Source organism: Pinus tabuliformis, chromosome Q, assembly GCF_031772625.1.
Source record: "Pinus tabuliformis cultivar Carrire ecotype Pingquan chromosome Q, CPIR1, whole genome shotgun sequence".
In the NCBI taxonomy this organism is placed as follows: Eukaryota; Viridiplantae; Streptophyta; class Pinopsida; order Pinales; family Pinaceae; genus Pinus; species Pinus tabuliformis.
Window position 1 is genome coordinate 1,007,165,100 of NC_142296.1, and position 72,089 is coordinate 1,007,237,188.

Below are 72,089 nucleotides of genomic sequence, written 5' to 3' on the forward strand. Positions count from 1 at the left end.
CATGAGGTAAAACACCTTTTTGTAAATAAACCCACTTTTTCCAAGTACACGGAGGCAGATGAAATATACAAGAAGATGGTAAATATCCAATTACCAGATGCAGACACCTGGGAGAAATTGAATGACTTATTGTAAAAATACACAGTCAAAATGTAAAAATGTACAGTAAGGGTGAAAACAACACAGTAAAAAGATAATGATAGATCAGCAAGGTAAAAGAGTATGAGTTGAAAGGTCAGAGTGAAAAGAGGAGCCATGAAGAAAAACAGCAAGGCAGAGAATAAAAGAAAAATATCAGAGCATAAAGACAACACAACCTAATAAAAAGGGACATCATACAACAGTTGAACCTCTGTCTCTATCTTCTTGCATGAAAATATTTCTTTCTCCTAGATTAATTACCAAGACAGTTTGGGATATTTTGTAAATTAGAGTTGTATAAATACTTCATAAAGCGAAGTATTGGGTGTGGATTGCTATACATTTGTAGATTTGCATTGATCATAAACCTAAGGGTTATTGTACCAATTTTTTCAAGCCAGTAGACTGGACTGAGTAATAAAGAGATTGCATTACAAGATTCATGTGTTGAGCTATTACAGTGAAGTATTTTCTTTGTCAAATTTGTTATTTTCTTATGTATCTCACAAACTTAAATGTTATATAAAGTTGAATGAATTAACTGGAAATTTATCTCAGAATTTGTTTAAGTACACTCTGTTTTGAATAGTTGATCATTTCTATGTTTTCTTCGGATATCGAGATCCGAGAATCCTTAATTTCTCTCCCATCTTGGTTGAACTCTTTCACTTTCTTCATAACTTGTCCTAAGGAACCCTTAATTTCTCCTTGGATCCGATTGAAAACCACTTCACCATCCAGTCCTGAGATCTAAAGTAACTCAGCTATCTTGCTCTATAGACACTATTTTTAGAACATGATCCAATCCTATTTTCTTGACATTTGATCCCACAGCCCAATGGTAAAAGACATCCCTCTATCCATCTAAGTAAGTTATCTCACCACCAAATCCAAATCAAAACCCAAGTACAATCATAACTACCCTAAAATCAATTAACTAAACAAAGTTAAATCATAAAGAGAGAGACCTCTTTGAGCATTACGAAGGTCAGATCCTAATATCCAAAGTTGGTTTGTGGTGATCTCTATCATTTATTTCTCTAACAACTCTAAAGAAATTTTGGAGTGATAACAGTGGGTACGATGCTACATGGGGGGTTTGTGCAGAGTCAAGTTAGCATGTGGATGAGAAAGGGAAAAAAATATGAACCTACTCGGAACGATGGTCGTTTAAATGTTCACAATGCAGTTCTTTTGACTATGTGGCAAGAAAATGTTGACTGTCAACCAATTGTTTCTCGACATGTTGTGTTGAAATATATTGTGAAGTATTCTTCAGAGGAAGAAAAAAAGATATGGAATTTATCATGATATGTTGACAAGAGTTGCTTCTAGCAGTGCATGTGATGCTCCTGTGTTGTCTGCATATAGAAGGTTCCTTGCTGAAACACTTGTTGAGCATAACATTGCAGCACAGGAAAGTTGCCATATGTTGTTAAAGTTTCCTCTTGTCATTTATAGTCGTAAATTATTTCCTTTAAACTTTGGGAAATTTTGTTACCAATGGCTTATAGTACATTCTAATGACATTTCCTGTGGGAACAATTTTGTCAAGATATATCAAATGAGGCCCCATTTTTTGGGCCATTTGTGCTTGATTGAAACGCAAAGGTCATGGAGTTTTGGTGATAGGTATAGACATGAGCAATGGAAAGCATGAGAAGTCCATATTTTTTCGTGTCTGGCCACATTTTTATGTTGTTCCTAATGAAGAGTCTGAAGAGTTTGAAACAATTTGTTGGACGAAGTTGTTGTTGTACAAGCCATTTCACGACATTTCTTTCGATATTAGGCTCACAAGAGAAACATTTATTGATAACTAGAGGAATTTATGATATAATGTGTGGCATGGTGATCAAACTGCTTTGAAAAATGAAAATAATGAAGAAGATGGTGAGCTCATTGTACATGAGGAAAATGTTTATTGGGATTCGGAAGAGTGACATCTTTTTCTCAAATAGTTCCCCCTAACAATGTGGAGATTTCAGATCTTCAGAACCTTCATAGAAGGGACTTGGATATTCACCATAATTGGCTAGAAATAATGTTGTGAGATGAAATTAATGAACAAGCAATAAGTTGTATACAAGGTACAAAGTCTTTCAGTGTTCTTAGTATGAATTCAGTTGGGGAGACAATTTTCTTGCCTTCATCTTTATTGAAGAAATAATGTGTTTCTTTTGAAATTGCTTTTCACCACTATGTTAATGCTCGAGATGATGATCATCTGCGAATGATTATTCAAGGAACTATTGGAACGGGAAAATCTTCTCTTATTCACTATATTTGTCATGCTCTTTCAGCTTCAACAATGGGTGAAAAAGTCCTAATTCTTGCTTGCTCAAACTGCTACAGTTGCTTTTAACATACACGGAAAAATAATACACTCTTCTTTGAAAATACTTATTAAATATATGAAACCACTAAATGTTCAAGATCTAAAAAATTTCCGGGAAGAAATAAGGCATGCTCATTATATTTTAATTGATGAAATGATCTTTGTTGGGCCAAGGTTGTTTATGAAAATAGATTCACATTTATGAGAAGCCTTTCCGGAAAAGAAAGATTCTCCTTTTGGCAGCATGTCCATGATTCTTGTGGGTGATATTGGCTAGCTTCCTCTAGTTAAGGATAAACCCTTGTATGCAGGAAGAATAATCAGGAAATTGTTTTGGAAAAGTTTCCACATTGTTGTCACTTGGATAAAATTTCTAGAAAGGAGGGAGATGATCCTAGGCAGGCTTATTTTGGCAATCTTTTAACGAATATAAGAAATGCGGAGCCTTATTTGAAAGATTAGGATATTCTTATGATGTGTGGGGGTAGTTTCTTGGACCATCAGGAAATTCTTTTATTTCATTCTTCAATTCACTTGTTTTCAAAGAATGATCTTGTTAATTTGAAAAATCGTAAAATGCTCAAATCATTGAATTTCCGAGTTGTAAGATGTGTTGCAAAATGTAGTAGGAGATCTGAGATTGTTGATGGTGATGGTGATGTATTGAACCGTGAGGTCTTGTTGCATCATATTGAGTATGTGATTCTTACGTTCAATTTGTGGGTGGAAGTTAGGTTGGTCAATCGCGCTCTTAGGTATATCAAATATATATTTTATTCACCTAGTACACAACTGCCTCAACTTCCACAGTTTGCTACAATTATTTTTGAGGAGTACATTGATGTTCCATTCAATGAGGATTATCCAAATGTTGTGCCCATAGCACCTACTCTTAGAGGGAACCTTAGAAATGTGCCTTTAAAAATTGCATGGGGCTTCACTATACACAAGTCACAAGGGATGACTTTGGAACAATCCACTGTAGATATTGGAGATAGAGAGAGGTAGGGTTTGAGATTTAGAGTTATATCAAGAGTGAGATCCATTGATGGTTTGTGGATTTCACCACCTTTTCCTTATCAGCGTTATGTAAAAATGCAAAACAATGCTTATGCTACACTAAGGAGAAAAGAGGAGCGATTGAAGTCGATATCATTTTGAGGTTTTTATTCACAACTGAGTTCACTAATTTGGTAGAGTAGTTGGCAATGATATTGATGATTTATATTTTTTCCTGCCATGAAGTTATTTGTTTTGGGTTTTTTTGTTAAAGTTCCCATATTGAATGCTTGGAAATAATCAGATGCGTAGATGGTTTGACATCGTCTTGTTTTTATTAAAGAAGTCATGTTTCCCTACAATTTTGTTTTGTTTTTTATTTTTATTTTTGTCCATGATAAATTTGGTCAATTATGGTCAACCATGTTTATGGATTCAATCATGGTCGAACATGGTCCAACATCACATTGTGACATATTTTGTCTCAATATGACAATTAACGATGGTCAACCATGGTGAAAATTCGCATTGCGAGAAATATTTTCTTGATTTGAAAATCAACCATGTTGAAGCATGCTCAACCATATAATCCCTTGGGTTTAATACTATAATATTTGTTTATTTCAAACCTCATCAATAATATTATAGCCTGTGTGAACTCCGCATGGACAAAGCAACAATGATGGTAGGGTCAGACGTTATGGTTTTGGTTCTCGTTTACGAAGCAGAAGGCATAGCCATAGCATGTACGCTTGCCTCACGCAGGTAGATCGAGTTATGTATTTGTATTCTAGTGTCTGATGGGCGTCAGAAGAGGGATGAGTATTGGGTGAGAGATGGTGGGATCTGGACGTTACGTTGAAGCTGAGCAATGGACGAGAAACTTCAGTAGTGTAGGATCCAATAAGACTACTATCAATAGACACGGGTGTTTGTATCCATTAATGTTTGACAGACGAGTTTGAGGTTAGACAAATGGTTCGTTACAACAACAATATGGATCTCTTACCTCGTGTGATGGCTGATCTCAGAGATATGACGTGACTTCTATAGATCGATATCATGGGGATCACATACAAGGACTATGTCTTGTAGATCTATTTTTGGAACAACGATTCTCAAGTGATTTTTGGTTAGAGTTCTCAACCTGATTTTGGAATGGATATCACACTTTTTATACATAGAGAGGGACATGAGTCAGCTTGTTGAAACTCCAATAATTGCAAATATGCCTTATATACACCCATATATGACAAAAAATTTTGAATAATAATCTTAAAGTAGATATGGAAGAAGAGGCCTCCTTTCAGTTTTTTGCAAAGATTCCAGATGGAATAACTCTTCTTATTGGGGTTCTAAAGGATTTCTCGGTATTGGATCTAAAATCAGAGATCTATAAAAGAATAGATATCCTGTTGGAGATGCAAAGTCTGATTTGTGCAGGCAGATCTCTTCAAAATGAAATGTTGCTTCCATGAAAAGGTGTAGATCAAAATTCCTTAATCTTTGTCAATATGAGGTTGAGGGGGCAACTTCTTGGATCTAGTTCCAAAGGATTAAAGCTGAATAAGGGACTAGTAAATGAGGGTACGTCATTCAAAGACATCCTCCAAGGGAAATATGTTGTATCAACCAAAACATATCATCCTCTCAAAATCCCTAGCCCTATATTGTCGAGTGGTTGAATCAAGTCCCATATTTGGATGTATATATCTCATAAACAAATTATCTACGTAAAACATTTGAATCCCAGACATTCATATGAAAATTCAGTAGTTTCTGACCAAAAATAATGAATCTATTCTAGTGGATTGTCATAACTTGGACAATTAATTGTGAGATTCACCTATGTTCTAGGGGTTTCTTCATAGTAAAGTTTGAATTAATGGTAGAAGTGTCCTCAGACACACAATTTTATTAATTAGAAAATAAATTACATAATAAATTTGCAAGAGTTTACACACACAAACAAACTCTCTTGAAATCAGGAGAATGAGCTACATATAAGCTTAATTTCCTAACCTATTCTAGTTATGGACTACTTATTAAATTAACAAATGTCCATTTACAATAAATGCAATTCTAACCAATCTACTAACTCTACTCCTAAATTGGAGCCTAATATATGACATTATTCTAGAAACATATCTTTTACAACAATATTCTATTTCTAAGTGTCTCCAATATTTAATTAAATATTCTAAATAAATAAATATTTTATTTTAACTTTGTGAACTATGAATTTTGTATTTTGGATCATCTAGCATTCCCCCGTGTGATCCAAAGATACATTACAATAGATACCAAGTTCATCTCTGAACTTAGTAAATTTTATCCTGTCAAGTGGTTTTTTGAAAATATCGGAGACCTGATCTTCTGAAGGACAATAAACTGGCTTGATGACATCTTTGGAAATGAGCGATCTAATGTGATGATACATGGTGTCCACATGTTTTGTTTTGGAATGAAAAACTGGATTCTTGGCAAGCTTTATGGCTGACTGGCTGTCAATGAATAATGATGTAGCTTCTACTTGAGGAATGCCTAAATCCTGTAAAACTTTGCGCAACCAAACAAGTTCACATGGTGCTTCCCATGTTGATATGTATTCTGCTTCGGTAGAAGAAGTGGCCATTGTGGCTTGTTTCTTGCAACTCCAAGATACTGCAGCTAACCCCATGTTCATTAAATAACCAAAGGTTGATGCTCAATCATCAATACTACCAGCAAAGTTGGCATTTGAAAATCTGTGAAGTACAAAGTTTTTAGTCTTTTTGTAAAGATGACCAAAATCTTTTGTTCCTTGGATATATCATAGAACCCTTTTGGCTGCATTCCAATGGTTGTCTTGTGGTTCCTGCATAAAGCGTGAAAGAATACTAACTACATAAGAAAGATTTGGTCGAGTCATTGTCAGATAAATCAGGCTGCCAATCAACTGTCTATAAGTAGTGTTGTCCACCTTCCCCCCCTTCAAATTTTGAAAGTTTCAAGTTTTGTGTCATGGGGGTAAGAACGGGCTTGCAATCCTGCATTCCAAATCATTGAAGAACTTCTGCTGCATACTTCAACTCCAAGATAGTAGTGAAGTAGTCCCATATCTGTCATCTTAAATCCTGTATGTAACTCCTTTTTCACCTGTAAAATATGATCATAATTGTTTCTAGTAATGATCAAATCACCGACATACATAACAAGGATCACCAGATGTTCACCCTATTGACATATGTAGAAAGTATCATCAGATTCACTTCGGTGAAATCCATATTTCCGAAGGTATTCATCCATTTTGTCATACCAAGCTCGTGGAGCTTGTTTTAACCCATATAAAGCCTTAATCAGTTTACAAACTTTATGATCTTGTCCTTCAATTTCAAAACTTGGTGGTTGTGTCATATATACATCTTCCTATAAATCTCCATTGAGGAAAGCACTCTTTACATCCATCTGATGAATGTTCCATCCTTTTTGTGCTGCTAATGCGAGTGTTAAGCGGATGGTGTTCCATTTTGCTGTAGGAGAAAAAGTCTCCTCATAATAAATGCCTTCCTGTCGTGCAAAACCTTTAGACACAAGTCTAGATTTGTACTTTTCAACTTCTCCATTTTGGTTGTACTTATTTATGTAAACCCATTTTCATCCGATGGGTTTAACATTTTGAGGACAATCAACAAGTTTCCAATTGTTGTTATCTTGAACTGCCTTATATTCTTCAATCATAGCTTATTTCCATTATTTATATTTTACTGCCTCTTTGTACATGGAGGGTTCAGTAAAATCATTCGTGATTAAGGAAATTTCCTTCATTCCTAGTGGACCCCCTTATTCCTGTTTTATTTTTCTCATCGGGCCTTACATCTTTCAAAATTTGAACAACCCATTTTGGCCATTGATGTTCACTTGTTTGAGATTCTAAAAAGTCACCATCATTATAAATAGGATTAATGTAAGCAAAGGTACATTGATCAACTACAGATTCTGGGGGTGTAGAATCATTGTCAGAAGAACTACTACTACTAGGAGATTCTGATGAACTTCCAGAAGACTCAAATTGTGTTAGTGAAGTAGATGGACTGGATGAATCATCTTCATAGGAAGGAAAATCAAGTTCATACCAATTTTGTGAATTGGTTTACTTGGAATGTTTCATTTTCTTTTATCTCCTTTTGTTTCCAATTTTTTAAGAAGATGTTCTATTTCTTCAGCACTCTTACTCTCAGTTTCATCAAAAATTACATCTCTGCTGACAATAAATTTCCCATTTGACATAAGCATGTACCCTTTCTTCTCATTTGAGTATCCAATCATTATGCATTTCAAACTTCGTGAGTCAAGCGTACTTCATTTTTCTTTTGGAACTAAGGCATAACACACGAAACCAAAAACTCTAAGGTGTTTAACTTTAGGTGTGAAACCAAACCATGCTTCATAACGTGTGATGCCATCCAAAGAAGCAGTGGGAGACCTGTTCCTTAAATAAACAACTGTATGGGTTTCTTCTGCACAATAAATAGGACTTAACTTTTTAAAAGTTAACATAGATCTTGCCATTCCTAACAAAGTGTGATTCATTCTTTCTACTACTCCATTTTTCTATGGAGTATAGACATTTGTAAGATGTTGTTTGATCCCATTGTCTCTGCAATAACTTTGAAATACATTTGAAGTGAATTTTCCTCCATTGTCAGTTCTAAGAGTGCTAATATTTTCCTTGACTTCATTTTCAACAAGTTGAAGAAAATTTTTAAACTTTTCAAATGCCTCTGACTTATGCTTCAAGAAGTAAACCCATGTCATTCTGTTGAAATCATCAATAAAGAGTAAGAAATATTTGCAACCTCCTAGAGAAGCTTGCAAGGGTCCACAAATGTCACTGTGTACTAATTGCAAACGTCTGTTTTCTCGCCAGGAGCTTGTTGAGAAAGGTTCTCGACTTTGTTTTCCATAAATTCTAGCTTCACATCTTGCATTTTCTTTCTTGAAGGTAGGAAGTCCCTTAACCATTCCTTTTTTTTGTTGTTGAGAGAGACTGTCAAAGTTTAGATGTACATATCTCACATGCCATAATCTGATAGGTGAAATGTTTGTGCTTGCTGCTCCTACAAAGTTAGAATTCCTTGGAATAACTGTTCCTTTCATCCTTAATAGTTTTCCATCTTCGTATCCTGTCATCACTGTTTTCATGTTCTGTTTGATTGAATTAATTTTTACAAGGCCATCCTCCAAAACCACCTATGTCCAGCTTGTCAGATTGAGACTAAAGACAACAAATTCTTTCTAAAGGTGGGTACATACCATACATTTGAAATAAATCTTTCTCCAATGTCAGGAAGATAAACTTTAACGACACCTTTTCCATAAGGAGTATGTTTTGCATTATCAGCAAGAAATATTGAACTAAGGTGGCATGGTTGGAAGTTCCAAAAGAAGTCTTGTAGAAATGCCATGTGTTGAGTTGCTCTTGTATCTAAAATCCATGCATCTTCATATCACTTTGAAAAAAGGTGGAAACTAATGTTGCTAATTCTAATCTTTGACTTGATGTGAAGACATATTTCGAACCATCATTATCTTTATCAGTGGAAAATTGACCTATGTTTTGATGGAACTTTAGAATTTTATCAATGGAAGTTCTACAATCTTCTACAAAATGGCCCACTTTGTTACATCTTCTGCAGACAATTTGGTTCAAGTCTCTGCCTCTTCCTTGATACTGTCCTCTGCCTCTGCTTTAACCTCTGCTTTGAGTTTTCCCTCTTCCTTGATTGTTTCCTCTGCCTTGAAAGTTGCCTCTGTTTTGAAAGTTTCCTCTATTTTGGCTTCTTCCACGACCTTGTCCACTATGTGTTGTTGGATGTTGATTGAAATGTCCTCTTCCTCTAGAATTGTGAGTTGATGGTTTACTTGTGCTAGACTCTGTGAAGAAGACATCTTCCACTGGTTTCTTCTTCCCAAAATTTTTGTCGTGTTGAGCTAACATTTCACTTAGCTCATCAAACTTTAATTTATCTAACTTTCTGGTCACTTGTAGAGTTTCCAAAAAATGCGTGTAAGAAGAGGGCAATCCAACAATTAGAATTGTGGTTATGAAACTATCATCTACTAGTGGAAATCGACATTTACTATTTCTTGCTTAATATTTTTAAGCCTCGAGATATACTCAAGGACATCTCCTCCTTCAATTAGTTTTTGTTGAAGCAACTTAAGTTGTAGATCATCCTTTTTTGATTCAGGTTGTGTATCAAATAGATCTTTGAAAGTACACAAAGCAGACCATGCATCTGAGGCATTTTCAATATGAATATACATCTCATCATTAACTGAAGACTTTATAAGAGCTAGTGCCTTGATATTTTTAACTTCCCATTTTTCAAGTGGAGCTACATCTGTGGGTTTATTATGCTCAATGTCTCCATCACATATGTCTTGCCACAATTCATTATATATTAGGGTGCTTTCAATGAGACATTTCCATGTTTTGTATGATTTTACCCCTTCAAGCTTATCAGAATCACAGAACAGATTAATTAACTTCGACATTGTAGTTTTTAAGCTTTGTACCAAAAAGAATCAAGCACAAGAAAAATATGAGCAACACGTCACACGAAACACACCACGTAAAAACGATCTATCAGGGCTTGGCCTTGACCCTCGTATAGTCGTTGGAGGAGAAAATTGACTGAGCTTTGCACTTGGCTCTAGTCAATTTCTCTTAAAAATTTTACAATGAAATCTTTCAAAATTTGACTGATTTACAATCCTTGCAATGTTTTATGCAAAATGTACTCTAACCCCCCCTCAAAGTAAAAAAATTACTTTGAGTTACAATGTCACACTTATCTCTCCAAATAAAAAATTACAAATAAAATCTCCTTATTACTCCAAAAATTTACTGGCCCAAACATTTACAAATAACCCCTACACCTTATTACTCCAAAAAAAATATAATTTAGTAGTACATCTTATTACTCCACAAATTTACAAACAATAAATTCCCAAAATACAAAAACTCAAATATCTCCAAAATAAACTATTCCTTATCTCTCCAATAAAAAATTACAAAATTAAAAAAATATACCTTATCTCTCCAGCAAAGGCTTCTTCACTTCTTAGATTCAACTTTAAACTTCCAAAAAAAAACACTTTAAGAAGCTGGAATTTTTTTTGTTTACTCCCTGTCCTCCACGCTGGCTACTAGCTGGCTAAAGCTGGCTTCTTGCTGGCTCATGCTAGCTGGCTTCTTGCTAGCTTACGCTGGCTTTGTTGGCTTCTTTTGTTGGGGTGTTTGATATTGCTCGGGATAAAAATGGAGTGCCAACAAATAGTACAAGTGCATCAAATGAGACTCTAGTAACCTCTGGTAGTGTCTTATTCAGATATTTTGGGGACAAATAGTCTGGGGCATCCGAAACAAGCACAACGGGGAATGACTGCGCTTTTTAAGGTAAAGGAAATTTGATGTCAATAACCCATACAATACCCTTTCGAATCAAATTCTTACAGGAATTGTTTAGTGTGGATGTTATACAAATGGCTTAATACCCCAAGCTTTAGTGTCATCTTCCTTTAACAGTTTGGAGGTTACAGAACATGTTTCAAGAACGACATGTAAGACTTTGCGCATGCTATCCCCATAAAATTCTTGCAGAAGTGGTAATGCCTTCCAGATTTCTAAACCACAAGAAAGTTGTTCCGGCCATTCACTTATAAGTCCCTTTTATCCCAAGTGAAAACCATGTCCATTGTGGAGTTTGATCATCTACTGCGATTCTCGGAAAAAGGAGGCGGCCAGCTTTACATTCCGCCAGGTAGATGGTTAACTGGAAGCTTTAATGTCACAAACCACTTCACTCTTCATCTCCATAAAGAGGCTGTCATTTTGGGTTCTCAGGATTTAGAAGATTGGCCATTGATTTTTCCCTTGCCTTCTTAAGGAAGAGGTCAGGCATGAAAATAAGTGGGCTAGATATGACCGTGGAGGATGTTCTTATCATGGCCAAACAACATGTTGAAGCGGAGAAATAACAGAAATTCAAGATACGGAGGAATTTTTTTTATAATAGTAAAAAATGATTTTCAGATTTAAAAATCTAAAATCAATAATAAAATTTATTTTCCTTTTAAACAAAAAACTAGACAATTTCCATACCAATCATTTGTTGATCAATTCAATGGAGTTTTCCAAGAATTTGTAAAGCTGGAATCTCATCTTCACATCAGCTGCATTACTAGAGCTATGATACCACAGTAATGGCAGAAGTGCCCTCAACACATAATTTTATTAATCAGAAAGAAATTACATAATAATTTTGCAAGAGTTTACACACACGCACCAACTCTCTTGTAATTAGGAGAATGAGCTACATATAAGCTTAATTTTTGAACCTATTCTAGTTATGGACTACTTATTAAATTAACAAGTGTCCATCTAAAATAAATGCAATTCTAACCAATCTACTAACTCTACTCCTAAATCGGAGCCTAAGTTATGACATTATTCTAGAAGTCATATCTTTTACAAAAAATATTCTATTTCTAAGTGTCTCCAATATTTAAATAAATATTCTATCCTAACTTTGTGAACTAAGAATTTTTTATTTTGGATCATCTAACACATCAGATACACGAGAGTATATATCACGAGAGGGCCCCTGGTTTTGGGGTAATGCGAGACATTTTTTCACCCCATGCTTCCCATATTTTGATGCCAATATAATGGCGGTATCAAGAATGTTAGTTTGGGTTAGGTTGCATATCCTATCACTTCATTTATGGCATCATAAAGTGCTATAAGGAATTGGGAATCTCATAGGGCGATACATAAAGACAGATACACAAAGAGTCGAAGAATGAATCTACACTTTTGCCATAATTTGTGTGCAGGTTGATCTTAGCAAAGGTTTGCCAGACCACATCCTCTTGACACAACAAGGAGTGTTGGTGTTGACACCTAATCATCAGGATTGGGTGAATAAGTGTAACTGATGTAAATAAATAATGGAAAATATGAAGAGTCACAGGGAGATGAAATGAACAGTCTCTCCCTCATGTATATAATAAAGACCAACCTGAATGAATACAATGAATTGATTTTGAGGAGTTACTACCTAGTTTAACATGGTATCAGAGCCAGCGCCATTTTTGGCTTCCCTCTTCTTTGTAACTCCCTATTTTGACACTGAAGCTTATGCAGACTGGCTAGCCTAGCAGCTTTGATGCTTCCACTGGCCTGAACGCATTATTCTCTATTATTCCCTGCTGTGCTGCTCCTGTCGTTGCTCCACCTGCTATTCACCATTATTCTCTACTACACTGCTCCTGTCGCTACTCCGTCAGATAACTTTGGTTTTTACACGAGGAGAATGGCACTAGCATTTTGATGGTACGTTCATGGGATGTGTCTTCAAGGAAAGGTCGTAACATAATATCATTTTATCGTTTTTTGGTACATTCATCGAAAAAAAGTTGCGTATCTCTATACCTCCTCGCTATTTTGTTGCCGGCCCGCATTACATGAGACATTGTCATACATCTTTATGGACCTTTCTCTACCTTTGTTGTTTGCATATTCCAATGTACTTCCTGGTTTTTTCGTGTCAACCCTCGACTAGCTTGTGAAAAAGCCAAGGTAGAGTTGTCCTTTTTTAAACTTTGGTGTTGTGTGGGAACACCATGAGAGTGCGTTGAACTGTGTGTTAATACCATGCTGCCTATTCTATCCATAGTGGTATCCATAGTGGATGATATGGATAGATGTGCATAGCAGAAATAGATTTGGAAAAACCCTAGAAAGACAGCGCAAAGGTTTTTTTGTGTGTTAGTTCTGCACTGGTGAGAGGCGGCGGCTGCCAAGATGGTACTGCATTGACCATAAAATAACCAGCAACCTAGATATCTTCCATGACGTAAGTCAGTGGTGTTGAAGTTGTGGTATGTACAACAAATTCTGCTTTCGACAAATGCCAATCTCATTCGTTTGAATAAGCTAGAAGTTGTTTTTATGGTGTGTTAAATCATTTTTTGATGCCTGCACATTAACCATTTTTTAAGACCGTGTATTATACAAGCCATGAAGTTGTGTTCCATTGAGTTCTTAAAGGGTGCATATATATAAACATTGAGTTTTTTAAAGATGACTTATGGTCATTATAAGTGGTGGCATATTTAAAGGCTCATAAGTGAATTTTTATAATATTAAATGTTTTATAAAAAAAAATTGCTGCATAACTGAGGATCTATGTTGAGGTGTGGCTATTGGAATGTGAGCCCAAGTCTGGTATTCTACCTCTGCTGGTGCGTATGACCTCTGGTTCGTATGCATTGAAGGGAGTAGCGTATGGTGCGATAAGCGAGGAAGTCAAGTCAGTGGTATATAATTGCCTCCTATGTACTTATTAGACTACTACTTTGAATCTGTACTGATTTTTTATTTGAGTTCTGCAACTCTAATTTTTGGTCGCATTACATTCTAAATGAACCAGGATATTGCGTATTTCCCTGGTGATGAAACTTCACATGGTGGATTTAAGACTACAGGTTTTAGTACACTACTGTTTTAATTATCCCTCATTATTTTTTCAAAGTTAAACAGAGTTTTCCACGAGAAGTACAATTTTTACAATATATTGCCAGAAGTATTTTTTTCTCTCAGCAAAATTATTTTTTCTATTAGCAGAAGTATTTCTTTTAGCAACAAAAGTTTTTTTTTCTCCACAAAAGCACATTTTTTGCCAGCAAAAGTATTTTTACAACACTCAGATTTTACAATGCATTCAATCATATCTTCTTCTGAAGAGGTTGTGTGCCTTGCTCATAAAGAAAAGAATCTTGCCCAAGATTCTTCCAGAGGAAGAGATGGTCGAAGAGGAAGATATTTTAGAGATAGGGGGGGCCGACACTCTCAAGGAGAAAAGGCAGATTTGCACTGCATACGCTGCAAAAAAAATGGATCACATGATGCCTCCACATGCAAGTTACCTTGGGGTAAAATTGAGCAGCAAAGAAACCAACCCAAAGGTAAAACTAATGATACATACCAAGGTAAAGCACCTGAATCCGCTCATTATGTTGTGGCATAATGTAATATCGAAGTAAATGATGATTTATTTGATGCTTCACTTGCTTCTTGGAAAAATGATTAGTTGCTTGATTCAAGAGAAACTTGCCACATGACTCACAGAAAAGATTTTTTTGAAGAATTTACTGACAATGTTGATGGAGCAGTATCCTTTGCAGACCAATCAAAAATCAAGCCATCAGGGCTTGGCACAATCAGGCTTAAATTGCCTGGTGTTCCAGACTTTCTTCTGCATCATGTTCTATATCTCCCATAGCTAAAGAGAAACTTGTTGTCCTTGGTCCACATCCGCCAGCAAGGTCACTCCATTCATATGTTTTATGGCAAGCTTGAGGTGAGAAAATCATCTAACCACTCACTTGTCATGAGGGGGATATAAGAAGAAAGGCTTCTCAAGCTGTAGGGTACCTATGCTCGTGCACAACATTTCTCATACAACTCTCATTATGAAGAAGGTACACTTCCATCAAGTTTATTATGGCATGCTAGATTTAGACATTTGAACTATGATAGCCTTCGCTTGTTGAAGAAAAATGGTGTTGCTGGTTTGCCTACAATTTCTAGGAAACTTAAGCAATGTGATGCTTGTATTTTAGGAAAGCATAGCAAACAATGTTTTCATGATTCACATTCAAGAGCACATAGAAAACTTGAACTCATTCATTCAGATTTATGTGGTCCAATGCCTGTTCCTTATGCAAATGGAAACAAATATATGATGACATTTATTGATGAATGTGTTGGGTTTATTTATTGAAAAACAAATCTGATGCTTTTCAAACATTCAGGAACTTTCATAAATGGATTGAAAATGATGCACAATCTCATATTGGGTCTATTCACACTGATAATGGAAAAGAATACACTTCAAATGAATTTGCAAACTATCTTTGCCAACATGGGATCAAACATCAAACAACTGTGCCTTATAATCCCCAACAGAACGGTGTAGCTGAAAGAATGAATAGGACAATCTTAAATATGGTGCGCTCCATGATGTTTTTAAAAAATGTAAACTTGATGTTTTGGGTTGATGAAATTCTATGTGTTGTATATATAAAGAATAGATGTCCATCTAATGCTATCAGAAACAAGACTCCCTATGAAATGTGGCATGGGCACGTTCCTTCAGTAAAAAATCTCAACGTCTTTGGTTCCACCTATTATGCCTTGATACCAAAGGTACATAGAAACAAACTTGGTGCAAGAAGTCGTAAGTGTATCTTCCTGGGGTATTCAAACACCTCAAAAGCATACCGTCTCTATGATGAAGTCAATAAAAAGTTTGTTATATCTAGAGATGTAATCTTTCTTGAATCATCCAAAACTAACAATGTTGTTGAGCAAAAACTTGATCGCTTAGATAGATTCGCAAATGAAAAATCATTTCAAGAATTTGATAATCAAATTCCACATCTTGAAGGGGCGATTCCTATACTAAATCAACTTATGGAATCTTCTTCTGAAGAATTCTCTCCCCCGCATGAAACTCCAACAACGGATGATACCTTCAGTGATGTGATTGATAGAATTGGGAGACTCAATCTTGATTCAGTCCCAACTCAATCAACGGAGTAGCCTGGACCATCTGAGAAAGGTCCCCGAAAGTGGCTAACAAATACACTTGAAAGTGTTCATCCTGTTGAGGTTGGAAAGACAGGAACTAGAAATTCAAACTGACAAGATGGAGGTGATGAAGATGACTCTGATTCCCCTGTTGACATGGATGTTTCTTATGATTGCGAATTGAATTTGTCTACAGATTTTGAACCAACTTCCTTCAAAGCAGCTACTTCTCATGATGAATGGAAAGAAGCAATGCAAAAGGAGTATGATTCCTTGATAAAGAATGACACTTGGAAGCTGGTTGATCGTCCATTAGGAACCAAACCAATTGGCTGCAAGTGGGTCTACAAGAACAAGTATAAAGCAGATGGCTCACTTGACAAGCACAAAGCCAGGCTTGTGGAAAAAGGTTTTGCATAGAATGAAGGGTCGATTATGAGGAGAATTTTTTCCCCACAACAAAATGGGCTACCATCCTGACACTCTTTGCCCTAGCAGCTCAGAACGGTTGGAAATTCCATCAAATGGATGTAAAAACTGCTTTCTTGAATGGAGATCTAAAAGAGAATGTTTTTATGTCCCATCCTGAAGGATTTTCTGTGAAAGGACATGAACATAAAGTATGTAAACTTGTGAAATCCTTGTGTACCTTAAACAAGCACCACGAGCCTAGTATGAAAAAATAACTTAGCATCTTCCGAAACTCAATTTCAAACATTATGTTCTTGATGATGCAACTTTATTTGTCAAGAAAGTTGGCAAAATAATTGTATATCTTGTGGTATATGTAGATGATATCTTGATGACAGGGAATAATGAAAGCTACATTGCATCTATAAATAAGGAATTGAGGAAAGGTTTTGAAATGATTGATTTGGGCTATGTTCATTACTATCTTGGTATTGAAGTAACTCAACATATGAACCCATATTCCTTTCTTAAAAGAAGTACATTGGAGATCTGTTGAATAGGTTTGACATGACAGAATGCAATCCTCTTACTACTCCAATGGAACAAAACTTAAAGCTCACATCCATTGAAGGAAAATAATTTGAGGATGCAACAAAGCATAGACAACTTGTAGGAAGTCTCAACTACCTAACTACTACCAGACCAGACATTTTGTTTGCTATTGGAATCCTCTCCAGGTTTATGCAAAAGCCTTGTGAGGGACATCGGTCTGCTGAAAAAAGAGTTCTAAGGTACTTGAAGGGAACTCAAGACTTTGGAATCAAGTATACACAAGTGGACGACTTTAGCTTGATTAGATACTCTGATTCAGACTTCGATGGAGACAAAGAAACTAGGGTATCTACTTCAGGTTATGCTATGAGTCTTGGATCAAGAGTTGTCTCCTGGAGATCACGCAAACAATTAGTTCCAGCAAATTCCACAATAGAAGCAGAATATGTGGCAGCAGCTGAGGCAACAAAAGAAATTGTGTGGCTCAGGAAAATTCTTGAAGATTTGCAGGTAAAACAAGTACAATCGACTCCACTCTTGATTGACAATACCTCGTCAATAAAGTAGGCCAAGAACCCAAAGTTCCATGATCGAACAAAGCACATCAATACTAAATATCATCTTATTCAACATCATGTTGAGGCCAAAACAATCCATCTCCGCCATTGTTCCACTAATGAGCAAATTTCAGACATCTTCACCAAAGCGCTTGGAAGAGAAAAGCTTGAACGATTCAGAACAATGCTTGGACTCACCAACATCCCTTCAGATTAAGGGGGGGAATGTTGACACCTAATCATCAGGATTGGGTGAATAAGTGTAACTGATGTAAATAAATAATGGAAAATATGAAGAGTCACCAGGAGATGAAATGAACAGTCTCTCCCTCATGTATATAATAAAGACCAACCTGAATGAATACAATGAATTGATTTTGAGGAGTTACTGCCTGGTCTGACAGTTGGACACAATTTTTATACTTTGAAAACATGACTTCTAGGTGTCTTATATGTCTACAAACAAGACATCTACAAAATACATGTTCTGTGGCGAAGGAAGAGCCAATAAGGCAAAGGAAACCAGGGAAGAAACCTAAGGGATGGAAATTTCCAAAACATTAGTCTAAAGATGAAGAGGATGAGGAGGAATTTGGCCCCCCTACCAACGATGTAAGCCAGAATCCACAAGAAAGTGGGGAAAATGGGGGAGAAAATCATGAAGCAGCAGGTACCCCTATTCCAACAATGCAACCAAAAAAGATCCCTTAAGAAAAAGATATGGGAGGATTCAAAAAACACCATGTTTCTGAAAGTTGATATTCCAATAAGGAATATACAAGGATATCTAAAGAGAACCAGATATCACTTTTAATGACCACTCCAAATCAAGGAGGGTGGTGGAAGGTAGAAACTAAGAAAGGGAGCAAAGGGTAAGAAAAATTATTTCCTTTTTGGAGTAGTTCTTTTATATGTATTGCCTTGTGAACACCAGTTTTAACTAGTTTGGATGAATGCTCAAGTGAACATCTACAACATGTAATTTTGTTTTCATTAATAAAATAATGATTTTTCTGGGGGGAATATTATAGCCTCTAAATATGAAACCTTATATGAAAATCAAATATGGTCAACCATAGTCCAAATTTGCATTGAGAAAAAGCTTTTGTGAATATGAAAATAAATCATTGACAACTCTAGTAAACCATGTTTCTTAAAATGTTTATAACATTTTTTTTATTAATGAGGCCTATAGATGATCATCAGAGAAAGAAAAACGTGGGCAACAGCCCAGCCCGAGCCTGTTCTAACCTTGCCGCCGCTGCCCCTGCAGATCCTTCTCTTGGTAGCCTCCTGCTGCTGAGGCCAACCAGACCATGCAGCCCTTTGAGGAGGGAGATCCTCACTCTTCCACGTAGACAGGGAATGAAGAAAATGCAGAATCCTTCACATCTTTGATTGCAGAGAATGAAGCTCCAAGGAACGGGCCATCAGTCAATAAATTTGTAAAGAAACTTGAAAGTATCCCAGAGATTTCCCTCCCTCTAACACTTCCAAGAAGAGCAGTCACCTCTCTAGAAGAACGCGGACTTGTTGGACAATTCACAGGGCTATGGCCTTCACCCAAATCAGTGCAAAAATGGGTGGAAAGAAACTGGAATGCAACCACATAGGGGAAGATAGCAATACGATTCTGTGGAAGGGGGTACTATACCTTTCTCTTTGAAACAAAGGAGGATAGAGATCTGATATTTAGAAATGGACCTTACTTCATGGACTCTAGAGGTTTATACCTGAATAGGTGGACGCCAGATTTTGATCCGGAGATGGATGTCCCAAACACAGTGCCTGTGTGGGTCAGGCTCCTGCATCTTCCTCTTCACTGCTGGGGAGACGAATCTGTAAAGGCTATAGGAAATGCAGTGGGCAAATATATTGACAGATGTGAGCCAAAAGACAACATGCACGTGTGCGCAAGAATATGTGTGGAAGTAGATATCGGAAAAGGCCTCCTAGAGGCAATAAAGATCAAAGTCGACCAGTGGACACACGTTCAACAATTGGAATACGAGAAAATACCATTTAAATGCAAGGTATGTCACGAGTATGGTCTTTTTTCAAATAGGTGTCTTAAAAAAAATAGAGCATGAAAATGTAGAAGAGCAAGAACCTACATGGGAACAAGTGAAAAGGAAAAAACCTACCAATAAGCAGAATGTGTCAAATATTCATCAATCCCAAGAAGCAAATGAAACAACCTCTCAGCCTCCAGTGAAGGTTACTCCTCTTGATCACACAACCCCGAATCCTTTTGAGCCATTAGAAGACTCCTTTGATCCACCCTCTCCCATATCCCCAACCTCAAACCCCATAGCTCTCAAATCCACCCCCAACCCAATATCCTCTCCCTCCTCCTCCCTCAGTGGACCACATTCTAATTAGAAATAAAGCCAAAGAAATCCCCCAAGCCTGGGATCAGCAAAAAAAAGTGGGAAGGAAATCCAATAAAGAAATCAGAGATGAGGCAACAACTAAATAAATGGCCCTAAGAACGCAACAACCAATGGATTCTTTCCTTGGGAAACAAACAAGAAGTCATGAAAAAACTCAGCAAAGAGGAAAGGGAGGATCACATGAACACAACAGTAAATAATGATAGTGGTGTCTTGGAATTTTCGCGGCCTTGGCACCTCCTTTAAAGTCAATGCAGCTAGAGACATTTTAGCCAAGGAACAACTAGATATATATATATGATCCAAGAGACCAAACTAAACAAGCAAGAAAATCAAAAAATTATTCAAAAACTAAAAAATTATGAAGAAGTAGCATTAGAAGCCACAAGAGCATGAGGAGGAATCAGCACCATTTGCGATAAAAGAAAATGGGAATTAATGACATACAAAATTAGTAGACACTGGATTCGAAAACAGTTGAGGAATCTCAATACAAAAGAATAGTATAGCATTATAAATCTGTACTCTCCAAATCACTATAGAGAGAAAGAACAATGTTGGAAATCAGTTAAAGAAGAAATAGCAAAGAGACAAAGTGGGCACTTAATCCTGGGAGGAGACTTAAATCAGATAAGGAACACAGAAGAAAAAATTGGCGGAACCTTCCACAATGATCCATCAAGAGAAGCTCTTGAAGGAATAATAGAAGAATACAAATTAATAGACATTTTGCCAAGCAACGGAAAATACACTTGGAACAACAAAAGAATTGGAAAAAACAACATAAAAGAAAGATTGGACTTCTTATTCATGAAAACATAGCAGTCGCTTACACTCTGGTGAAAAGTAAAATTGTTCACACCTCAGCTTCAGATCACAAGCCGGTGCTAACCTTGGGAAAGTTGGAAAATCAAGGACCCCTTCCCTTAAGATATAACCCAATTTGGAACAGCAAGGAAGATTTTGATAAACAAATAAAGGATAACAGAAGCCTAAACTCCATTAAATAAAGGATAGCTGGAAAAAAAGTGTCACAGGATCTCCCGAGTATGTTTGGGAAATAAAGCTAAATAACCTAAGGATGCACTTAAAAACTGGGCAAGAGAAAATGATCTCCGAGACAAAGCTAGGAAGATCAATTTGCAAAAAAAAATGGATAACCTTTGCAAGGAAAAAGAGAACAAGGAAGAAAGTAAGCAAGATCAAATACAAGAAAAGGAAATATATCTGGAAATGTATAAGCAAAATAGGCAACAAGAAGAGGAAAGCAGACTGAAATCAAGATGTCTCTGGCAGACTGAAATCAAGATGTCTCTGGCTAAAATCCAGAGACAAAAATACAGCCTTCTTTCATAATACTATGAAAATAAGGAGATCAAAAAAATCAGATAGAACAGATTCAAGTAAATGGTCATGAAATAAAAGGAGCTGAAGCAGTAAAAAATGCAGCCCATAATCACTTTAAAGAACTTATCTCAACAAGTGACGAGTAGGTAGCTAATGAAGAAATTCTGCAGCATATAAAAAAAATAAACGACTAGCAAAATAGGGAATTAGACAAAGAAATCATTGAGGAAGAAGTCAGAGGAGCTGTGTGGAATCTCCACCCTGATAAGGCACCGGGTCTAGATGGGTTTACAATTTCCTTTTACAGACAACATTGGGAAATTATCAAAACAGATCTAATGAGAATGCTCAAAAATGCTTTCCAAAAAAAAAAGATTGGAGGAAACACAAAATCCTCCTTCCTAGCCCTCATTCCTAAAGAACCCAGTGCTACAACTTTTAATAGATATAGTCCAATCTCCCTTTGCAAATCGTCTTATAAGATACTTACCAAAATTCTAGCAAACAAAATGAAAAAATTACTTCCGGAAATAATTTCAGAAAACCAAGGAGGATTTGTCCCCAAGAGGCAAATTACAGACAATGTGATAATTGTTCAGAAGGCTATCCATAGTAGTATCCAAAGAAAGGAGAGAGGAATGATTGTTAAGTTATATATGGCTAATGTTTTTGATATATGTTAACCATAACTTTCTTGCAATAGCTCTCAAAAGGTTTGCCTTTTCAACAAATATCATAGACATTATCCAGGCATGTATATCAAATCCTTGGATAACTCCATTAATCAAAGGTCGACCCGGTGAATTTTTCTAAAGCACATGAGGGTTGAGGCAAGGTTGTCCGCTTTCTCCATTCTTGTACATCATCATGGCTGAATTGCTGAGTGCTATGCTGGAAACTCAGAGAAACAGAAAAAAATAACAGGAATCCAAATATCTAGAGGAGTCAAAGACATAAACCATTCTCTCTTTGCAGATGATACCCTTCTCATAGGCAGGGCATCTTGTCTTATAGAAAAATGATTCAACAATGTTTTGGATGACTTTCTCCTAGCTTCAGGAGGAATTCTAAACAACTCTAAATGCAGAATATATTGCTGGAATACCACAACAAAAACAATGCAGTGTATCTCACAAATACTGGAAATTCCTTTACAAATAAATTGGAGCCACTTCACTTATCTTGGGCTGCCCTTAGCAAAGGAAGTGGTGAAATAAGAAGTCTGGAACAAGCAAGTGGAGAGAATGAAGGGAAAAATTTAGAACTGGGGAGTGATGTGGCTCAACCTGGCAGGAAGAGTGACACTGATTAAATCACTTCTCTCGGCCTTGCCTATATATCAGTATGCAATCATTATGGCTTCGGCAAGCGCCCACAAGCAAATGGAACTGATAATTAGAAGCTTTCTCTGGCAAGGAGGAAAGCAAGATAATAAAAAATTCAGCCTTGTTAAATGGGAGCAAGTTACTCTTCCCTATGAAAAAGGCAATTCGCCTGCCAAGACTAATGAACATTTCTCTAGGGACAAAAATTATTTGGAGAATGATAAATGGGAATGACCACTGGTGGGCAAAAGTTCTAACAATGAAATACTTAAATAGTCATAGAACAAAGCTTCTCACTAAAACTATTCCAAATAGGCCATGCACTCAAATCTAGAAATTGGTTAAAAGGATAATCCCTCTCATTAGAGATTAAATATCCAAAAATCCAGGGAATGGAAAAACAATTTCTATCTGGGAGGATAGAATAATGGGGAAAAACCCCTTAAATTAGCAACAAAATTTAAGAGGCCTTCAGAGATGGATGGAAGAGCACATTTTTAACACTCTTAATTCTATTTTGGATTGGAATCAAAATAACTGGGTAAGATGGAAAAATCTGGCTACACCACCAAGACTAAAAAGTAGGTGGGAAATTTTAAAATCCCATCTGGAAGGGGCTGCACCCATCAACTTAGAAGAGCAGGATGACTTTGTTTGGGACCCAAATGGAGGGGACTACACAGTGAAATCGGGGTACAACCTCCTCCAAAAACTCCACAATCAAAATGATTGGAGCCTTTGGAAGGCAACTTGGAATTCAGAGAGTCTGCCCAAAATTAAAGTCTTCATACGGACACTTCTCAAAGGTAAAATTCTTACCTCCAAAAAAAAAAAGGAATAAAAGGGCCCTCAAGATGTGTCATGTGTCAAAATGAGGAAGAACCAATCCAACACCTTTTCATTAACTGTAAGGTGGTAAGAGAGTGCTAGAAACAGGCAACAAGCCCTTTGGAAATAAACATAAATCCAACAACTCAGTTGACAACTCTTCACAAAAACTAGGATAAAAGATACCCATATACAAAGAAAAAAAAGGAAACAATAAATAGGACATGGAAATGTTTCCCTTCAATCCTGTGCTGGAAAATTTGGTTAGCCTGAAACAAATGCATTTTCAAAGACCAAAAGCCAAATCTAGGCAAGATCCTAGCAAAAACTTGGAGCCAAGTTGTAGAAATAATAAGTACAAATGGAATTTCAAAAATGGATCAGAATGACTTACAACAAGAAGAGAAAGACTGGTACAAGAAAGAAATGCTAGAAAAGAAAGCAAAACCAGTAGCTACAACAAAAAAAAGAAAGAATTACACACAAACAAGAACTGGAAATTAAGACTGGAGGATAAAGAATTGGCAGAATGGATAAAAGATTAGAAGAGACACATTCTCTTTTTTGATGGAGCTACAAAAAATAACCTAGGTAAAGCAGGGGCAGGAGGAGTAATACTATATCCAAATTGAAAAAAAATAATAACCTATGAATGGAGCCTTAGAGAAATGACAAATAATAGGGCTGAAGCATACAACCTTCTCCTAGGCACAAGGCTTCTAAACAACAATGCAATCAAGGACCCTATAATAATAGGGGACTCACCCATCATAATTGCATAATTGGATGCCCAAATGGACTTCAAAAGCATAGCCATCAACAAAATCTACCAAAGGATTAGAACAAGCTTTGAAAGCTTGGGAAATATAACCATAAAGCATGTCCTGAGAAACCAAAACAAGGACGTTGATAGCCATGCCAACAAAGCAATTGACAGACCAATTGGGGTTGTCAAAGAGAATAATGAAATTTATGAAGAAAGTATAACATGACCCCACACCCAGCACAAGGATCAAGAAAGAAGATTTAGATCTGAAGAATATCACAAGAAATTTTACAGGGGGAAAAAAGAAGAATCAAAACTTCAACTCAAGATGGAGATTGCATGAGGAAAACAGAGAATATAAGTCAGCAGAGGTTCTCAACGGTAATCAGCCTTGATTAGAGCACCCGATTCTCATAATCCCAAAAAGCTACACTAATTGATGAAACAAGAATCCAATTGCCCTCCTCTCCTGGGAACAATCGGCATTAGTCTTGTCAACCATGAACGCCTGGATCGCAACGGCAATGCAAGCAACAGTCAGGTCTCCAAGTTCACCTGTGCAAGCTCCCAGGTGATCCGAGACAGTAAGGAATTCAACAACTGCAAGTCTCTCCTCAACAGAGACCATTACATCAGGACCAGATACCACAAAACAACGAAGATTTGCCACAAAGATAGTCTGAGGAGACAGATGAATAACCCCCGCACAGGAACCATTGGATCCGGTGATCAACGGTTTAGGAATGACCTCAGAAGTATTGGGAGAGGAACTCGATGGAGGCAGATCAAGGGTCATCGGGCACTAAACTTGCGTGAGCATTATTCAAAGAGAAAAGGCAGGAACAAGTTGGAGTGGTATTTCGGGAGGTGTTTTAGCGATAAATGGTTTCGAGAGGGAACCCTCTGATTCCACTCATCGTCGGACACGTTGCATGCAAGTGGAGCGCGAACACCGCTTTATCGGGCGGGTATTCTCTGCGCATTTTTCCCACCCGAAATCCTTGCTCGCCGTTGGATCCTTTGCGCATGGATTGACAGTTATGGAAAGTTGTGTAGATTGAATGACTGTCGTTCGGTGGTGTCTGTCAAATCTGACGGAGGAAATCTACAGTGGAGCCTGTGCCTAATAAAGATAAGTTTTGATATTCACGCCAAAGTTGTGGAAAAGAAGAAATTGAGTCCCGCGTGTTTGTATTGTTGCCCGCCTTTTCCAATGATAAGAGCGGGGTTTTTGGTCAAGTCCACTTTTTCAAAGATTAAGTGTGGGTTCGGTCTCTCCGCGAGGCCTTAGGTGTTCAAGCCACAATTTGTATTTTTTGAAGCTTATAAGAAATAGGGTTGTTAAAGTAGATATCAGCGTTGCTCTCCTTGTTGCTCTCTACTTTGATCCAGCCCTCCTCTGATTGTACAAGGAACTAGTTTCCTTTCCCCCTTTTTGCAATATATAAAAAATAATCGATTGTGTTCAAAAAAAAAAATTATAACATTTATCTTAGTGTTTGTATACCTTGGGTTTATAGTATTTATCCATTGGGTTTAACACTATTCCCTTGGGTTTATAGTCCCTTGGGTTTATTATTTCTTTGTATTTATAATATTTATCGTAGGGTTTATATACCTTGGTTTTATAATATTAATTCCTTTCGTTAAATATTATTTTGTTGGGTTTAAAATAATAATATTAATTAATAAGTAATATTCATTGATAATAACAATAATTATTAGTTAGTAACCGAAGGGATTGGTATTATAAACCTAATGGGTTTATAATGAAATCCCAAGGGATTATACACCCAAGGTAATAATACTAACCAAATGGATAAGAAATGAAAGGGACTAATACTGTAAACCCCAGGGTTCATATTCTGTTTGGTTTATTTTATCAATCCGTTGGGTCTGTTAATGTAAGGGTACATATTTGCAGGGTATAATACTAAATCCCTCAAGATTATAAACCCAAGGGTATAACTTTAACCAAAGGGATTATAAACCCAAGGGTATAATTTTAATCGGAGGGATTATAAACCCAAGGAATGAATAGTAGAATCCAACCAATTATAAATGTTGGGAATGATAAACTCAAGGGATTAATACTAAAAACACAAGGGAATATAGAACGTAGGGATTTTAATATTAATCTGTTGGGTTTATTATCCGTTGGATTAATATTATTTCATTCAGTTTATAATCCCTTGGGGTTTCTTAATCCCTTGGAGTTTATAATATCAATTTATTGGGTTTATTAATCTAAGTGTTCATATTTGCAGGGTATAATATTGTTAAAATAGTTTAGTGTTTTTGCATCCCTTTGAGAAAAATATGAATAGCTCTATATATTTTTTCTCGTTTCTTGCAATTATTTATATGCATATAGATAATTTATTTTTTCTACTTTTTGATCATTTGAATAGATTTTTTGATTGGTGAAGTGAGTAAATTGAGCATTTGGAAGAAATTGCATGAGCCATTAATTTTTTGGTGGTGGTGGTGTTGTTTGATTGGTTAAATTTAACCTGATTCTTCTTTCTTCTCTCCTTTTTTGAATGTTATTATATTTATGTTCAATAATTTTTTTTGCTATAAAAGAAAATATAAAAACAAAATAACTCTAACTATGTATGTGTTTGTATATATTCATTTGTTTATTTATTTATGTACTAATTTTTATTGTATCCTTCTGTCATTCAAATGTAGATATGGATAGCATTGATGACATCTATTACATTAAAGTGATCAAATTTGTTGTTGCAACCACAAGTTTTGTTTCTTATATTCACAAAAGGCCTTATAAGAGACATGGATTCCATTCGTGTTTTATGGATGAGCATATTCGTGTGTTGGATGTAATGAAATCATATGTGGAAACCTTCTATCATTTGCACCAAAGAGAAGTTGAGAGGAAAATAAGAAGAGATTGGATGCAAATCGTGAAGTATCGTGAGCATTATCACGTTGATTTAAATTGGTGTTGCTTTTATCACCGGTCTCAATGTGTTTTGGAAGAGGCTCGCATTAAATAGTTGTGTTATGGTTGAGTATTTAAAGTTCATTTTTGTTGTACAATTTGTAGATGTTAAGAGACACAAAATAAATCTCTAAATAATATATGTCAATAAAATATTTCTTTTTTTGGTTTAAATGTCAGGAAATTCGATATCCTTGTCATTGTTGTTGTCATGTGTAAAATTGTTTGTCAAATTTCTTTTAATTTTAATTGTTTGATAGCGTTTAATATTCTTCCATTGTATTCAATATTTCTTTCCATGTGTTTGAGATACATTCGTGTTTGTTATTTATATTGTTTAATTCATTTCAGTTTATAATATGTGAGGTTTTTTTATATTTGTCCTTGGGTCTATATACATGGCTTTATAATATCTATCCCATGGGTTTAATATTTTTACCTTTTGTTTATAATTCATTGCCACTATTGTGGTAATTGCTTCACTTTATTTTCATTTCGGTTGACCAAAGTAATTGTTCATATTCATAGGTTCTACCGTAGTCAACATTGGTCAAACATGTTTATTTAAGGGTTTATAATATGTATCATGGGGTTTATACACCTTGCGTTTATAATATTTATCTGTTGGGTTTAGTATTATTCTCGAGTTTATAATCCCTTGGGTTTTTCGTATTCATCTCTTGGGTTTATTATTTCTTTGCGATTATAATATTTATCCGAGGGTTTATATACATTGGTTTTATAATATTAATTCCTTGGGTTAAATATTATTCCCTTGGGTTTAAAATACCTACAGGTTGTAGAATTAATCACTTGCGTTTAAATTAATAATATTTATTAATAATAGTAGTAATATATTTACTAGATATTTAGTAACCCAAGGATTGATATTGTAAACCCAAGGGGTTATTATTAACCCATTGGGTTTATATTTCCCTTCCAATTAGAATCCATTTGGTTTATAATTCCTTGGGTTTTTAGTATTAAAATCCTAAGGGATTATAAGCACAACATTTTCTATTGTGAGAAGGATTGTCTCTTTGTACAACCTGATATTCTCAACCATGGTTCAATGTCGAATAATGACATAGATTGTCTCAATAGAAAAATAAACCATGGTCAACCTTTTTCCCATGTTGCATTGTGACAAAGCTTGTCCCAAAGGTAGTCAACCATAGTTAGCCATAGTCCAACTTCGCATTGTAAAAAATCTTCTATGAATACTATAATCAATTGTGGTCAACTTTGGTCAAACATGTTTATTTAAGGGTTTACAATATTTATCTTGTGGTTTATAATCCCTTGGATTTTTGGTATTGATCCTTTGGGTTTATTATTTCTTTAGGTTTATAATAATTATCCAAGGGTTTATATACCTTGGTTTTGTAATTTTAATTCTTTGTGTTAAATATTATTCGCTTTGGTTTACAATATGTAGGGGTTGTAGAATTAATCATTTGGGTTTAAAATAATAATATTAATTATTAATAATAATAGTGATATCTTAACTACATATTTAGTAACCCAAGGGATTGATATTATAAACCAAGTTGGTTGTTATTAACCCCTTGGGTTTATATTTTCCTTTGGATTATAATCCCTTGGGTTTATAATTCCTTTGGTTTTTAGAATTAAAACCCTAAGGGATTATACCCAACATTTGTTATTGTGTGAAGGATTGTCTCTTTGTACAACGTCACATTCTCAACCATGGTCAACCATGGTTCAATGTCGTCGCATAATGACATAGATTGTCACAATAGCAAAATAAACCATGGTCAACCATTGTCCCATGTCTCATTATGAAAAAGCTTGTCCCAAAGGTAGTCAACCATAGTCCAACTTCGCATTGTAAAAAAGCTTGTCCAAATATGAAAATCACCTATGGTCAACTCTAGTCAAACATGTTTATTTACGGATTTATAATATTTATATTGGAGTTTATATACCTTGGGTTTATAATATTTGTCCCTTGGGTTTATTATTGTTGGCTTGGATTTATAATGCTATAAACCCGAGGGTTCTAAAACCCAAATGGTTACTAGATATTTACTAACCCTTTTGGTTTATATTTCACTTCGAATTATAATCCCTTAGCTTTATAATTCCTTGGGTTTTTAGTATTAAAACCGAAAGGAATTATAAATCCAAGGGAATAATATTAAACCTTACATAAAACCCCTATATGAACAACATTAATATTTTAAATATCGTTTTGGCAGTGCATTAATGTATGTTAATATATAATACTATACATCATTGTAGTTTAATTAATATATGTTTGTGTGCATAACAATATTCTATATGATTGGGATGGACGGCTCTGCAACTAGGGTTTCGGTAGTCGTCTGAAACAAAGCAGTCAGGCACGGCTCTGCAGCCTTCGAGGGTCTGACCTCCAGGGTCTGACAGTGAGCCACAGGCTTTTTAACGGTGCACATGGACCCCCCTCAGGGGAGGGTCTCAAAGCCCTCCCCTATGTCAAACTCAGCGCCGCCAGAGCACACGGGATCCTTAATCTTTGGATCGATCCAAGCAGATAAGAACATCGATGCGTCATCGCAGCAGAATAAATCCAAGGACTCAACCATTCAGTCCGACAAGAACGATGCAGTACCAGAGGGGAAAGATAAGCCAGAGGAACAGAACAAGGTCACTTCGAAAACCTGCAAGCCAATAGCAGCTGAAAGACCAAAGATAGAACTGCCAAGTCAGAAGATCAATGAGCGAATACAGTACATGACGGACCATGCACTCATAGGAAAATTTATAGGACTCTGGCCAACAGAAAAAGCCCTGTATGGTTGGATCGCGGCCAAGTGGAAACCCAAGGGCCACATCACTTTGCAGCTAGGACCGAAGGGGTTTTTCACTGTAATTTTCTTATGCTTAGAAGACAAGTACAGAGTCTTAGATCAGGGCCCATATTTCTTCAACTCAGCAGGATTGTATCTGAGAGAATGGGTAGCAAGATTCAACCCGGACAAGGAAGACCTCACCTGGGCGCCGGTATGGATCAGAATGTACTCACTTCCAGAGGAATACTGGGATGAAGGACTGCTAAGGGATATTGGAAATGGATTGTGGGAATACATAAAAGCGGCGGAAGAGACAAAGCTACGAAGATATACTTCATACACCCGCATTTGTGTCTTCATGCGCCTGGACAAAGCTCTACCTGACTCGGTAAGTCTCTCTCATGACGATTATGAATGGATCCAACCTTTGGACTATGAACATGTTCCTTTTCGTTTCCGCAAGTGCCATGCTCATGGGCACCTCTTCAGGGACTGTCCGCTAAATGCCAAACCCCCTATTTCTGACCCCTCTGAAACGCCGGCCCAAGAAGGCTTTACCAAAGTACAAAGTCGCAGACGAGCGCACAAAAAACATGCCTCCGGCAAAAAACCCCAGCAAGACCCTGCATCTTTTCCCTCCACGAGCAACAGTTTTGAAATTTTGGCCCAAGCCTCAGAAGATCAATCCCTGAACCCAAAGCTTAGCTCGGTACCCATCTCGGCCTCCGATTTTACCAACCCCTCCAGCTCCACCCCTGCTTCTCTCCTCTCAAAGGATAAAAATGCCACCCCCAAGGAAAATCAAAAAGACAGTGCAGGAAAAGTAAATGAAATGGATGTAGATGGTTCTCCTAATCATCCCCTAATCTCAGAAGCAGCCACAGGCGAAAATAGTCAAACGCAGCAGATGGATGAAGATCCAGAAAATTTCGACATGGAAGGCCTGGACATTCATGAGCTTGAGCTAGCATGTAAAAAGAAGGACTATGATCAGATCCCAGAGATGCAACTCAACAAGTTGGAAATAGTCCTCTCGAAGGCTTATCAGCAGAAACAGCTAGGCATCCAACCAAGCAGTTACTGGGATGGCAGCCTCCCCCCAAGAGACTTCAAAAAGAGAGGGCGAAGAACGGATCTCCAGCGAACAATTGAAGTAGGGAAAATCCTAGTAGACTCAGGCAGGTATGAAAAACTGACGAAGTACTACAAGCCCTCTATCAATAGTGAATCATGAAGCTCACTTCATGGAATTTAAGAGGGCTCAACAGCCCAGGGAAACTCAGAACTCTAAAAAATATGATAAAGATCGAGAAACCGCAAATGTGTTTTCTTCAAGAAACAAAATGCAATAACAACACGCTAGGAAGCATCCTTTCCAAAGCATGGCCAGGATGTCGATCAGTACCAGTGGATGCAGAAGGAGCAACGAGCGGGTTAGCAATAGTGTGGAACCCGCAAATGCTCACTCTCCAAGATTTTCATGCCTCCCACCATATTATCCAGGCCACCTTTCACATTACAGGAACCAATATTCATGGCAACCTCACTAATGTCTACTTCCCTCAGGAAGAAGGAAATAAAATAGCTTTACTCAACATAATAAAAGCTCTGAGCTTAAATAGAAAGCATCCACTGTGGATCATTGGAGGGGACTTCAACATGATCACCAAGCTGGAGGAAAAAAAATGTGGGAGAATCAGGATGGATCAGGAAAATGTCCACTTCAAAGACTTCATCCAAAACAATTCTCTCATCGACCTACAATTTTGTAATGGCACACATACATGGAGCAATCGCAGAGCCGGGAAGTATCAAATTGCCTCAGAGCTAGATAGATTTCTCATTACAGATAATTCGGTGCATTTGTGAGGGGATATAGCGGCAGCCATTCTCCCTTACTCAGGCTCTGACCACTGGCCCATCTCTCTCCAATGGCAAAGGCCAGGCAACACAATCAAGCGACCCTTTCACTTCGAAGAGGTCTGGCTTACTCATCCTGCATTCAAGGACTTCGTCAAAACAGTTTGGAGCACCTTCTGTCCGCCTGAAGGATCCAAAATGTTTCAGTTCCAACAGAAACTCAAGTATCTAAAATCCCAAATTAAGAGATGGAATCGAGAGACATTTGGAAATATATTCAATGCGCAACAAAATCTAAACAAGGAAATGGCCGATCTCCAGCAACAAATCATCACCAAGGGACACACTGATTGGACCTTAGAACAGGAGCAGCGCATAAATACTCAACTGGAGGAGAGGAGAAAGCAGGAGGAAATTCTATGGAGGCAAAAATCCAGGATAAGATGGTTAAAAGAAGGGGAAAGGAACACCAAATTTTTCCATCGAACCATTGTCCAAAGAAGAATGCATAACAATATCTCCTTCATACAGAAGCAGGGAGGGGCGAGGGTGGAAAAGCATGAAGAAATCGAGGAGGAATTTCTCAGACACTTCAAACAAGTGCATAGTGAGCCCCTGGCAGACAGAAATCCAGCCATAGAAAAAATCATCCAACAAGTTCCAAAAATTATCACTGAGGAACACAATGAGCTCCTCCTCCGCCCTATTCTCCCTCAGGAAGTGGACGTGGCCATGCACCAGCTCAAGGAGGGCAAAGCCCCGGGCCCGGATGGTTTCTCAACTACCTTCTATCATAAATTCTGGGAGCTGATAAAAGACGAGGTGTGGCAAGTAGTGGAGGAATCCAGAGCTCTTCACTGGCTTTTACCCTCCCTCAACTCGACCTTTATCGCGCTCATACCAAAGGAAGAGAATTCCAATACACCGGACAAATTCCGCCCTATAGCTTTATGCAACGTCATCTACAAAGTGATCTCCAAAGTCATTGCCAACAGGTTAAAGCCTCTTCTGCCTCTGCTTATCTCGCCTGAACAATCCGGCTATGTGGAAGGGCGGCAGATCCTTGATGGCATAATCCTCACGCATGAAGTAATTCACTCCCTCAAGCACTACAAACAGGCAGGTATGATACTGAAGCTCGATCTCTCAAAAGCATTTGATAAACTAAGTTGGACATACATGCAAAAAATGTTAAATGCTTTCGGGTTCTCACCCATGTGGGTGCGTTGGATTATGAGTCTTATCTCCTCATCCTTCTTCTCCATTCTTGTGAATGGCATCCCCTCTCGAACCTTCAGTCCTTCCAGAGGAATTCGGCAGGGCGACCCTCTCTCCCCCTTCCTTTTTGTGTTAATGGCTGAAGGTTTGGGAAGACACATCAAACATGCCCTCATCTCTCAGCAGCTCAAAGGTCTCTCCATCCACAGTTCCCCATCCATAACTCATCAACAGTTTGTTGATGATAACATGTTGTTTGACTACCCCTCAGTACAAGAAGCCTCCCTCTTCAAATCTCTGCTCAACAACTTCTCTGAGGCTTTGGGCACTGGTGTCTCAGATCTTTTTCTTTCACACCTCCCCTGTGGTGCAGCGAGCAATAGCTCGCATTTTGGGCTTCCCCATTGATTCACTCCCTTCTAAATATCTCGGAGCCCCCCTCATTGACTCGGCCATCAAGCACTCTTCCTGGCGCATCTTAATTGAGAAGTTGGAATCTCGTCTCAACCTTTGGACGCACCGAACTCTAAACATAGCAAGTCGCATGGTGCTCATAAAGGTTGTGCTTCAGGCAATGCCGCTTTACTTGTTTTCTATCCTTGCAGCGCCCAAATGGGTTATCAAAAGAATAAGGGAGCTTCAACGTAACTTCTTATGGGGGAACTCAACAACCAACTGCAAATGGGCCCTGGTTAAATGGACTACTGTTTGTTTGCCGAAAGAAAAGGGAGGCATAGGACTGAGGGATCCCTTTCAAAGCAATGCGATAATGTGCGCCAAAATCTGGTGGCAGTGGCTCTCATCCCCTGACAAGCCATGGGCAGCCATATGGACAGCCAAATACGCCAATCATAGACCTCAGGAGGAGCTTATAAGACTTACACCCAATGCAAAGGGTTCCCTCATTTGGAATGCGGCCAAGCAACATTACTTGTTGATTCAACAACATAGTTTTTGGGAAGTAAGAAATGGTGAAACAACCCGATTCTAGACAGATGCCTGGAACCAATTACCAAAACTCAGTAGCATTCTCCACCCGCTCCCAAACTATGTTGGGGAGGATCAGCAACAGCAAACGATTTGGCAGCACTGGACACAGGAGACTGCGCAGGGATACAGGCAATGGAAGCAAGGTGATGAGCTAATCAGGAATGTGGATCGCCCATTCATGGAGGTTATGGAAAGGGAGCTCCAAAATCGACGCATAAGACACTCGGAAGGCAAGGATATCCTAAGATGGGGTTACAGGCCTAAAGGAACCTTCACTACTTCAGAAGCTTACAAATTAATAAGTTTCGGCCCCTCTCCCCCCGATCTCATATGGGGGAAAATTTTGGATTCGGGTATCTAGCCTAAAGTATCTCTCTTCCTTTGGCTAGTCGGACATCAGAAAATCCTCACCTGGGATAGGTTAAGGCGAAGAAACTACCATGGCCCCTCAATATGTGTCAACTGCAAAGCCCAGGAGGAAACCCTTCAGCACTTGCTGGACTCTTGCACTTTGGCTAATCACTTATGGGAGAAAGTGAGCTTCAGATGTCAAAGACGATGCAGAGTGGCAGAGGACATCACAAATACCCTGCGTCAATGGCAAAAGAAACCCTATAAGAGTGAAATCCTTAACCATATATGGAAGATAATCCCAGGACTACTCATCTGGGGTATCTGGAAAGAAAGGAACAAGCGCATATTCAAAGATCAAAGCTCTCCCTTAGAGGTCATTTGGAGCAAATTCTGTATAAATCTCAAAGAAACCCTGCTGCTTCGCGCTTGGACTCGGGAGGACCTTCCCACTATCGACAGTGAGAAAGCCATATGGGCAAACTGGAACATGCAACTCCCTCAGGAAACTCTCAACAATGCCCCTATAAGAAACATCAATACAAAAAGAGACTCCTGGACAGCTCCTCCAGAGCACACTTTCAAGCTCAACTTTGACGGAGCCTCAAAGGGCAACCCGGGAAGAGCAGGCTATGGTGGAATTTTCAGAAATCATACAGGAATGCCACTTCTGATTTACTTTGGAAATATTGGTTGGGATACCAATAACTCGGCGGAACTGGAAGGTTTATGGCAAGGTCTCCTCATAGCATGGAAACACAAATACCATCCCCTGGAGGTCGAGGGCGACTCTATGCTCCTTATCAACATGGCTAAGCTACTCCTCAATGGATCCCATGCCAGGAAAATAGCTATGAGTTGGAGACTGGAGGCCAGACTGGAAGCCATAGAACATGAGCTTCTCAACAACAGAGCAATAATCTTCAGTCACGTTAAGAGGGAGGGCAACAAGGTTGCCGACCTCCTAGCCAATGTGGGGGTAGAAAGTAATCACACCTTACTCACAGGAACTCTGGACATAATACCGAATCATGATCAAAAACAGGAATGCAATCAGCTGGTTCAAACAGAGGCTGCACCCCCGGATGCGGGTGATTAGAGCAGCAATTAGTGTGATGGGACTGGGGTGGGCGAAGCGGCGAAGCCACCTGCCAGCCAGGTTCACCGGACATGAGGCCATGTGGGAGGCGAAGAGCTTGCAGGTGGATGTCATAAATGGCAAAGGAATGTTTGAGACTGGCATTAATATGCCGTCCCGATTCGCATGCGCAGTTGGATATCAGTCTTCGGCTCCCATGAATGCCATTGTTATGGCGGGAGAGGATCGAGGAGGTGGGAATTGTTTAATAGCCGGCCTCAGCCATGGCTATATGCTGTTGTGCTTCATGCTGTTTTGGATGGTTACGGGTTCTGCAGGCGCTTGGGTTTCGTGGGGGTCAAGCTCTGGTTCTTTTAAGCGGCCCGCACCTCAGGTGGTAGGCTCACAAACGCTATCTGAGTGTGGTAATCCCTCTGCTGTTTGTAGCATTCCCTCTGCTGGTAGTGGTATTCCTTCTGCTGTTCGTGGCACTCCCTCTGCTGTTAGTGGTATTCCCTCTGTAGTTCGTGGCATTCCCTCTGCTGCTCGTGGCATTCCCTCCACTGTTCGTGGTATTCCCTCTGCAATGCCGAGGCCTCGCCAGAGAATGCTCAGTCGTAGAGGCTCAGGACGGGGCAACCCTTCTCGCCCATCCTCGGGGTCTGACGCCATTAATCAGGATCCTCGTCCTCGCTGTGGAAATGAGGGCATTCTGAGGCCCAGTCAATTCCTCGACCCAAGCTCCCCTGGTTCTTCGAATTCGCCCTCCTTTGGTTCTGCTATTTTCACGTTTAATTGCTCCCTCAATCGCCCTCGGATCACGGCTCATGTCTCTGTCCTCTTTCTAGAGGAAGCCCAAGATGAGGGCGATACCAGTGCCCCAATGCCACTCACTGAGGATGAACAGGATGTGGGTGATCCCAATACTCCAAAGCCAACTGTTGGTATGCAGCTCGGGATGGTTCCGCCGGCCAGCGCTGTCAATGCTAATCCTATGGCTCCTGCTCCTCCAGAATTGAATGATAATGCAGCGGCCCAAGCCCAGGACCTGAATGCAGGGGGTTGGTGCAGGATCGTGGAGGAATCACCTGACGAGTAATCCAGCGGTGTAGCTGCTCAACCGGTTTTTGCGGCCCAGTTATAAAGGTTTTTTGGCTCAATGTGTCAAATTTTGTCTCTGTTACTGTGTCGAGATCAATTTCCAGTTTCAATTGTGTTTGTCTGTTGTTGCTGTTGTGTATGTTGTTTGTGCTCTTCTGGATCCCCTGCGTGGGAAATTTCGTCCAATTTCTCAGTTTTGGACAATGTCTGGCTCAAATGGCCTTACTCTCAGGCTAGTTGGTTCACCATGCTCAGCTTGTTGTAATTGTACTCTTTTACTGTGAATAATAGATTAGATTTACTTAGCAAAAAAAAAAACAATATTCTATATGTACTTAAGTACATTAATATGCACATTAAGTACATTTCAATACATTAATATAATAATTTACATTAATATACTAATATGCACAATAATGTACATTTCATATATATAAATAGACAATATTGTATATGGAAGTTCATATACAATATATGGACAATATTGTATATTGATGTGTATTTATAAATGTGGTTGATATACGCTCATCGACGTTTATCAACCACATTTATTAACGTTGTTGTGCTAGTAATATTCTTTCTAGAAAAACTGATAAATGATTATTATTAATATTGTTAATAAATGATTATTATTAATATTATTAATAATTGATAATTATTCCCCGGATGTGGGTGTCGAAGCCAGACGTACAGGCATGCCACATGCAGTGCATGGGCTGCCCCGTGTAAACCCATAAGCTCCCCAATGAAGGCCGTCATATGGCCATTAAGCCACCCCAAGTGGAGAAGGCATTCAATGCAGAAGAGACGGGGTAGATGGAGGAGCAGGGCAGATTTATTGTGCACCTGCAACGAGAATTTAGGGGAGAATATTACAAGTTTCATGGCTCGATCAAGGCATTCTGGCCTGAGGAAAGTTGGCGGTCGTGGAAGCATAGCAAGCTCCGGCCAAGTTCGGGTTCATTCCCCTGCAGCCTGGAGAATTGTCCTTGCGGCCATTCTGATTGCTGGGTGGGGAAGAGAGAGCAATTTGGTGCCTTGCAGCATCGAGTCTGGCAGCGGAATTGTTGGCCAACGAGCGAAGGAAGACAAGGGGAAAGCCGGGCATTTGAGAGTGAATTGGGAGGAAACTGTTGCGGCTACCAATTCCAGATTCAACATCGAAGACACAGAGGCAGCTTTAGACCTACAATGGCAAAACTTCGCGAACGGCAGCCATGTAGACGAGGTCCATCCAGAGGATCATCCTCAAGACCACCTGCAGCAAATGAGCACCATCATTGTTGCTGCTGCTACTGCCACCGGAGAGCTAGAGCAACCCCGCTTCCCATTCGACAATATGTGGAGGTTGGGGGATCTTGTGAAGGGAAGACGGAGCTCCCAGCTTTTGGTTCTGTGGTTTTCACCTTGCCGAGAACAGAGGATCATGAAGGCGTTAACGCCCATATCTCCATCATGTTCACAAAACTTCCAGATGAGGAGCATCTCCAGAACCCGCAGGAAAAACTACTGGAAGACATGGGCAGGGAGATCAGTCTTGGAAAGGAACAATCGTCCGTGGAAAAGAATGCTGCTGAAGCGCAACCAACGTCTGTTGTTGGAAGCTTGGAGGAGACGAGTCGGCAAGACCGCTTCCCTCCGGTGGGGCCACCTCCTCCAGATGTTGACGAAGACACTTGGCGGAAAATGTGGGAAGGGCGCGAGGAAGGCGACGGGTGGGCTTATGTCGTGGAGGATCCGAGCCTGGCTGAAGCGGCAGATGCACACTTCGCCTCCATCCAGCAATCTTCAGCTCGTTGAAGCCATGGCGGGTAACGTCTGGATTTTGTCTTTTGATCCTCTGGTTAATGCTTCCTCTGTTTCGGTCTTTTGGCATTCGCCTCCTGTCTCTTGGTCCTGCTTAACTCTGAGTTTGTGGTCATGTCTTTGGTTTTGCCTCATCACTGGTAATTTGAATTGCATAGCTGACATCTGTAACTCAGTCACGTTGACACCTGTCAGTTATACAAGTCAGAATATTTCTGCTGATAGCCCCTGCGTGGGCATTCATATGTCTAGTTCACTGTCATGAAAGTTTAGCTCTTTGTCGCCCCTGTGTGGGTTTTTTGTTTTCTTGGACATCTCAGTTTGGTTTTGGAAGAAGCTGCCCCTGCGAGGGAGCTATAAGGTTTACAGTCTGCAGGCCCAGGGCTATTCTTTTGGCTCTGGAAGGAATGTCATGATGTTTGTAATCTTTTTGTACATATAATATATTACTTAGATAGCTTTTACAGAGAAAAAAAAATAATTGATAATTATTATAATACTATTGTTATTATTAATATTATTCATAATGAACTTTAATAATAATAATAATAATATGTAGCATCGTTATTTAGTCCCTGTCTCTTAAACTAAAAAATAATTATTAATATATATATATATATATAATTTGACTTGAAAATTATAAATAAATATTTTAAATTTTTTAATATTAAAAATTAATATGCTTTTTATTTTAAAATTTATAATTGTAATACTATATTTATTATTATAATAATTTTATTATTTAATTTATAATTTTCTAAATTTATTTGATTAATTGGTGAAGGGTTTTTATTTCAACTTAAGGTGGATAAGGATCTATTGATTTTTTTTAGTTGAGGACCTAAATTGATTCTAAAGGGAATATGCTCAACATATGCTTAGTCTTAATGCTTATCAAAGGTTGTAGTATGTTACAGAGTTTGTTAGATTGCAATGACTTTTAATAAATTTAATTTGACAAAATGGTCCATTACTTTTAATAAATCTAAAAAATTAAATTTGTGCCAAGTGGCTACCCGCTAACTAATTTCCTACGAATTTGAGATTATTCCAATTCTAGTAAGTTCCTCCAACCACTTAATGAATTGCTTAATGAGTCGGGCCTAGTTATTATGCCATAACTTATTAGATCAGATTTGATTACGGGATCAGCAGAGCAGGGTCAGTCATCACTTACCGACCTATCCACCACTGGACGAGCTAGCTAAGCCCTATCGAGCTTGATGAATGATGCCCTTAGGAGGTACCACTAGAAGGACTTAGATGCAGAAGCAGAATGGGATCAGACCTACCTTCCTCTTACCCTTTCACCCTAGGAACAATCAGTTAGAATAACCACAACCTTCTAGTATTGTATCGGTGGAACCTTCCCACCCGCTAGGAATAGACCTAGAGCCCTAGACCATGTCACTTAGGAAGGGGCAGCAGGAGCAAGCTTGTCCAAAGAACGGCCTGCCTGAATGACTACGGGATCATCAGTCTACTCTACCTCAATTCACCATTTTGAACCCCATACAGAAGGTTTTTCCGTACCAGCTTCTTCTACCCATACCGCAGTTGAAGCACCTAAAGGAGAATTTGGTGTGTTTCTGGTCAGTAATGGAAGCAATCGTCCCTATCGTCGTAGAATAAGAGCACCTGGCTCTGCCCATTTACAAGGACTCGATTCTATGTCCAAACATCACATGCCAGCAGATGTGGTCACCATAATTGGTACTCAAGATATTGTGTTTGGAGAGGTAGATAGATAGGACGGACTACTAGGGACCAACGCCCCCCCACCCAATAAGTAAATTGAACCTTTAGGTGCTCGACCATAAGGTCCGGAGGCGCTCGACCATAGGACCTTTAGGTGCTCGACCATAAGGGAGAGGGAGAGGATGTGTAAGCAGGCTCAACTATTAAGGAGAGGACCGATAGGGGCTCGACCATAAGGGACAGAGTCACTCACTATTCATATGCTTAGGGATTTATCACCCCACCCAATAAGTAAAATGAATTTCCCCTTTCCCTGATATGCAATCTACCCTGCCTAACAACCCAACCGCACCAGCCATCGAATCCGACCACCCCATTCCAGCTATTCCTGCAAGAGCCGTACCTACCAGCCCAAAAGCTAGAAGCTATGCTGCCACCTGCCTGATTGGATGGATGGAATCACCTTGCCCCCCGGAGGGACAAGCGGCTTCGCACCTTCACTGCATGAAATCAGATATTTGAATAAAGCAAAATTCGAGTTATTGAACCTAGATGGATCATACCTATCGGAACCCGCATAATAAGTTCCTCATTATTATTTATAACATTCATTTATCTATAAGAAAATTTTATTTAGCAAAATGGTATATTTTACAATAAGATGTGTAATTCCTTTTTTTTTCAAATTAAAGTTAACCCATAACCTTTTTATACATGGTTAATCAGGTAAATTTGTGCATTGGTAAGGCATTCTTCGTGTTGCAATAGTGTTTTTTTTGTTATATTTATAAAGCCTTCAACGATATCAACCACATTAATATTTTTGATGTGATTGTACTAGTTTACAAATTTTTAATTTCAATTCAAATTTCTTATTGCATATTTTTTAATATGTGTATATTGTTTTTTAACAATGTATTGCACCTAGATTTAAAAACTTGCATGTAAAAGTTCTAGATATTTGAATAATTTATTTGTAAACACATAAGTTATGAAGGCTTCACACTTGTGCTTTGCTTCTAACTTTAAGTAGTTGCTAAATTTAGTATTGTGAAATTTTAGTAATATCAGCCTTCATAATTTTTGGGAGATAAAAATACATGTAGAGAAGTAACATCTTTCCAACTTTTATGTAGTTACTAAAATGGTAGTGCTAAAATTAGAGAGTCAGTAAACTGAGTATTGAGTAAAGTTCAATTAAGTGGTAGAAAAATTTAGTGTGTGGTTGCATGTCATATTATTTTAGGGGATTCACTAGTTGGAAACATATAAATATATGTCACCAGGTTCATTGTAATCATGAAGATTTTATGTGATCAATAGAAGAGTCTAAGTTTGTGTCTTTTATGTGAAATTTGTGCTTTGGCTCCTATGCTTTTCCAACGAATTGGTATCACTGCAGAAAAAGAATCACAAGATCCATAAAACCAACAAAACCAGTAAAAAAAAAAATCAATTAAAAAAATAAGTGATTTTTTCACTTTGCAAAACTGTTAAATCGTTAATGAGCAGCAAAATGGTTGAATAATAAAAAATAAAAATAAAAATATCAACTCCTCCCTTGCTCTTCCTCTTGGCAATTCCTATTTCTTACCCTATAGGAATTTTAATGCGGCCTGACATGGGGCCGGTATAAGGCGATACAACACGCCGCTAGGTGATGAGAGAGAAAAAAAAAATAGCGGCGTGTTGTATCGCCTTATACCGGCCCCATGTCAGGCCGCATTAAAATTCCTATAGGATAAGAAATAGGAATTGCCCTTCCTCTTCCTCTGTCATAACGATTCTGTCACTTTTGGAAATGACACGCTTCCCAATGGTGTCGAAAGGTGCGGTGGTGCAGCCTGGGTTTTTGTGACTGAAGTCAACGTTTGAAAGTTGAAAAGAGCTCACGTGGGTTGTGGGTTGTCCTTTTGCTTGAACGAGTTAACCAGCGCAACAAATCACGTGGGTTTTCATAAAGTTTTTTAAATGGGATTTGGGTTTTCATAAACGTTTTTTATTTAAAAGGATTTGGGTTTTATGGTAACGTATTAGTTAAAATCCTTTTATAATAAAAATGTTTGTGCAAGGACGTGATTTATTATAAAAGTGTTTTTTATATAAAAAATAATTAAGGGTTTTGGCTATAGGGATTTTTTTTTTTATAGAGAATATTTTATAAAAAAATTATAAAATTATTTTAAAAGAGGTTTTATAAATTTTTTTAAAAGGAGATTTTTTTAAAAACATAGTTTGTTTGGATTTTCAGAACATAAAGATGAAGCAGAAGAACGAGCTCTCACTAATGCAGAGAGGAAATTATGGAAGAAAGACAAAAAGAAAAATGCACAAGTATTGCAACTTATCCAGCAGTAGTTTGTTCCAGAAGATTATGATCACATCTTTAGCAAAGACAGCATGGGAGACCTTGGCGACAAGCTATAAAGTACAAAAAAGTCAATATTGTTAAGTTGTAGAATACTAGGAGAGATTTTGAAAGTTTGCAGATGAAGGAGACAAGGGACATCGATTCTTTCATGAAATCCAATCATGATTTCCATAAATCAGATAAAAATTTATGGTGAGGAAATTAAAGATCAAACAGTGATTGAGAAGGTCCTCAAATCTTTGTCTACCAAATTTGATGTTGTGGTAGCATCCATAGAAGAAGCCAAGGATTTGACATCACTGATAGTTGATGAGTTGATGGGATCACTTCTATCACATGAGGCAAGGATAGATAGAAATAAGGATTCCACTTTAGAAACCACTTTCAAAAGTCAGGTTTCTATTTCAAGAGACAGAGGTCGAGGCAGAAGTAGATCGAGAGGCGAAGGATGAGGTGAAAGACATGGTGGTCAGAGAGATGGTCGAGAAGAGCATGAACATGAAAGTGGAATCACCAGCGGAAGCTTCAACATTAATCAAAGAGTTGACCAATCAAAGGGAGATGTTATTATTATAATAAATTTGGTCACTATGCCTGTGATTGCAGGAAGAGGATAGCTGATCAAGGGAACCAAAAAGCTAATGTCACTACAGAGAGTACTAACTCCATGTTCCTAGCTTGTCATACCATGCATGAACCTTATGATAATGTGTGGCTATTAGATAGTGGTTGCAGTAACCACATGACAGGAAACAAGAATTTGGTTGCAAATTTGGATCAATCTGTGAAGACAAAGGTAAAGTTGGGAACTGACAAGACTGTGGATGTAGATGGCAAAGGAATGGTCAAAATTCTAATCAAGCAGGGGGAGTCGAAGACAATCTCAGAGGTATATTATGTCCCTGGTCTCAAACATAATTTGATAAGTGTTGGTCAATTGACACAAAAAGGATACAAAGTTATCTTTTAAGGACAAGAATGTGTTATATATGACAAGCCCCCAAGCAAGAAGTTGATAGCAAAGGTGCAAATGACGAGGAACAAAATATTTCCTCTAATTATGAATTACGGTGATCAAATCAGTTCTTTTACAGCTGCATGTTTTAATGATTATTGGTTATGGCACTTTCGGTTTGGACACTTGCATTTTTCTGGTTTAAGATTGTTGCAGCAGAAACAGATGGTCAAAGGCTTTCCTCCCATTAAAGAACATGCTAGTACTTTTCAGTGTTGCATCTTGGGAAAGCAAAACCATGAAATTTTTCCAAAGGGAGTTCAATACAAAGCAAAGCAACCTCTTGAGCTAGTGCAAACAGAGTTGTGTGGACCTATGAGGACACAATTTATTGGTGGAAGTTGTTACTTCCTCACTTTCATTGATGACTATAGCATAAACACTTGGGTTTAATTCTTGAAGCAGAAGTCCGAAACTTTTGCAAAGTTCAAAGAATTCAAAGCCTTAGCAGAGAACCAAAGTGATTGAAAGATCAAGGTATTGAGGTGAGATCATGGTGGATAATATGACTCAAAGGCATTCCATGATTACTGCAAACAACATGGATTCAGAAGATAGTTTACAACCAAGTACACACCGTAGCAAAATGGTGTAGCAAAGAGAAAGAATAGGACAAATATGAACATGGAAAGAAGCACGTTGAAAGGAAGAAACTTGTCTAATGAGTATTGGGCAAAAGTAGTTGCATGTGTTGTTTATGTGATAAACAAATGTCCTACAAAGAGTGTGATGAATAGTGTACCACAAGACACATGGTTAGGTATTTCTTTTAGTGTATATCATCTCATAGTATTTGGATGTGTAGCTTTTGCACGTGCCTAAACAGCTGAGGCAAATGAAATGATCAAAGTGAAAAATGCATATTTACTAGTTATAGTGAGAAATAAAAAGCTTACAAATTGTATAACCCTATCACCAAGAAGACCATTATTAGTAGAGATGTTGTGTTCAAAGAACAAGAGTCATGGAATGGGACTGTAGACAAAGTAGTTGGTGCACAAGTGCCACTGATGGAAGAAGATGATGTAGCTAAAAAGGAGCAACAAGAATCACAGGTGAAGATACCAAATAGAGACACACCAACAAGGACCCCAAGATTTTTAGAGCAACATGGATCTTCAAGTAAATCAACAGATCGAGATTCTCCCAATAATCAATCAAGTGATGAATCAAGCAATGGTAAGAGAAAGATGAGAAATATGAAAGATATTTATGATGATTTGGATGCTAGTTCCAATTTTGCATTTTTTTCATTGCAACCTTCTTCGTTTGAAGAAGCAAGCAGAGAAGAAAATTGGGTGCAAGCCATGGATGAAGATATTGAAAAGAATGATACATGGGATTTGGTTGATTTAACAAAGGAAAAAAACCTCATTTGTGTAAAATGGGTGTACAAGACAAAGTTGAATGAGAAAGGTGAAATTTAAAGATTTAAAGAACAACTTGTAGCAAAATGATTCTCGCAGTAACCGGGAATAGAATTTGGAGAAACGTTTGCTCCAGTAGCCAGATTGGATACTATAAGAGCAGTTCTAGCCATAGCATCTTAGAACAAGTGGAGAGAATATCAAATGGTTGTAAAATCAACCTTCTTGAATGGAATTCTACAAGAAGAAATTTATGTGCAACAACCACTAGGTTATGAATTTTAAGGTAAATAAGTTAAATTTACAAGTTGAAGAAAGTTCTCTATGGACTCAAGAAAGCGCCTAGAGCTTGGTATAGCAGAATTGACAACTACGTGATCAAGAATGGATTTTGCAAAAGCAACATTGAGCCTACCTTGTACACAAAGGTAAATGAGCATGGACAAATTTTGATTGTTTGCTTATATGTTGATGACATGATTTATACAGGTGATTTTTAGTTAGATAAATTTAAAGCAGCCATGATGAAAGAATTTGAGATGACATATCTTGGTCTCATGAAATATTTTATTGGCATAGAAGTTGAGCAATATGAAAAAGGAATTTTTATTTTCCAAAACAAATATGCTAGATATTTGCTGAAAAGATTTAGGATGGAGAATTGAAAACCTGTCCCTACACCAACTGCAACAGGTATAAAGTTAAGCAAGGATGATGAAGGATCAAATATCAATCCAACTCTATTCAAAAGATTGGTTGGCAGCCTCATGTATCTCACATCTACAATACAAAATATTATGCAAGGAGTGACTTTGATTTCCATATTTATGGAGACTCCAAAAGACACACATTGGAGTACAGGAAAAAGAATTCTGAGATATAAAGTAGGAACTAGATGTGAAAATTCTATCATTGCAACATCTGATTTACTTTAGCTACTTACTTTTAATAAGTTATTTATGAAATTCCTTCAATAAACATTAAAATAAATTCTGTTGTAGATATCACACCATAATATAGAAACAAACACATGAACAAGAATCAACACATTGACACAAATATTTTGGACAACAGTCCCTGGAAAAACCTAATGTGGGAAAACCGGTGCAACCAGGGAGGATTTTATTATTCAACAATTCTTTAGTACAACCGGGTGTCAAACTGGCTTACCCAACAGAGAGAAAATTTCTCTAGCACTTCTCCCAGTCGTAGCGTCAGCCTGGTTGACCTCTGCATAGCTCCTAGACACTCTGTGTCAGCCCCTGATTGTCTTCATCATCCCTGAGCCTCTCTGCGTCACCCACGTAGGCTCTCTAGTGACTACGCAGTCTCATGCTGCCTCAGCGTCTACCTGAAAGGCCCTGCGTCTGCCTCTCCTGCCTCTGTGCTAGTCTTCTATTGTTGATGTTGACTCTCTGCTCCATACTTGCTGCCTCCTGCTACTCTCCAGACCACTAGTTTGAATTTCTCAGCTAACCCCACTCCAGAAATTGAATTGACTAGTCTCCCTTAGTGTGTTTCCAACTAACCCTCAAGCCTCTTCTTATACTTTTCTCTTCGGTCCGTAAATGGCCAATATTAAGTCCCTAATCAATGGCTAATATTAGATCTGGCTTGATCCATGACTTTTGGACCATTCTAACTCAGTGTTATATTAATTCACATTAATATTTTATTTTCCCTAAGTTTAGATTTAGGAACTATATTAAAAATATTAATTATTTTAATATCTTCCAAACTGGTTAGATTTTTCCCAAACCATTTTTGGGTCATGAATATATCATGTTCTTTAGCCTCTCCACCAATTTTCGTGGCTAGAGCACATCCGATGCTACCCAAAATCAACACTCCCTCTTAGTGAGGACCGTGCTCTAGTAATACTCCTCACTGAGTATCATCCTCATCCTCCCGCATCAGTCCCTATGATGATGTTAAACTTCCCTACCCAACATCCTCTACACTGCTTCATCTTATACTGCTATCCATGGCTCTGCTACTGCCACTGCTGCGTTTGTAAGGAAACTCCTTCTGCATCCGCGCTACCATTGGTCCTTTTCTCCCAACACTGCATCTGCACTACAACTCCCTCTGCATCCGTGTTGCTATCATCCCCATTTATGCTACTGAAACGAGTTCTTTATCATCTCCATATTTTCCCTAAAGTAATCAAACTTTGTCCTTCCAATGGCCTTGGTGAGGATGTCCGCCACCTGTTCTCCTATAGGAGTGTAACTCAACTGTACCACTCCTCGTTGGACATAGTCTCTAATAAAGTGACATCGGATATCAATATGCTTTGACCGATCATGAAACACTAGATTCTCAGAGAGATTTATGCAACTTTGATTATCGCACATGATCTTGGTCGATTCCATTTTCCTTCTGAATAGGTTCACAAGTAGTTTTCTAAGCCATATGGCCTCACACAAAGTTGTGCTTGCTGCCATATATTCTACCTCAGATGAGCTCAGAACCACGAACTTCTGTTTGCTACTGCACCAGGAAGTCATTCTTGATCCAATGTTGAAACAGTACCCAAAGGTACTTTTCTGATCCACTGAACTTCCTTCCCAATCTGCATCAGTAAATCTACTCAATCTGATATCCTTACCCCTGGTGTACAAGAGTCCATAATTGGTTGTTCCCTGTAAATACCTGAGAATGTGTTTGGTTGTTGCCCTATGCACCCTCTTCAGTTCCACCATGAACTGATTAAGGGTGTTGACAACATAGCAAAGGTCTGGCCTCATATTGACCAGATACATTAGGGACCCTATGAGCTGCCTGTATAGGGTGGGATCAACATCCTTGTCTTCTAATGCATCAATCTTCTTCCAGTTGATGATCATTGGAGTAGCCATGGGTCTCCAATCCTACATCCTGAATCTTTTCAATATTTTTGTAGCATACCTCCCTTGCCCAAGGAAGATCTCTCCCTTATGTTGCCAAACTTCCAACACTAGTAAGTAATGCACTAGTACCAAATCCTTCATATCGAATGATGTGGCTAGATTCTTCTTGTAGTCCCCAATGAGCCTGGATGATCCTGTCAGAAAGAGATCATCCACATACAATACTAAGATTAGCGGCTCATTCACTATAACCAGATAGTAGAGATTTGGATCTGTGTCACTCTTGACAAATCTCATCTTCTACAAGTAGCCATCGATCTGACCATACCATGCTTTAGGTGCCCGTTTCAGCCCATACAAGGCTTTCTTCAATCTGCATACATGAGACTTCTTCTCATGTGTCTCAAAGCCCTGTGGTTGTTCATGTATACCTCTTCTTCTATTACCCTATTTAGAAAAGTCGTTTTGACATCCATCTGATGAATCTCCCACCCCATCTGAGCTGTAAGAGATATCATGGTCCTAATAGATGTATACCTAGCTACCGAGGCGAAGGTCTCCTCATAGTCAATTCTTTCCTTTTGAGCATACCCCTTAGCCACAAACCTAGCCTTGTATTTCTCAACACTACCATCTGTAGCGTATTTGATCTTGTAGATCCATCTCAAACCTAATACTGATCTGTCTTGAGGCCTTGGCATGACCTCCAGACATCGCTCACCATTATGGAGTTGTATTCCTCTACCATCACATCTAGCCAAACCTGATGTTGAGCTGCCTCTTGGAAACTGGCAGGCTCCCCATCCTGATTACTAATGCATAATATCTATTTGGTTGTTTTCGCTCCCTCTTATTGTTTTTTGGCGCACCGATGAAGTCCTTTGCATCTCGAAGAATCTAAAAAAGTTCCCTTCTATTTCTTCCTCTGCCAGCAAGTGCCTCTATTAGCTCCTCCTCATCTTGTGAATCTTCCTTATTCAAGGAATAATTCTTTAATTCCATTGGTTGAATAGGTTTAACCAACGACTCTTCTTTTGACTACTCCTCGGAAGGCATCTCACAAGATTTTCTGAAAGCCCTATCCTGCATGAACTTTACATCTCATCGAACCACTACCTTCCTTCTCCCTGGAAGATAGATTCTGTATGCCTTATTGTTCTCGCTATATCCCACTAGATATCCCTTTTCCATAGTTTGATCCAGCTTTTTCCTCTTTTCCTCAGGTATGTGGCAATATGCTAAACTTCCAAATATCCCGAAATGACAGACTTCAGGTGTCTTCCCTGTGAAAACTTTCTCTAGAGTAATCTTTCCCAATGCTCGATGAGAAGTCATGTTCTGAACATAGAATATTGTGTTGCATGCTTCTAGCCACACGAATTTTGGCATATCGTGATCATACATCATGGCCCTAGCTACTTCTACAATAGTCATGTTCTTCCTTTCTTCTACTCCATTCTGCTCCAGATTGTACGGAGTTGTCCACTCTCTTCTCATGCCCTCCTTAGCACAAAAGTCAATGAAGTCCTTATCGACATACTCTCCTCCATTATCTGAGTGAAAACTTTATTTTCTTCCCAGTCAGATTCTCCACCAGAGCCTTGAACTCTTTGAATCGACCGAAAACCTCGTCCTTGGTTTTTAGAAAACAAATCCAAGTTTTCCTTGAGTGGTCATCAATGAAGGTAAGGAAATACTCGGCACCACTAAGAGATTTGGTGGACATAGGTCTACAGATATCTGAGTGTATCAATCCTAGTACACTCTTGGCCCTGTGTTTACTCCTAGGAAATGTTGCCTTGGCATACTTTCCTAGAGCACATCCTCTGAACACATCATCTCATTCAGTAATAAGATTCAGAACTCCTGTTATAGTGCTCCTGAGAATTCTCAAAGCCCCATGGTGCAAATGTCCCATTCTTCTGTGCCATAGTTCATTCAAATCCTTGTCTCCATGACTACTTATTAGTGCCATTGGTGATTCTAGTTGTAATCTGTACAACCTATTACTTTTGATCCCAATCTACACTTTCCTTTTCCAGATAGGGTGTTTGGTGTATACCTTCTCCTTAATGAAGTAGAAGTCATAGCCTTTTCCTTGAAGTTGCGACATTGAAATTAAGTTCATCCTTAATCCTGGTACATGCAGTATATTTGTAGCATGGAACCGTTCTCCCAATTCTGTTTGAAAAACTATGGTACCCTTCCCTACCGGAGTACACTCTGCCTTGTTCCCCATGGTGATCTGAAAGTTCATTTTCTCTTCTCGATACTCTGACAAACATTCCCTGATTCCCATCATATGCCAAGAGGCTCCACTATCTATATACCATACTTCTGATGATGTAGAAATAATCATACAAGCCACTTTTTCTTCCATCTTGGAAGCTAACATGGAGAAATTGAAATCTCTTGTGAAATTTTCTGAAAATCTATGCGAGTCCCCTGACGTGGATGCCTCTACATCATGGTCTCGACCCATAACTGATTTTCCCTTCCTGTCTCTGATTACTCGCTCTGATACCATGTGAAAATTCTATCACTGCAACATCTGATTTAGTTTGCCTACTTACTTTCAATAAGTATTTATGAAATTCCTTCAATAAACATTAAAATGAATTATGCTGCAGATATCACACCATAATACAGAAACAAACACATGTACAAGAATCAACACATCGACACAGATATTTTGGACAACAGTCCCTGGAAAAACCCAATGTGGGAAAACCGGTGCAACAAGGGAGGATTTTGCTATTCAACAATTCTTCAATACAATAGGGTGCCAAACTAGGTTACCCAACAGAGAGAAAAATTCTCGAGCACTTCTCCCAGTCCCAGCATCAGCCTGGCTGACCTCTGAGCAGCTCCCAAACACTCTATGTTAGCCCTTGCTTGTCTTCGTCAGCCCTGAGCCTCTCTACATCACCCACATAGGCCCTCTAGTGACTTCGTATCTCCTGCTACATGAGCGTTCGCCTAAAAGGCCCTACGTCTGCCTATACTACCTTTGCACTAGTCTTCTATTGCTGATCTTGACTCTCTGCTCCGTACTTGCTGCCTCCTGCTGCTCTCCAGACCACTAGTTTGAATTTCTCAGCTAACACGCTCCAGAAATCAAACTGGCTGGTCTCCCTCAGTGTGTTTCCAATTGACCCTCAAGCCTCTTCTTATACTTTTCTCATTGGTCCATAAACGGCCGAGATTAAATCCCTAATCAATGACTAAGATTAGATATGGCTTGATACATGACTTTTGGACCATTCTAGCTTAGTTTTATATTAATCCACATTAATATTTTATTTTCCCTTATTTTAATATCTTCGACACTGCTTAGATTCTGCCCAAACCATTTTTGGGTCTTGGAGATCTCATTTGCTTTAGCCTCTCCACCAATTTGCATGGCTAGAGCACATTCAGTGCTACCCCAAATCAACACTAGAGATTGTGGAATAATGTATGCAAGCACAGAGAAGAAGGATTTGATTGGGTACACAGGTAGTGATTTTGTAGGTAGTTTGGATGATAGGAATATAACTTACGGTTGTGTGTTCCATCTTTTTTCAAGTGTGATTTCATGGGCATATAAGAAGTAGCCTATTGTGACACTTTCATCAGCAGAAGCATAATATGTAGTAGCAACATCAACATCATGTCAAGCAGTGTGGTTAAGAAGATCATCTGATGGACTCATGCAAAAATAACAAGGATCAACAACAATATATTGTGACAACACCTCAATGATTGCACTATCCAAGAATAACGTGTTTCATCAAAAGAGAAAGCATATTAACACTAGATATCACTTTATTAAAGAACTTGTGAGCAATGGATAAGTTCAATGGATAAGTCATTAGTGGGGAAAATTTTAAGGATGAAACTTTATCTTAAATTTTAGAAATCTTGGAAAATCTTACAAGTCCCTAATATGAAAACTATACAAATTTTGATAACAGTTTTGTAATAGTATTCAAATTTCTAATCATTTTATATGATCTCTATAAAAAATCGACGAATTTTATGATAAAATGATTTTATAGTATAAAATTTGGGCGAACTTTTTTTAGAAAAAAATGGAAATTGGCGAATCATTTTTTTAGAAAAACCATGAAAAATTAGCCCACCCGCGAATATTAGCCCCTAAAATTTTCCTTGGTCATTAGCAAAATATGTGTTTGAGTTTCACAAAATAAACTTTCGTTTTGTAAGCCTAGATGAGACATAGACCAGTAGGCATGTTTGAGTTTTCATGAGTCATGTCTTAGCTTAGTAGTCGTAATTAAGTGGGAGTGTTAAAATAAGCTAATTACTCCCGCATGAGGAGTTGTCTAAAATTAGAGAATCAGTTAACTGAGTGTTGAGACAAGTCAAGTTAAATGATAGAAAACTTTAGTGTGTGGTTGCATGTCAATTTATTTTAGGTGAATCGCTAGTTGGAAACATATAAATATCCCTCATCGAGTTCATTGTAATCATGAAGTTCTTATGTGATCAATAGAAGAGTCATAATTAATGTGTTTTGTGTTAAATTTTTGTTTTGGCTCCTCTGCCTTCCAACAGATTTTCATTCTCAACTTCTACCCTAAAATTTGAACTTATGTCTGGGTATAAAAACTAAACCCATCGCGAACAGATAAATAGAGTAATGTAAATTAAACTAATAGTGCAAATTAAGCCCTGAGAAGGGCATATAATTGCTCTTACATATGTGATTAAAAGTACAAGTTCAAAGTTAGAACTCGAAGATTTTTGCTTTCGCTGAACGTTCATAGGGTCAACGCTCTCTCTCATTCTTTCTTCACCGTGGTCGTGATGGGTGGTGCCTAGTGGTTGCAAGTCTCATCCAAGTCTAGGGATGAGACTTGTCTTCCTCCCATGGATTTTCAATCATTCCAGTACTTCTTTCAACAGTTTGAATTGACAAAAAGTTGATACCTTCGAGGATTTTTCAACCATGAAATGAACAAATTACTCGTCACGAAATATCTGACTATGTTTATATCTAATAGTTAAATTGACTGATTTACTCACTCATAAAATTCTATCGTTGATTTTATCTACTCATCTCATTATTAGACAACATCGCCAATTATTCAAGATATATTACCTCAGTTAGGTGGAAGGATAAATGATATCACTAAGTTTTCAATACCATCCATCAATTTTTAACAATGTTATTTGATTAGAATTTTAATGTTATTTGATTTTAAAATGTAATCTTTAAGTAAATTAAAAAATACATATTTTCTTATTTTTTTGTTTTATAAAGTCAACTCATATATATATATATATATATATATATATATATATATATATAAGGCCTAGTCTAACTTATAGACGAAATAGCATTTTTCACTGGAATTCACCAAAATCCCGCAATACAATTAAAATATTTTTTGTTATTTAAAATACATTTTTTAATTCATAAATGGATTGAACACCCTCAAAAATCCCTTGAGCACTCAAATTATGTAGATTAAACAATTTAAACTCAAGTTTTTAAAAAAATCTGTGGGATATGATTACAATTACCTAGAAAGAATGTCGTGAAAAAGTTCATTTCATCTATAAATTAGACAACATGTATATAATATCCCAAAGAGTTGCACAAAGTACTTCATCTGCTTTTCTGTATAATATTTGTTCTCCATTCTTTCATTCCAATATAAACAATTTTATACATGGATCCAAGTCTCTTGAGGATAGGTTTAGGATAGTGATTTTAATAGTATTTGCAAGTATATACAATTATTAGATAAAGCATTAAAAAAACAGAGCAAAAAATAAATAGATAAATAAAATATATAAGAAAGATAAATTAATTAGTCTAAGGCTTCTATATATTGGAAGTAGGTTTGTTGACTTTTTTTTAAAGATAACTGGATGAATGAGATTAACTCTAGGGTAAATATGTCCAGAATATCATCCGTCTTAATCACACATCGAAGGCTCAACTGCGAGAGAGGGTGAAGTGACAGGAAAAATATAGGTTTCATTTAATTTTTAATTTATGTGATCTTCGGCACTTCCATTCTTTGTCAATTGGATCCACATCGCCGATACCTCTTGTCGTCGAATTTGAATCGACAGGTCCCGCCTTCGCAATCACCATGTTATGAAATGTGTTACTTTAGGTTAGATCATGGTGCTTGCAGTTAGATCATGGTGTTTCTTCCGCCATGGAGAACAAATCACTGTCTATTGGACATTAGGATGGCTGTGAAACACCCAAGAGTGAGGAGCACATGATACCTAAATTGCTTGAATGTCTATCTACGCAGAGAAAACCAACGATGAAGCGGAAAATCACAGGGGGGTCATTTTAAGGTATCAGCAGTCAAAAACATAGTTGGAAAATAACAAGACCTAAATAAGGAAAAACACAAAAGAAGTAGAATATAGCAATTGTCATTTTAATTATTTTTCAGGTAGATCTCAAGAGTCTAGATGCTTTGTACAATTACTAAAATTTTGAATTGCTCTAAAAGATTTTTAATGTGCTTTTGGAGTCTAAGATATGTTGAACATGCACTTTTAGATGTGCATGTTATTCATATGTTTGTATCATATTTTGTTTCTTGATAATGTATTTCCAAACTACTTGATGTGTTTGAATCCGAGAGAAACGTATGATGTGCAGATGTTAAGAAGTTTCTAATGTGTCTGAATTCAAGATAAAAGCTAGGAGAAGGCTTATGTTAAAATGGCCTAGGACTTGTGCCTAGCTTTGTTTCCCTCAAGCATGGGATGAATCAATAAGCTCAGTTTACAATGAGATATCACAAGAATAAGTACAAATTGATTGCATTAATGTGGCAACATATTCTTAAGGGGGATTGGACTTGGGTCTCTGCAATGAAAGTGCATTTCATTTACCACTTGACCACAACCCATTTGACTTATTTGGTAATTAAATTCAATTCATATGCTCTGCAAACATAAGAACCCATTGTGAGAAGTATTTTTAAGCATCCTTTTGCAAAGTTTGGCCATTTCATTTCCTTGGTAAGCCATGGGAAACAATGGCTTATTTTAGTGGCACCTTTGCATTTAGAAAATCTGACATGTAGTTTTACTATAATGTTTAGTAAGATATCATGGCAGCCATCATCTTTTCCATCCTTAAATATCATTGGAAATTCCCTAAGTGTTTGATCTGTGCATTGTCCATACTCACCTTTCGTAACCATCCTTGTTAATTTTAGTTATTTTTTTCTTTAAATATTTTTTAGAATGACATAATCAGACTTTCAGCGCTATTTTCCAACAAATTGGTATCCAAGCAAGGTTACAAAGAGATAGAGAAAATGGATCAACAGTAATCTGTGAAATAGAAGAGAAATATATTTTTCCTCTTAGTTGAAGTATAACGCACCTTGTAGGTTCTACACAATGCAATATAACACAAGTGGGTGTCAGCGAACACCACGTTAATTTAGTAACATGTGGGTTCCTCGTGCCTCTATGAGTTAAAACAATAAGGCAGGTGGGTGTCAACAAACACCGCGTTAATTTAGGAGCATGCAGGTTCCTTATGCCTCAGATGCGTTAAAACAGTAACACGGGTCCTCTTATCGTGGTCAGCGTTACCACGTCCACCTCAAGCAAACAAGGTTGGGTTAATCAAGTAGAGAGTCTTTTTTAAAAGAGCAAAGTCAAACTTTCAATTTCGAAGGCATTAAGGTGAAAGGTCTTCATTATATAAAAGGTGAAAGTGGTGCTTTAATATTTATTCGTGGAGTAGTGGGTCTTGTTATAAAGATTTTTTAGTAGAAGGGTTTAAACTTTATAAAGTTTAAAGGGGTTTTATAAAATTTATTTTATAAGATTTTTATTTAAGAAGTTATAAAAGGTTTTGAAATATAAAGGTTTTAAAAAAGTTTTTTTTTTTATATAAAAAAATGGGGTTATTGGAAAAGGAGAATTTTTAGGATTTAAAAAAAATAAAAATTGTAAGATGGTTTTTCCAATTCCAATTTTTAATAGTTGAAAGTTGTGCATGGATCAACAGTGGGGCAGTCGGCTGCTACGCACCCCACCAGAGATCGAGTCCCCATTTGTATCGCTGCGCTGCAGCATATTAAGTTTCAATGAAGTTGTAATGTGATTGTAATGTGATTTGATGGATGTCAGCCTGTCTGACATGTATAATGTACTAAAAAGAGGACCCCATAATGCTTTTTCTAGGAACTAGCCCCTCCCATTTGAAAAATAAAAAAATAATCCAATATGTTTCAATTGATTCAGGCAGAGAATGTACTGTTGAGGTTACTAATAGACGCCTTAAAACCTGAGGCAATTGGTAACTATGAGCACTTGTTCTTTCTACTATGCATTGAAGTCAGAAAAATGTCAGAAAATGGTCGTGTTTTAGATCAATTTTCCCCCGCAAATTTCTTACTTTGCCCTCTTTTCATTCAAGGAGCAAGAATATTAAAGATTATAAATGGAGCGAATCGGAAAAATGTAAGATTTTTGATCACATGTCAATTCTGAGCTATCCTAGTTACTCCTTACCCATTTTAAGAACCACGAGAGGAAAACATAATAATAGATTATATAGGGAAAAAAACCTAATAAATATAAAATGTCTTGTTACATATTTATTATGTGAGTTATCCGGGTTATTGTTTGGAACAAATCTCACTTTCCTCGCTCACGATGACTACAACTTGTTCAACTGAAATCATAGTTACCTTAAATTTAATCTGGCTAATAGTTTATAAATTTTTAGATGTTCTCTCGTACAATATCAGAAAAAATAAAAGTGGACACTATTCATAAGCTTTTGTGGCAAATAAATTATTATATTAAATTTTATGTCAAAATTAGAAAAAGTCTAATAGCTTTATTATTTTTTACCATGGATCGAGGGTAAAAGAGTCAATAGAAGGTTTAAACTAGCATTTGCACTAGATGTTGCAAAGAAAATGTTGTAAGGCAATAGAAAAAGAACTAGTAGCTTGAAGTGTCTTGTAAAATTAATGCAATATCTACACATCATTATAATGTTTCAAAATTATATATTTACAATGTCCAAGATCATTCAATCAACATTTATTACCACGACAAAGAACAATATAAAGACCTGGAAAATAGGCTTGTGATCACCCTATGAGGACACAAATGAGAATGTTGAAGGTACTTTCCTTGGAAACAACTTTTGAATGGTGCTAGATAATATCTACAATAAACATATGATAGATATTGTATAAAAATCAATATTGGAAACAAGTTACAATTCTAATCAAAATCAATGTATCTATCTATCTATGTTTTTTTATATAAAGACTAAAGTCATGATAAGTCGAGTTGACTGTTAGGCATGGATCTCTTGATCTTGCACAAAAGTTTGTATAAAATACCATAGATGTTGTAAGCCATTGTTAAGGGAGGGGACAAATGGCAAGAGGCACAAAAAATATGATGGCTTCTTCAATGTGCCAAGAATTCTTGTAGCAAGCTGCATTGTGATGATCTCCATTATCCAATGATGTCCATGTGATTTGACTACAAGAAAGTTAGAAGTGACCATCTTGACTACTGTGATAGCAGTAAGAATCCTCTAGACAAATATCCTACCAAAACTAATTACAAGGTTGTCCCATCATAAAGAAATATATACATAATAACATATATTAAACAAGAGGACATGGGTCCAAGCATCACACCATACATAAATAGGAAGCAAAGTACAAAAGCACATTCAAGTAGCCTGAAAATTTTCACCACGGATCTTGGTCCTTTTCCTTCTCTAGAAGCTATGACCTTGAAAGGTCTTATTCATCTCTAATACATAGCCAAAATCCACGCACTGGAGTTAGAAATAATAACATGGTCACAATTCCCCCTTAACATCAGCATTGATATGTTTCCCAATTCCTTCCTTTCCGATGCCCAAATGAGGATGGGAATGTTGCAGCCTTGGTAGTGTCAAACTTGGGTATGAGGTGCAAATCATCATATGCTTTTCTCTTTTGTGGATCATACAAAGTATCATAAGCCTAATTTATTTCAGAAGAAAGGTCAGTGGTTGTCTCAAGCTGGTGCAGAGGCATGACATCAGGGTGGTATTTCAGTGCCGGTATTCTGTATGCAACCCTGATATCATTGTAGGAGGTATGACAAGAAACACCCAAAAGAGCATAGTGATCATTTTTCCTCCTGAAAGCAATATCCCTCTTTTCTTCTGTTGCAAAACTGGCACTGATGGTTCTGCCATTGAGGTTGTGAGAAGCTCTTAATACCACATTGCCAAAACTCAGCTGATTACTTGAAATTGGGCTACTTGTGGTACTTGTTGGGAATATCAATTCCCCCATAATTAGAGGGGATTGGCCTCTGGGAGATGAGAGTGGGGAATTGATTGTGAGAGACCCAAGTGTGGATATCTTCATGATTAATTTCTGGTTTGGAAAATATGGAGACAAGGCTAATTGTATGTATGTTCTGATATCCAAACTTTTATGCTTCCAGAATGAGAGGATTGGCTACCGTTTTTATGTAAAATCCATAATTCAACATTTGCCTACACCTAAAAGTTTTTCAAACTCAAGCTCATGCACGTGCCTGTTTTGATGCATATGGGCATCTTTGCATTCTTGCAACTATAATTCAACTCCATACCATAAGAAATGATATAGGAAAGCTCATGGATATACTTGTTTGTATGCATACGGCCATTGTTTGCATTCGTACACCTATAGTTCATTCCCAAACTTAAAGAACTGATAAAGAAAACTTGCAACTACAAGTATAGAAACTTAGAATCAGTGTTGCGAACATCTTGATAATGTCCCTATTTTATCTCGAATTAAGTCTATGAGAAAAGTTTCAAGGTCTTGTGAATAAGGTAAGAAATTGTAATTGACAGAAATGCAAAAGAAATATTTATGGCCAAGCAAGTAAAATAAGTGAAGCTATTATTTTTTGGTCTACCTAGAGAGTTGCTTTTGACATGATACTATCAGTGCAGAGATTTCTAGGACATTCTTGATAAATCTTTAAGGTCTCTTGGCTTGACGTAGATCGAGGTTTTCTAAATAGCTCATTTAATCATATATGATTCACTCCAAGTTATCTAGCAATCCTCGATCTATTCTTCAAGCAAAGAGACCTCAAAGAAATACCAAGAATGTCCTAGCAATACCTGCACTGCTAGTAACTCAAAAAAGGAAAAAGTACAAAAGCATCTCTTTGGATAGACCAAAGATGCATAACTTCAATTTTTTTTAAATGCTTGTGCAAGAATGTATTTCTCATGGAGTAGATCAATTCACTATCTAGATTACCGATTGACATCTCGACATCTCTATGTCTAATTGACAAAACTTCCATTTATCTTAAAAATTGCAAGAATGAAGAGTAGAGTTTTCTAGCAATATTTGCACTACAGTATGACATCCAAGAAGGAAAAACAAGGGACCTCTCTATACTAAAGAAGCATGGATTCAATTCTTTTGCATGCATGTGGAAGAAAATATTGCTTATGATGTAGATTAATTGACTTTATCTAGCAAATCAAGATCTCAATCTCAACCTCTCTTTGCCAATTTCAACAAAGTTGTGCAACTATACATTTGATTGGTTGTCATCTGTTAAACTCCTCTTCTAAAACACTTATTATTTCAAGGATGCTTTTCCTCCAACAGTCAGTACACAAAAATGTGTTAAATTATTATACTCGAGATAATTACAAAGACAAAATGAGGCATCCTGCAAATTTAATTTCATATCGAGGGCATAGATAATAAATAATACTAAAAAGCCTTGAAATATGGAAGATTTTTAAACTCGCCAAACAGTTTTACTTAAAGTCATTAAGCGGTGGCTGCTTTTCCATGATGGAGACCACAATTTTGATGCAAGAGCAGCCAACACGCTTATACAAAGGGAGGAATCCAAAGCAGAGAGAAGAGGAGAATGTGGACCAAGGGAGCAAAACAGGGGAAAATTTGTTTTAAAATAGATTTAAAGGATGAAATAGATAAAGTCTCGAGGTTACTTTTTAATGAATCTGCCATGTGTTATATGCATGCATGTAATGAGAGATTTAGGGATTTTGTTGGAGGAAATCAAGGTGGGGATGTGATCGGATCCTTCCCTAATCCGATCCAACAATGTTCTTATATATATAAACCTGTGCATTCAAAGTAGTAGAGAAAGGAGAGATAGAGTTATATGTGTTGTGTGAACTCAGAGTGTTGCAATGTAGTTGAGGGGAGAACCCGTACTAAGGCTGAAATGCCTTAGAATTGTAACTTTGCTTTGTATATAATAGAATATATGTGTGCACCTGTTTATGTTATATATATATATATATATATATATGGTTTTTTCCAACTCTGTCTCATATGTGCCCGCGAATGGTTTAAATCTTGGTTGCATGCATGCGATCGACCATCGACCACGAGAAGGATCGATGGTGATTTAGTGAAATACTATTATATATGTATTATACTATCATGTGTTGGTGGAGTGTGGCAGAAGAAGCCTAAGAAAGGCGTAATTCCATCAAAGGAAAGCAAACCCAAGTCCAAGAGGAGGAAAAAATTGATACATAGGGACTGTTTGATCACATGGATCAACGGCTCGGATGAAATCGCAGAGGAGCGGCAGAACCGATATCGCATCAGACCGGGGAATAGTGCTGATATATGACCCTTGCGACGACTGATAAGCGATATCGCCGATCGGCCAATCGGTGATCGAGGGTTATGGTGATCGACGATTGGAGCAATTTCTATTGGAGATCGGAGGATGTGTTGGCACTACGGACTTGCAATAGAACAAAACTACGTACCCACCGATAGTTTGAATGCAGGTTTATTATTATTTGAAGTCCGACATGTATGTTTGGAGCATGATTTATATGGGTTTCCCGTGTATTCCGATATATGTATGGATCGGGGTTTTAAGGCATGAACGCCTATGTGCTAAGCTCCCGATATGGTATAAAAGCCTGATATATTATATGGATTTGGGTCTATGTAAGTCCATGGTTTAAAAGGCTTAATGCCTAGAACGCTTCCGATAGGCTTAGTGGGCCATAACCCACAGGCCTCAAGAGCAATTTATTTAAGGGAAAGGGCTTTTGATTAACCCCCAAAATCTCATTTCCATCATATTTGAATTGAATGCACATTGCATACATGGAATGCGAACATGTTGCTTCTTCTCATCTTTAGGCATGGACTTAGCTAAACCCTTCAACGCATCATTCTCACCACTTTCACAATGGCCAAATGGAAGAATAAAACTAGCTTGATTCCACCACAAATCCAAAAATCGCATGCTCCACTCAGAATTATGGAAAAAGAACATCCTTATGTCCATATTCAAGAAGAAAGTTACTAAGAATTTAGCAAAACAAAAAATCATTTCACTAGAAAAAAAGAGTAAAACTGTAATAGCCAAGAAGATATCAGATGTTGACACTTATGTCTATATGTTCAAAAATATGTCTTTTTACATGCAAGAAAGAAATAACTTGATAAATCTAGCATCAATTTATATAATGTTAATTTTCTCAACTACAAATTAGATATCATGGAACTCTTAAGAGTTCTCATAAAGAAAGCAAGAAGACAATAAGAAAATGCCTACCTACATTGACACCTGTAACATCCTCCGTCACAATGAAATCAGGCATGTCCTCCTAGTCCATGTTACGATTAATTCAATAGTTGAATATAAAACATCTTCCTAAAGATAAAACAATCCATGGTGAGATTCTGCTTGATTTCAAAAAGTGTTGGGAAACGACTGACTAAACATTAACTTGAGATGCATCTGGACTAATAAATCCTTAATTAACCAAAATACAAATGCATAAGCAATATAAGAATATAAATGGAAGTTTGAAAACTTACCAAGGCAATGTTTGGATTCGTCACTAGTGAATCCTGCATCCTAACATGTATATTTATTATTATTATTATGAATTCTGAAATGACCTCATAAAAGCATGAGATGCACAAAATTATATGAATTTTAAGGCAATTGATCATATTATAATATAAACCATTTACTTGTGCCCAACCGATTTGCACAAGGAGGGTTCTAGATGATTTTTGAAAAATGTTGCTCCTCATCTTAAAAAATAATTTGACCAACCTAAATGCCAAAAAATTTATTCTCTGTGTTTCTATTTTGGCAATATTATGCATAATGCTTGGGCCCAAGAACAGGATTCTAATGGCACATCTGAATGTCCCAACAATAATCGGCCCTCTTACCACAATCCTTATTGCAAAAAAAATTAGGGTTGTGAGTCTGCTAAGCCAGTCAACTCTAGTGATTGGGGTGTAAATTCAAGTTTGACCCCTAAACTAAAGGCATCTAAGGAAGCGATGACAAGATTTAACATGAATCAAGCTGCAAAACTTGAAGATGCGCATGGAGATTTTGTTTCTATTCTCGATGAGGAATGGACAATGACTGAAATGGGCATGGGGAATGGTTCACTTTCTTAGGTAGAATAAAAAAGGGATTCAACAAATTCAAGTGATAATAATCAGACAATGGGTTTGCCTAAAATTTATCATGAAAATCATTCTAAAGCTACATTGTTAGAGGAAGCAACCAATATAATGAATTCGGCATGCCCACTCGAAATGAGATGGAAGTTTTACCTTTTGATTTTTCACATCTCGCAGTTCCGATCAGCATGTGGAAAGGTGATGATACATGGGTTGAAAATTTGAGAAACTCTTGTGTAAATCCTACTGTTAACTCTAAAAACTGAGCTGTGAAACCAATCAAGGCAGTTCCAGTTGGTCAACCAGAAATTGGTGGGTCAAGGAAGAGAGTATTAAGAAGACATGGTGTACATGATTGTGACAGGAATGTGCCTGATGGTGCTCAGTTGTCCTCACCGGATATAAGTGGTTCTTTGGAGAATAATTGCGAGTATTGTGTTAATTTCATTCATTGGTTGGAACGGGATTGTCATATTCAGAAAGATTTCTGTCAAAAATTCCTGACATGGTTCAGCTTGCGAGCAAAATCTCAAGAGCGAAGAATTGTCAGGGTTTTTGTTGACACCATGTCACATGATTCATCTAGCTTTACTAGACAGTTGGACGATACTTTATCAGAAAGTATCTACATATCTACATCAAGAGGGCACCAATCTTACCTTTAACAATCGCGCTCCAAAAATCAGCAATCATTAGCCTTATGAAACGATCTTTTCCATGAGAACCACCAAACAACCTCTTATTCTAACATCTCTGGAGGACGAATTAATGAAGTAAATCTATAGGCATAAGGGGTGAATCACAAGGGAGCGTCTCAAAATAAATCAAAATAAACAGAGAAACCTTAGCAATTTCTAGTTTTCTGTCACAAAACACCTAGAAGTAAAAACCCAAAATCATTAAAAACAAATCATTAAAAACTAAAGGCTCCTCACATGGAATGCCTGTTGAATATGGTGAGCATTCTCCAAATTAATGTTTCATTCCTCCACTTCAATTAATGTTTCACAATGGATTATATATATATAATACACACACACACATAGTATATATATATATATATATATATATATATATATATATGTATATATATCATATACACACACACACACACACACACACACACACACACATATATATATATTATATGTGTGTGTGTATATCTATATATATCTATATATCTATATATATATATATATATATATATATATATATATATATGATAGGGCTATCAAGGTAGTGGGTTAAACTGGTAAAAGGCTTTCACACCAGTTCCTATGGTAATATGCGAAACCCTTAAAAACATTAATTACCAAAATCTAGAATCCAAGGGTCTTATACTTAAATACTTAAGTAATAAGGGTCCCTTAAGCTAACCCTTAAAAGCATTAAGTAACTTTAAGTAACTGAGAAGAAACTTCTGACACTAACTGGGAAGAGACTTCGGATATATTTATAGTATCTTATCAGCACAAAGATACTTGTTTTTCTAGATGTATTTTTATATCCTACATTATCAATTCTGAAGGTACCTTCTTATTAGAGTTGACAAGTTCATCCCAAGTTGTGCTATGTAGTTTGATGTTGAGATTTCTTTATACCATGAACAAAGATAATTTGTGAGAAATTTTGATAACTTCTTTGTGGACTAAACAAATAAAGTAAAATCTTTAGTTTAAGACATAGTAAGTCAAATTTATCTCCAAGGAAACCTTTATGGGATCCTTCCCCATCAACTTTGAAATCTCTGTATGAGGATGGCTCAACTACCACAGTAGTGGCTGGAAAACCTGAGGGGATTGGCTGGATTTGAACCTGTAGCTTATAGATTCCTTGTCAACAACATGTCTTATCGGTTATAAGATGATTCAACCAGTTGAGCTAACACTCAGGGCTGACATAGTAGATCAAACTTATTGGTGACACCCCAATCTTCATTGGAAATTAATTATGATGTCTCTATGTTATATATTTAGCATTGAAGTCAGCTGAATTTTGTTTATTCATCTCTTTGGTCTGGATTTGACTATGCACAGTTGTGTATGAGCTCACTGATTGGCTTGATCTATCAATTTCAAATGTATTGCAATTATTCTTTTTTCCAAAGAATACCATGAGAGATTCCCCCCATTCCTTGGATATTGGGATGGAGGGCAGTTGAACTGCTAGCCACAATAGAGGCTGGTAATCTAGAGGGACTTGACTAGAATTGAACTTTTGACCGATATCCCTCTTGTCAGAAACTTCCCTTAAGTGGATGGCTCAATCAACCTCAAGTGTTTGAGCTAGCCCCTTGGGCTAGCTCAATCAACCTTAAGTGTTTGAGCTAGCCCCTTGGGCTGGTCTATGTATTGGAGACTCATTTGCAAAAGTATTTCTTTAGGATAGAGTAACTTGCAAGAGGGTGTCACTAATAGATTTCTCAAGTGGCAGAGGAATGCAATTTCCAATCAAGTTCTAGTAATTTTTCAAGGTCCACATTGTAGTGATAGAAATGAATAATGGGTAAGCTTTAGGTAATAGAGTAAGAGGCCCTATTATGTTAAAAAACTTACTAACCACAAGTAAAAATGGAATAGCTCATACATTCAACTTAAAGCTTATTTCTTACTGTGGAAGAAATGAACAGGCAAGCTTTAGGTAGTAAAGTAAGGGGCCCTATTATGTTAAAAACCTTGCTAACCCCAAGTAAAATTGGAATAACTCATACATTCAAATTAAAGCTTCTATCTCACCATTAGAAGTGACTTACAACTTCTTTTGGTTGTACACCATAGGTGATTTTAAGAGCTGCTTCAAATGTGGTATTTTTTAGCACAATTGTGCAACTTAAATATCCACTGTTTTTTGGGTTTTTTCTGCTAAAATTGGCACATACAATACATATAGTTGCATCTTGGGGATTTCAATAGAATTGATAAAAAAGCCGGCAAGAGTCCAAAAAACATGTTTTTGGAATTATTCATGAAAAAATAGACAAGCATTAAAAAATAAAAAATATTGTTCTGGCATTTTCGGACTTACATTGGACTTCAATGCTCCTTCTTTGAAGCTTCCCTTAGGGTTAGGAAAGAGCTCATGAAAGTTTTGAATTCAACAATAATTCCCTCAATTTATTGCAACCAAATTCATTATTAAAGTACAATAAGGTAACCATGCAATCAACATTTTATTCACATGAAACCAATTCCACAATACATAGAGAGCTTAGGACTAGTCCTCTCAATGTTACGTTACAATCCAAAAACACAGTAACTGCTATCACAAATCCTACTGGGCTACTTAATCTGACCTTACCTCTATCGTTGGTACTTTCTAGCTCATATTGTTCCAGATTGCATGAGATTATCTCGAGGATGTTGCTGATACCAATCTGGGCTTCTGCTGCTTCCAAACCCTCTCTACCATACCTTGCTGCCAAGAGGAATTTAGCACACCTTCTTTGTTGTCACAGGATTAGGTTGATATCGAATAGGGCCTTTGGAAATAGGTTGCAACCTACCTTAATGCCCTAAAATCTATCTGCTACTACAGTTGGACTCTTGAAATCCCTATTGCCACAGAGGGGTGATCTGCTGCCCAAATTTATCTTCAAACCCCTGCGTTGTCCCATGTCAATGCCTGGAAAAGTGTTGTTGTCTCAGATGGTTGACTTGGGAGGTGATTTGTTGCTTCTTGAGGTTGGTTTGCAGCCCTAAAAGGGGCATTAATCAAGTTGAAGGGCATCCATTTTCTACATTAGCTGAGTGGCCGTGTCCTTACATTTGTAGCTAGTGTACTTGTCATGACTGTTGGTGCCAAAATTACCCTCATCTTTCCACATCGTGATCCTATCACTCCAAAAACGACATTTGTTATCCTTCATTTCCCACAATACCCTCTCCCACCCTCTAAGAGTTGGTTCAACCAACTATTCATTATACACTTAATCACTTATCCCCTTGAGTCACGTCGAACATACTTACATGTCTCCCAAACCAGTGTACTATTCTCATAGGCACTGAGCCCATTGACATAAGATTATTTCTCTGCTCCCAATCCCCAAATTTTGTCTTCTTTCAATGTAGTTGTGTGGCTTCCTTGTACTTCAATGCTTCTAACTGAAGAGAATGCTAAAGTCAATGACTTCATATCGAATTTTGAACCAGTGAGGACTCTCAAACCAACAGGTTGTCCAATTTTACATGACACCACCAAACAAAGCCAACCACAGGCACCTCTGTGCTTCCCTGAAGATTTTGTTCTCTGTGACCAACATGGGTATCTGTGTATCAATCTAGTGATTGTTCTTCCAAAAAATTTCCATTTAGGTCAACCTGTCAAGTGCTGAGTCCATTCATAGGTTAAACTATACAAACAACTTTTGAATATATAAAAACCTAAATCACATGCAAGTGATGATTGACACAAAGGATCGAGAAAAGGGGGAGAAATGTAAAAGGAAACTTTGGTCAGATTCTATCCAGGTACGTACAAAGGAGAGATGCTAAAAATTAAAAAAAGAAACATAAAATTACACATGCCATCATAAATAATTCTTGAAATTGAAAAAAAAACAAAAACAAACAGGCAAACAATACCTAAACATGCCTGATCTGATATTCACCCTATGAGTAACATCAGTTAAGATTTATTAAACAATAGGTATTAAAGACTCATGTGCCGGTGTGTGTTCTGTGTTAATTAAGCATCGGATCGATCATATTGCCAATGCACAGACATTTCAAATGGAAAGACAACAGAGAAATACAGTAAGAAACACAAAGACACAAACAATTTTTTTTAATAAGGAGTTCACCCTATTCTCCAGGGCTACATCTCTGGTCCAGCTTCAGTGGTGGCCTTGTTTTATTGTGTCTTTTAGCAGAGAAAATTACAAAACATGGACTCAATATGAGTTCTCCTGAAGCAGATTTCGCTTGGTAGGGTGGTTCTTGGATTCCCCAAGCCACTCAGAGTACACAGACTCTTGTTCTTCCTACCAGCTCTGTGACCCTTGGTCTACAGTGGAAAGAGCCAACTGTGATGCTCAATCCTGACAGATTCCTCTATGGGAAGGCTTGATTCCTCAAGCTCTCTGGTGCTCGATGCTGCCTGTGGTCAGCTCGGCCCTCTATCACCTGCTTGGCTTTACAGCTCTCTGTGTTCAGTCCTCTTCTCAGGAGTCCATTCACTGTCTTTATTCGTTTTTTTCTATCCCTCGAACACTTGTTCTTTATCTCTATTCATGGCTTTAGCCATTCAGCCTCCATGCCTGTTCGTTTCCTCTCCCACCTACTGTTATCACAAAACCAGTACTAGGGGCTGCAACCAAGCTAGGTTTCATGTAACTGTTTCAGACCATACTTTAGACTAGGAATTAGCCTTCCTAATCAGAGAGGGCTCTCTCACAGGCTTTTGATAGAGAATTAATCACAACAACAGAGGGCTAACTCTTCACACACTTATGAAAATAAAGCTGGTTGGACACACACCAAATTGGTCTTCATTGGGCTATGGAGTCTCTCACATTTAATAAACAAAATCACAGTCATCTCATGGAAGTCAAGGCTCTTTGCAGCATCAGATGTTCAAACACATTTTACCTAAACCAAAGCTTGCTAAACATACAGGAAGTCAGAGCATTACAAATGAATTCTGAGTGATGTTCAAACATGCTTCACCAAAACCCACAGCTTGCCAAGCACACAGGAAGTCAGAGCATATAATATGAATTCTGAGGGATTGTACTATAACAAGGCTGTAAAAAGAACATTAAGAAACTAAACCATCATCACATTTGAACAAAGTGATTCATTGAGAATCTTGAGAAGAAACAACCTGTTTTTCTATTACTGTAACAGTCTTTCCATAGACTCAAAAAAACTCTGTTTTGTATAAAAAGTCCAACCTTTTTTACATAAAAGTTATTCCTATATATAGCTTATCAAAACACTACTGCACGAGACTCCTCAACAAGCATGAAGGGAGCTCGGAATTCTGACATTAATGACCTTAACTATATCATAAACAAACTGATTGATTACAAGAGATATGGTGCTACGAAAATAGAGGATTCCATCATATTGGCACTTTAAGTCTTTCTCCTCGTATACTTTGCTGCATTCTTGGAGCTTGCCACCTGTAGCATTACAATAATAACCACACCCAAACTGAAAGCAGATTCAATGTATGAACAGCTCCGGATACCTGATGCGTAGATGATTCAACAACCAATAAGAAAATGAAGCCTATATTCTCGGTTGCTGCCTCCCATCGGTGTTCATATATTAATGATCCATCTTCAAGCCATTTAATCCTTGGATAGTCCCGTGTGACTGAAGAAAACTCATGATCTGGTTATCCCATAACTAGACAAGTGTATCACTTAACACCTCAGCAGCTCTATCAAAACCCTAAAAATTCGGAGATAAAGTGACTTTCAACAAAAGACAAAACTTTACCTTTACTTCGAATATTTACACCTGGCCTCCTTTTTAAATATCTGACTGATTCTCCCATAACCTCCATGCTGGCATTAAATCATCTCTTTAAATATTTGCTGACCTCTGCATTCCAACTCAAGTTTTCAACATAACCAGTCATCTACAGCAGTTTCGTAGCGCGCTACGAAACTGCTGTAGGTCATCAAAATTAAATACATGAACCTTGAAACAGCAATAACTCAAGTCTGTGATTTCTTCAGTCATTCTATACAGGTGTGAAGACATCAAAAAGTCTCAAAAAGCTTTTAAAAAGACGGTGGCCCCAAAATATATCAAAATTTGAAAAAACACATTCCTCTTTGAATCATTTAGCTAGCTTGTCTAGCTTCTCTTTCAGGCTGATGACTTCTTCCTTCAACTTCTTGTTCTCGGCTTTTAGACCTGCATTCATTTGTTTCATAACCTTTGCCTGCTTCAGAGCAGGCACTGTCCATACATAAGCATCTGATACTGAACTAGCTTGACTGATCAAGCTTGTTTTACCTTTCATTACAGCTTTCTTATAGCTTGTGTATCTTACTGCCTTTTCTTTAAAAACATTTTGAACCTGAGGTATTTCCTTACTTGCTCCAGCTTGTTTCTTAATGGCAATCACATTTCCACTTTGACTAATAACCACCTTATTGTCCTTGTTCTTGTTTTTAGCTGCTTGGGCTATTTCAGAGAAAATTTCAAGTGCCTCTGTCCTAGGCATCTCTGAAGGTACTTTCTCTTTTTGAGCCTTTTCTACTTCTTTCATTTGCCTTCTAGTCATTGGCCTGCGAGGTTTAAAGGCATACTCTTCACCTGGTTCTTCAAACTTTAACTTTTTAGAAGCCTTTGACTTCTTAGAACTTTCAGGTGAAGATTGTGTTAGATCAATATGCATTGGTGATACCAATTGATCTTGCTCAATTTCAAGTGGTTCAATTTGAATTGGATGCTCTTGTTCTAATTCAATGGCTTCCAACAAGTCATTTAAACTACCCTTAGAAACAGGACTCTCTTCCACAGGGGCTGACTTTCTTTTTTCTTTGCTTAGCTGGCCTCTAGTTCTCACCCTTGAAACCCTTTCAACTTCACTAGACTTAATTTCATCTTTTCCTTTGTGAGTCTTCTGTTTTGATGATTGAGGTGTTTCTTTAACTGCTGACTTAGGAGTTTTCTTCATTGATGCTTCAGGTGTTTCTTTGACTGTTACAGACCTCTCTGGCTTCTTTGTTTTAGCTTTGGGCTTCTTATGGTCTGTTATTTCCTTCCTAATCTCAGCCAAAGTAGTTTCCTCACTCCTATCTTCTCTTTCTCTTACAGGTAATGGAGTGAGGCCCGTTTTACTAGGGAAACCGGCCATGAACACAAACGAATCCCAGTCCTTACCAATTTTATGTAGGCTATCCAACACCAGTAATTTAACCAGACCATGATGAAAAAGAGATGTTTCATAAGCTTCCTTCTTCAACTGAATCTTATCACACATCTTACTAATACTCCTGAATAAGTAAAAAGGTATGTCTATTGAGCTCTTACCAGTGAAGTGTAGCAGCAGCTTGAAATGGTATGAGTAGACTTTGTTGTACCGACCTTCACATGTCAAGTACTTCTGGATACATGTCAATAGCATAGCATAATTCTCCTTTAGATAGCTCCTTGGGACAGCTTTAGTGAGATCTTCGTCTACATATGGTGCCTTTAAGAACTCCTTACACGGACCCATGTCAAACTTGAAATTCTTGAACCACTCTTGGCCACCCCTCGGGATTTCTGTGACAGTAGAGATGACTTCAGGGGATACCGGAAACTCCAACATGGCCACCTTCGAATTGAGTCCAGTGAAGTTCAATGCAAATGCCTTGGTCACTTCTGCATGTCCACCCTTTAGTTTTTCACAAAACCGCCAACAACCAGCACTTCTAAACGCCTTTGCTACCTCCTCATTCCCGAGGGTTACATCTAATCCCTCCGGCTCTGTTCTCACACATTTACCCGAACGGTGCTCCTTTCTTTCCATGCTTCTTTGCGCAATTCTACACAAGGGAATGACGGTGGTTTGCAGCAAGAAAACACTCTTTAGCTGTAGAGATCAGGCTCGCTTGCAGTAATCTGTTTAGAATAAAGCTCAAGCTTTTCATAGAGCAAAAACATTCATATGTTATGAAGAACACATTATGGAATGACCATCTTCTATAACGTCCTCCAAACTGACACCTAACTCTATGACTTCGGACCTGATGGCAAAGTAAGGGCTAATCATGACATAGAAATGGTGTGAAGAAACAATCATGACCGGATTCGTGACTCACTACTTCTCGGATTAGACATTCAGGGAAAAACGCTGCACAAAAGCCTGAAACCCCGATTTCGTAGCGCGGGCAGTTCAAATTTAAGGGAATGCGCTACGAAATCGCTGACAAACGGGGCGCTACGAAAACACGCAAACATTATTTCGCAGCAGAACTGACCAATCATACCCGCGCTGCGAAACTGCGCAAGTACCAATGACATGACATGACATAACTAACAATGATGGAGGATGACTAATACCCTTGCCTTTACACGAATTTCATCCATAACTCTTGAATTTCAAATTTTGAAATTGACATAAGCTAACAAACCTATTTACAAGACCTCAAGACTTTATAAAAACTTATGGACAATTAACATATACATGAACTATAGATTCTAGTGATAACACCTACGTCGATTCGCCTTCCGCCTGTGTGCTTGGAATTCCCTGTTCGGCGTCAGCAAGTATGCTTAGGAAGCAGCCACGTGTCCCCATTGGAACAACATCAGCTTGTCCATCGATTCGTTTCTTTCTCCATCGTGGCGGTCAACGGATTCCAAATCCCCTTTAAACGTGGCTTAATCCCCTGTCAGTTCCGCTCTGTCTATTGGGCGCAATCTCAACCGTCCAATCTGGGCTCCTCCAGATCCAACGTCATTCGCACACCGAGCGCGGTTGACTTGCTCGACCGATAACACGCGATCACGGCGGTTTTTCTCTCACCTCCGCTGCCATGCGTCGATCGCTGAGTGTGATCGCTCCGCTTTCTCCAAAACTGCTTACCGTTCAAGGGCGCCCCGATCAAACCACTGGTTTCCAGGTTGTGGGTCCCACCTTCGTACGATGGTGCTTTACGTTTCTCTGCCCACGGTCCTCTGGCTCCGACGTGACCGAGTGCTCAAGGCTCTACCATCTCAGCCCTGTTTGCCCAGCGATGCGCGTTAGCGCTAAGCGCTAACGCGCATCGAAAATCAGCTCCTTTTCCCGATCTGGGGCTCCCAGGGGCTATTTTGACCTCCTGCGCAGTCTCCATGGGCCTCGGTCAGCGTGCTTTGACTGAGGTCCTCGTCATTCTGCGCCTGCTACCATGG

The 72,089-nt window shown here is 37.8% G+C and overlaps 1 protein-coding gene and 1 pseudogene across 1 annotated transcript; one reads left to right on the top strand and one right to left on the bottom strand.

Annotated features, from left to right (window-relative positions):
- The first annotated feature begins 32,427 nt into the window (after positions 1-32,427).
- Positions 32,428-34,132, top strand: LOC149222894 (uncharacterized). The gene is made up of 2 exons (XM_089387712.1): positions 32,428-33,012; positions 33,413-34,132. The coding sequence occupies exons 1-2, from the start codon at positions 32,428-32,430 to the stop codon at positions 34,130-34,132; spliced, it is 1,305 nt and encodes a 434-aa protein (XP_089243838.1).
- Positions 34,133-57,627: 23,495 nt separating this feature from the next.
- LOC149222895 (uncharacterized) lies at positions 57,628-58,167 on the bottom strand (annotated as a pseudogene).
- Positions 58,168-72,089: the final 13,922 nt, after the last annotated feature.

Bases quoted from the DNA above. Each gene is read 5' to 3' on its own strand.
- LOC149222894 (XM_089387712.1), top strand. From the start codon at position 32,428: ATGCATAACAATATCTCCTTCATACAGAAGCAGGGAGGGGCGAGGGTG. The intron at 33,013-33,412 runs GTAATTCACTCC...ACTACCCCTCAG, and splicing joins GCATAATCCTCACGCATGAA to TACAAGAAGCCTCCCTCTTC.